The sequence below is a fragment of the Phascolarctos cinereus genome, unplaced genomic scaffold, assembly GCF_003287225.1.
Source record: "Phascolarctos cinereus isolate Bilbo 61053 unplaced genomic scaffold, phaCin_HiC Scaffold_726;HRSCAF=1367, whole genome shotgun sequence".
NCBI lineage: Eukaryota > Metazoa > Chordata > Mammalia > Diprotodontia > Phascolarctidae > Phascolarctos > Phascolarctos cinereus.
Window position 1 is genome coordinate 142,767,681 of NW_027556098.1, and position 72,089 is coordinate 142,839,769.

General features: G+C 40.4%; 1 long non-coding RNA gene across 2 annotated transcripts; it reads left to right on the top strand.

Annotated features, from left to right (window-relative positions):
- Positions 1 to 11,489: 11,489 nt before the first annotated feature.
- Positions 11,490 to 36,393, top strand: LOC110192100 (uncharacterized). 2 transcript variants are annotated; one of them, XR_013482711.1, is made up of 3 exons: positions 11,490 to 11,577; positions 14,260 to 14,399; positions 36,317 to 36,393. It is a non-coding gene; the product is annotated as an uncharacterized LOC110192100 (long non-coding RNA). The 2 variants fall into 2 exon arrangements; XR_002320093.1 differs by lacking the exon at positions 11,490 to 11,577 and adding an exon at positions 13,150 to 13,237.
- The last annotated feature ends 35,696 nt before the right edge of the window (positions 36,394 to 72,089 follow it).

Genomic DNA, 72,089 nt, shown 5'->3' on the forward strand with positions numbered 1-72,089 from the left:
CAATGGAATCAGTGGTACTTCTGAAAGCAGCTGGGATCATGGCTCTGACATGACAATGAAAATCAACCTACATGTCATATTAGCTATGTGACTTTAGGCAAATCACTTCCTCTCTCTTGGCCTCAGTTTCCCCCTCTGTAAAATGAAGGGATTGGATTAAATGATATCTGCATTTCCTTCTAGTTCTAGCATTCCATGAACTGTTGTTGTTGTTGTTCAATAGTTTTCAGTCATGTCCAACTCTCCATGACCCCATTTGGGGTTTTCTTGGCAAAGATACTGGAGTGGTTTGCCATTTTACAGATGGAAAAACTAAGGCAAACAGGGTTAAGTGACTTGCCTGTGGTCACACAGCTAAAAAGGATCTGAGTCCACATTGGAACTCAGGAAGGCGAGTCTTCCTGACTCTAGGCCCAGCACTGTATCCACTGTACCAACTAGTCCATGATCTTTCTTCGTCATTTCACATTTCTAGTGATACATTCATAGAGTGCCAGATTAGCCACTAGGCACAGCAGGCCCACGCCTAAGTAACAAAGCAAAGCTAACTTCAATCTTTCCCCTGTCCTTTGGAAAATTTCCCTTTTTTTTTTTTAACCTGGAGCCCTGGAATAGATATGGGAACTAAGGTTGCGGCTCCTTCTTCCATTTCCTTCCCTGTCCAGAGCCAAAGCCCACTCACCTTGAGGACTGAAGATGGATAACTGACTGCTAAAACACATTCATAGGGTGGGGGAAGTTGGTCCTCCAGGGTTTTGATGCCTAAGGGTCCCGGGAGTCCTAACCTGCCACTGTATTCAAAATAGGCGAGGCGGGTAGCCAGGTTTGCACTTGGTTTTCCTGCCTTGGGAAATCTGAATCGTTTCCTTCCATTAAGGGAAGGGTAAAAAAAAGCCTCAAAGATCTCTCCTGAGCAAACCTGCTCCCAGCTCGGAGCTCCAGAAATCTCAACCACTGAGCAAGCAGACCAGAGATATAACAGATGACCATTTATAATGTGCTTTAACATCCAAAAACACTTTCTAAGTAAGCATTCCAAGTATTGTTTTATTAGGGTGCTATTACTATCATCACCAGCCTCCTCCATCACTCCTTTTAGTTCATCTTGGCAGAGCACAGGGCTTATAAGGTTTCCTTCTCCATTACATTCTCCAGTCTGTAGTCCTAGAAATGGCTTATACAACAGCCCCCTCTTTATTCTTCTACTTATGCTAAAAGCACAACTCCATTCAGCACACATTTCCATGAAGTGTCTTTGGGAATTCTGAAGGTCATTAAGTTTGGTGGCAGCATCCCCCAGAAATGAAAAGTTGGTTGTGGGAGCAACTGAGCATAAAGTTCAGAGGAAATACAAGGTGAGAATGGAGTCAGAGTGCAGAGCCAGGATGAAATGTGAAATGCCTAATTAGCAGCCTTGTAAAACTGCTATATGTACTGATGAAGCTTTAAGTATCATTCTCTTAGCAGAATGGACCAGTAGTTTTAGGTTAAGTCACTGAATCCTGTTCTCTTAACAGGCATTTGTGAAGTTTTTTTGTTTTCATTTTTGTTTTTACATTTAGTTTTTCTTAAATGTATAGAAATAAATTATCCATCCCACACCCTATTCATCTTATACATCGAATACATCTTGTAAAAACTCCTCACTCCCTTCTGGGGAAGCCCTGGATGTAAGCCATAAGTAAAATAATTCCCTGGAGCACTGTGGTGGAAGACTACAGGAGCCAGTAAGAAGTCAGCTCCCCTAGGAGAAGGGAAGCGAACAATATTCCCAGCCCCTGTGGGCCCAGCTGAGTAGTGCCTCGATGCTAGATATACATGTCTCAAGTCTTTTAGTACTAGCTGATAGAGCTCAACCTTTTTCCCTGCCTTTCCTCCCTCTCTACTACCTCCCTGAATCATTGCCCCTACACCAGGAATGGGGAAGGAAAGGTAGTGAAAGCATAGGATTCAGGGTGATCAATGACATTCATCATACTCTAGAGTACAACTCTGCCTTTACCAGATTTTCACCAATTGGTGAATAACCAATAAAGCAGCAAATATTTTTTGATCAGCTAGTATGTACAAAGTGCCATGGGGCATTTAAAGAAGTATAATAAACTATCCCTGCTTTTAAGAACACTGTGAGTTACACACACCCCTATTTTTCTCCCAGCATCTAAAATAGTATATTTCACACAGTAGGTGCTTAATGGATGTTGAATGAACAAATGGGGAGATAATTAATTTTGCAACACAGTATATGCTCTGTGTTCTATGAGTGGCTCAGGCAAGAATTGCTATAGCAGTTAAGAAAGAAAGAAAGAAAGAAAGAAAGAAAGAAAGAAAGAAAGAAAGAAAGAAAGAAAGGAAGGAAGGAAGGAAGGAAGGAAGGAAGGAAGGAAGGAAGGAAGGAAGGAAGAAGAAAGAAAGAAAGAAAGAAAGAAAGAAAGAAAGAAAGAAAGAAAGAAAGAAAGAAAGAAAGAAAGAAAGAAAGAAAGAAAGAAAGAAAGAGCTGTGAGCTAGAGTGATCGAGCTAGGCTTCGTGGAGGAGCTGGGACACAAGTCAAAGGATGGACTGTTCATGCCAGATAAAGGATTGACTCCGTGTAATTTATAAGCCAAAGCATGCAGTTCCCTCTCCTACATTTCAGAGGGTTTCCCTGCTCCCATCACCAGTTTTTGTCAGTGAGCATAGTCAGAGGATCAAAGAATTTAGAGCTGTAAGGGACCTTAACAGTCTAGTCCAACCCCTTCATTTTAGAAATGAGGAAACTGAGGCCTAGAGAAAGTGACTTATCCAAGATCATACAGCTAAGATGGCCAACTTCTGAAAAAAGTAAGCTCTCAAACAAAGGTGATCTTTTTCTAATTTAATTTTTTTACAATTAACAAAATCTCTCCCTCCCACCTCCCCCCAGTTGGGGAAAAAAAGAAAAGGAAAACAAAACTCCTGTAATAAATATTCATAATTATGCAAAATTAATTCCCTCATTAGCCACTTACTATATATTTTTTTTCAGATTGTACCCTGAGTCCATCACCTCTCTGTCAGGAAATGGGTAGTATGTTTTATCATGGGGTCTCTGTAATTGTGATTGGTCATTAAATGTTCTTTGTGTTTTGGGTGTTATTATATACATTGTTCTTGTCTTAATCACTTCATTGTGTCAATTCATATAAGTCTTCCCAAATTGTCCTGGGAAACACAACAACAATAATAGCTAGCATTTATATACCCTTTTAAGGAGGCAGTTAAGTGGTGCAGTGGATAGAGTACTAGCGTGGAAGTCTGGAGGACCTGATTTCAAATCCAGCCTCAGATACTTGACACTTATTTGTTGTGTGACTGTGGGCAAGTCACTTAACCTCATTGCCTAGCCAAAAAAGAAAAGGTTTTAAAAAATATATAGCACTTTAAGTTTTACAAGCATTATCTCATTTTATCCTCAAAACAACCCTGGGAGATAGGTGCTATTTTTATCTTGATTTTACAGTTGAGGAAACTGAGGCAAACAGAGGTTAAGATCACTGAACCAGTGAGTGTCTGAGACAAAATTTGAACTGAGGTTTTCCTGACTCTAGGTCCAGTGCTCCATCTACTGTACTACCTAGCTGTCTCCAATTTTAATGGATTACATTACATTCATCTACTATATTTTGTTCAACAATTCCCCAAATGATGGGCAGCTCATTAGTTTCCAGTTCTTGGTACCACAAAAAGGGCTGACATATAGATATGTATGTCCAAAATCCTTTTCCTCTTTCTTTCATCTCTTTAGGTACTAGTAGTGGTATTGCTGAGTCAAAGGGTATGCACAGTTTAATAGCTTTGGAGGCATAATCTCAAACTGTTTTCTGGAGCACCTGGACCAATTCACAGTTCTACCTGTTTTCCCGAAGTCCCTCCAACATTTGTCATTTTCCTTTTTTGTCAACTTTGCCAATCTGATAAGTATAAGGTAGAACCTCAGAGCTACTTTAATTTTCATTTCTCTAATTATAACATCACAGTCAATCTTCAAGCAGGGACTGGATGACCCTTTGTCGGGAAAATGTAGAAGGGAATTATGTTCAGGAATAGGTAGTGCTGTCGTGGCCTCCAAGGCCCCTTCCATTCTGAGATTCTCTGACTCTCTGTTCTTTAAGTAAAATCACCAAAAAGATTGAACTCATTACTCACATGCTCCATAAAGCTAGCAGTAGCCCAGGGTACTCAAGTCAAGTTTCCCTGCTTCAAAGCCCAGTAAAATCATAGAGATGAGGTTTATCTCCAGCATCTCTCCCCTGCCTCAGCACATTTCCATCCTCTTGGGCCCCTCCCCACCACTCTTGAGCACCCCATAGTTCACTGTCTTTCTGAGGCATCCAGAGCCAGCCTGTGCTGTCACCTCTTGTTGAGAATTTTCAGTGCTGTGCATCATGTCCTTGGAATCAGGTTCTCTGTGTCTTCCAAGATGACAATTAGCTGACCTGATACATTAGTGTGCTAATAGAACAGGACTAAAGGTCCAGGCTTAGGCGACTTTTTCCCCAGGCCTTCTGGAGATAAGGTCTCTACCTTTGCTCTCTAGCCTTTAGTGACTCTAACACGGGAATTTTAGGCCAGGCAGGAGAGAGCCTGGTTCTGCAGCAGGCTGGTGGGGGATACATTTAGTTGGACTCAATTATTCTATGAAGGAAACCACCAACTTCCCCTATGCAAAGGAGCAGCCCGACTGGCAATCCACAGTCTCACCATACATCTATCTGATTCCACACACCCATTAAATTCAAAGAAGATTGTACTCACAGAGAAGCTTCCCAGCAAAGAAGATGAGGGGGACAACATCTATGCATGTTGATATGGCTCCCATTTCTACCCTGATTAGAACACTCCCAAAGCCGCTGGTGTGCAAAGCTCAATGAGGGAAGAAATCTCTCCTGCAGTCTGTGGTTTGCTCTCCTGCATGGGCTGCTGAATTAATTGTGTCTCTAATCATCTTTCTCATTAAAGGAATTCAGAGTCAAGTACCTGACTGGCCTAGTCACCCACAGGCAAATCAGCTTCTGGCCTGGAAATGGCATTCTATGTTCACAGCCCGAAGAGGGGCCTAGAGGGGTGATGCTCCTCTTTTCTCCATAGCCTCACTTTCCCCACGTGATTCTCCAGAGCCCTCTATTCAGCTACCCCGAGATCTTGGATGAGCCACAGCCACTCTGCCCCATCCAACAGTGCCGAAATTAAATCCCCACTCCCACACAGAAGTAAGACCCCAGGAGCCCTCAGCACTCTAAGCTTCCCTGCAGTTTGGGGAGGGAGTATACCGTCTACTTTGCCCCTGGGAGCCACAGAAGAACCATTTTCATATGAAAAAGGAGCTCCCTCTGGCTTCACAGAATCTTAACACAGACAGTATCCAAGCAGGTGGGATGATTCCTTTGAATACCTACAGACAAGTGACTAAAGCCATGTCAAAGGTTGCAGTGAAGTTAGACTACAAAGCTTTATTTAATATGACAAATCTCAAGCTTAGCAGAACAAAAATATGGTACTTCAAACAGATTGGGGTGAAAGACATCTCCCTTACTGGAGTCAAGTTTATAACACCTTCCCCTGCTCATTTTGTTCACCCTTTCCCCCCTTCTCCTCCAATGCCCGGCAACCATCTGTTCTGCTCAAGAATGATTTAATGTTGGTTCTTGAGGCCTTTGATAACAGGCTTGAAACATTGGGTTTAAAGAATAAATCAGTTTCTATCAACCTCAGGTCATCCCAGAAGAGAAGGTTGGCCCTATTCTTCAGCTAAAGCTAGCCAATAAAGGAGGAGGGGGAAGGGAGAGCCTACAAGTTTAGACAGTTAACCATAAAAGGCACGAGAGAGAGAGAGAGAGAGAGAGAGAGAGAGAGAGAGAGAGAGAGAGAGAGAGAGAGAGAGAGAGAGAGAGAGAGAGAGAAGGTTGAAAACAGGAACTGGAAAGAGGGAGGGGGAAGAGAAGAAGGGAGGGTAAAGGGAAGACAGTGATAAAAAAAGAGAGGGAACTAATGATGGAGAAGGAGGAGGAAAGGAAAAGAAGGAGGAGAAGGAGGAAGGGGAAGGGGAGAAAGCAGAAAGGATTAAGAGGGCACTTAGGACAGGAAAGTGGCACAGAAAATCATTTAATCCATCCCCTTGCTTCTAACAAAACCACCATTCTTAAATCATCTCAGACTGCACCTACATTTATAGACTCTTCCAACAGGAATTTAATTACTTCCCTCAAAATTGGAAATTTCTTCTCTAGGTTTAACCTAAATCCTACTGTCATTAAAGCCCAGTTCCTTTTATTATGTAATAAATGAACAAGCAGTAGGGATGAAAAGGTGGGGACTGCCCATGGGCTCTAGTAAAGGCAGCTAGGTGGAGTACTAGATGGAAATGGGTCTTAGTGTTCAGAAGATCTGAGTTTGAATCCTGCCCCAGACACTTACTAGTTGTGTGACCTTGGACAAGTCATTTACTCTCTGGGCCTCAGTTTCCTTATATGTAAATTGACAGTTGGACTTCATGATCTCAAAGGTTCCTTCCAGCTCTAAATCTATGCTCTATGAAATGCCTTTCAAAGACTTGAAAATTTCTACTCAGTCACTCTCCAGCCTTCTCTTTTTTAGGCTTGAAAGATCTTTACAATTGTCTAATTTCTGACACTTCAGTCAAGCTAGTGCTTGCGTGACAAAGATTGAAGTCTCTCAATGTCAGGGTGATAGTTGTTGAAATCTACCCCGCTGCAAATGGACCACGGACAGACACCAGGCTAAGTGTAACAGCAATGTATTTATTGGGCTGGAATCATACCAGGGACATTCCTACATTTTCTGTCCTCTAATTACAGCAAAGAGAACATGAGGGTCTTCTCACCACTACCACCTCTGCTAATCCTATTCCTTACGTGTAAGAGAGCTCAAGGAACCTCCAGGCCCTTGCTTGCCCAAGAGTTCATATTACAATACCATAATACCAGATGCCTCTCCTGTCATAGAGCTCAAGCCTTCCTATTAATTTTCCTGTTTCCCTGCCTACTAAATAACCTGTTCCTTATTGCTTTTAACTCTTTACTTCTGGAGAAATTTGTCTATACTAGAAACAGTGTATACACTAAATTGGGCATATCTTTTGACCCTGAGAAGCCACTTTTGGACATATACTTCTCCCCACCCCCAATGCAGTCAAAAACAGAGGGATTAGTCTAATATATACAAAAATATTTGTGGTAATACTTCTTGTAGCAGCAAAAAACTGGAATGAAAGTGGGTATCCATCAATAAGGGAATCGCTGAAGAAACTGCAGCATACAAATATGATGGAATATAATTGTGCCATAAGAAATTACAAAAGTGCAAAGAAAAATGAAATCACAAAAGTGAAGACTGGAGAAATTTGAAAAGATTTCTATGAATTGATACAAATAAAGTAAGTGAAACAAAGAGAACAATTTACATGATAAACACAACAATTTAAAGTGAAAAGAACACTGAAAGATTTCAGAACTGATCAGTACAGTGACCAAACATAACTTCAAAGGACTAGCGGTAAAGTATGCCTCTCTCACCACTAAGCAGAGAGGTGGGAAACTATAGGTGTGGAATAGGGCATATATTTCAGGTGTAACCCATGTATACCTTTGATTTGCTTACTTCTTTATTACAAAGGAAACTTTTTCCTTTTTTTTTTCCTAGTAGGGGGGCATGAAATGGGGGAGGTGGAAGGCGTCATTGTGACAAGAAAATTTGAAAAACAAAAATAAAGTAACAGGGAACTCACACACAAACAAAAAGAAAGACATGTATGTATCTTATTAGCTGCTCCATTCTGGAATAACTAAAGAATTGTCATCTTCTACTATGTGCTACACAGCTCTGGTATTATGCTGGCTGACTTGGAGTCAGGGGCTCTGGGTTCTAGTTAATTAATTCTAGCCATTAATCTACTGTGAGAATTTGGGCTAGTCATTTAAACTCTCTGTGCTTCAGGGTCTCCATCTGTTCAATGACAGCCTTATTGGATGAGCTCTAAGGATCCTCTCCATCCTCAATACTATGATCCATTCTGAAGAACACTGCCTAAATCTCAGTGAAATGTGGACACTGGTGCCATGGGTTTGTTGTTGTTATGTCATGTCCAACTCTCCACAACCCCATTTGGGGTTTTCTTGCGAAGTTATTGGAGTAGTTTGCCATTTCCTTCTCCAGCTCATTTTACAGATGAGGAAACTGAGGCAGAAAGGGTTAAGTGACTTGCCCAGGATCTCACAACTAGTGTCTGAAGCCAGATTTGAACTCAGGAAGATGAGTCTTCCTGACTTCAGGCTCAGCACTCTACCCACTGAACCGCCCAGATGTCTTGGGTAAGAGTGTCTTAATCCTTTACAGCAATCTGATACATCATATTGATAGATTAGAAGCACCAGAGAATTGTTGGACTTGGAGTCACAAAGTCCTGGGTTTGAATTCTGACTCCAACACTTTCTAACTGTGTAACCCTGAGTAAGTCACTTAACCTCACTGACCGTTAGTTCCCTTGTCTGTAAAATCTTGGGAGTAACACCCATAGCATCTACTTCACAGGATTGTTTTGAGGCTCAAAAAAGACGGTTTAATTATTATTATTATTATTGTTGTTGTTATTATTATTATTATTCCCCTACATAGTGCTATATAAATAGGACCTATTATTATTTGTACACTCCTATTAATCTGGTATAAGACTGTGCTGAGAAGTAGCATATAGTTTATAGAAGGAAGGAAACAAGAGTTTAAGTGCCTGCTAGTACCATGTACTATGCCAAGTGCTTTACAAGTGTTATTTCATCTATTCTTCACAATATCCCTGATGCTATTATCATTATTATTATCTCCATTTTATAGCTAAGGAAAATGAGGCAGGCAGAAGTGAAGTGACTTACCTAGCAAATATCTGAACTAAGGTTTTCCTGACTCCAGGCCCGGCACTCATCTGTTGTGTTCCCTAGCCACCTCTGAGAACCAGTCCTTGAAGGGCCTTTCAAGACCTGCCTTTTTCACATACTGGTCAATGTGACTCTGGGCAAGTCCTTTAACCTCTCAGAGGCCCAGGCAATTTTCTAAGGCTAGAAGTTACAAAATAGGTGCTAACATATAGGCAAAGAATTTTTCTCACTGGAAGTTTTCTCATCAATGAAATAAAAAATCTAGTAAAAGAAAAAAAAAGATTGTGTTAGCTTGCTTTTACAAGAGTATTACCCTGGTGGCTCACATTAATTTGTAGGGGCTGGGGGGATAGGGGGAAGGTAGCTAGGTGATATAGTAGATAGAGCACCAGCCCTGAAGTCAGGAGGACCTGAGTTCAAATCTAGCTTCAGACTAGCTGTGTGATCCTGGGCTAGTCACTTAACCCTGATTGTCTCAAAAAAAAAAAATTGCCAGGTGGGTGCAAGGAAGGTTGACCTGTGATTTCATTAATATAGGGGACCTTCCAGGTGAGGAAACTCCTTCTATCAGCACCCTGGAGCCTTAGAGGGCTGCCTAGATCACTGAGAGGTTGTCACTTACCTAGGATCACACAGCCAATGTGTATCAAAGAAAAGACTTGAACCTGCCTCTGAGGCCAACTCTCTACCCATTTTGTCAGGCTGCCTCTCTGACTCATATTAAACTCCCACAACCACTGGATCATTTTTCACATAAATTATCATCAAGCCTGATCTCTCCTAATTCTATATTTGTATGGGTTGGTTTTTTCAACTCAAATCCAAGATTTCACATTGATTCCTCTTAAATTTTAACAAATATTTGTTGATTGATTCTTAGTGGGACTGAGCTGTCTTTCATTTGATCCTCATAACAACCCAGGGCCATAAAGACTGAGTAAGATTTAGACAAGCAGGATGAGGGAATTTCAAGTGGGAGCTGGACTCTCTTTACTCAGAGACCCATTTCTTTTGTGATTAAGGGAATGGAACTTTTCTGAAATGTTGGCCAAATGCCCTACTTTAAGACAGCTGAAGATTGCATTAGGATTTTTTAAACCCCTCAACTAAATCCCCCAAGTCTTTCCAGGGACCATGCCATAGACATGCATCCCACAGAGTACTGTCTCTTAAAGGAGTCACATCCTCCTCCCTTCCCTCTTCTTTACCAAGGAATGGTCTTACTTCTAAGTGGAGTAGATAGCCAGCCATTTATTGGTTTGATTTCAGGAAACTCAGAAAGCCTCCCCTATGCCCCTGGATAATACAGCTGTTATCTGAGGTAACACATTAAATCGCTGTTGGCTACTAACTCAGAAGTATAACTTTAAGCAGACTAGCCTTAGCAATGAGTCTACTGAAGACATAGGACACAGAACAGGTAAGTTGAGAAGGGAGAAGAGATGACTAAGACAGGTTCTGAACATGGTGTATTGTCTACCTGTGTTTAAAACTAGCCATGGTGGCATGTATTACTATTTGCTGGGACATTGAGGCAGTAAGGTGAATGGTGCTTCACCATAACTAAGATCCAACCCCAAGAGTCTTTGTTCAGCTTTTATCCCTGCTACCTTTGCAGGTTCACAGAATTTCAAGCTTGAAAGGGATCCCAGAAGTAATTTGTGGCATCCTGGAGCTGATCCTCTGTATGAGTTGTCTATACCTGAATAGAAATCAAAAATGGAATTCTAATAGTCTCACAGGCAAATGTGATGTTTGATTTAAGAATTTGTCCCAAGTTTGTTAAGTTATTATGGCAGTGTGGGTATATGGAAAGAAGATTGAATTAGGAGTCAGAAGTTTGTTGTTATTGTTGTTTTAGTCATTTTTTAGTCATATCCAAATCTCTATGACCCTATGTGGGGTTTTCTTGGCAAAGATTCTGGAGTGGTTTGCCATTTCCTTCTCTAGCTCATTTTACAGATGAGGAAATTGAGGCCAACAGGGTTAAACGACTTGCCCAGGGTCACACAGCTAGTAAGTGTCTGAGGCCAGATTTGATCTCAGAAAAAGGGGGCAGCTAGATGGCACAGTGGATAGAGCACCAGCCCTGAAGTCAGGAGGACCTCAGTTCAAATCAGGCCTCAGGCCAAACACTTGACATTTACTAGATATGTGATCCTGGGCAAGTCACTTAATCCCAATTGCCTAAAAAAAAGAAAAGAAAAGGTCTCCAGCCACAGCATTCTATCCATTGTACCACCTAGCAGCCCCTAGGAGCCAGAGGAGCAGAGTTCAAACACCAGCTCTGCTGGCTTTTTGACCTTGGGCAGGTCAATCAGGGCCTGCTCCTTCCCCTTTCTAAAAAGAAAAAGTGAGACTTAGATGATTCATTCAACCAGCAAGAATTTATTAATCATCTACTAAGTGAGAAGCACTGGCCTGTGTCCTTGGGAAATGTAAGTATAAACAATGTAACAATCACTACTCTGGCAATGAGGGGGAGATAACAAGTACATATAAAAATGTATACAGTGAAGTCAAGTCAACAAGCATTTACGTGCCAGGTACTGACTGTACTAAGCACCAGAGGTACAAAGAAAAGCAAAACAGCCCTGCCTTGAAGAAGCTCACAGTCTAAGATGGAGAGACAATATGCAAACAGATATGTTCAAACGGGATATATACAAGGTAAATTGGAGATCATCTCAGAGGGAAAGCACTAATATTAAGGAGGACTGGGAAAGGCTTCTTGAGGAAGGTAGGCCTTTAGTGGAAACTACAAGGAAGCCAAGGAAACCAGAGCTCTAGACATAGGGGGCAACCAGTAAAAACACTAGGAGTCAGGAGACAGATTGCCCTGTGGGAGAAAAAGCACAAAATCCCAGGGAGAAAAGAATGTCAAGGAGAAGAGGGTGATCATCAGTGCCAAAGCTGCAAAAAGGTCAAGGAAGGGTGAGGATTGAGAAAATGGCCCTAGATTTGGCAATTAAGTGATCACTGGTAACTTTGGAGAAAACAGGTCCAACTGAATGATGAGACTGGAAGTCAGAGTTAAAGAGGGTGAGAAGAAAGGAAATGAAGGCACTGATTATAGATGGCTTTCTGAAACAGTTTAGCCATGAAATGGAGGAGAGTTATAAGATGATTGCTATCAGAAACAGACTGATCAAGTGAGGGTTTTTTGAGGATTGGGGAGACACAGGTATGCTTATAGATAGTAGGGAAGTAGCCTGTGGATAGGAAGAGAGTGAAGTTTACTTAGAATGGGGATAATAGAGGAGACAGGATGGGATGGGATCACTTACTGCACATAGGTGGATTAACTTTGGCTAAGAGAAGGGCTAGCTTTTCGTGTGAGACGGGTGAAAGGCATCTGAGTAATATGAGTTGAAGATAAGGAGATAAGAGGGAGCTCTCAACAAATGTCCTAGATTTTTTTCAGTGAAATATGAGGCAAGGTGAGAGGAGAAGGTTGAGAGAAGAAGGAGCCACGGAAAACTTGGTAAAGCCAATCTAATGAATGGGATAGTGAATTGATTAGGGAGGGATAAAAGGATTGCCTTACTGCCACAGGGACCCAGTTAAGATAATGTAGCATAAATAGATTATGTAGCAGAAATGTAGCAAGCACAGTCAGCATAGTTTTGTAATTTTCTCCAGCTTCTTTCAGCAGCACATGAGAAGAAACTAATGCATTGGAAGGTAAGAGGGATATAAGGTTAAGGCTTCCAGGGAAAAATTGGCAATTGAAGGGGGCAAGGGATTCAAGAGAAGATAACATAAAGTTGAACTGGTTCATCAAGGAGTCAAGATGGAGAATAAAGGAAAGTCTAATCGGTACAGGGGTGATGGCTTGGGAAATAACTGAGGGGAAGAGGGATTGAAGGTCACAGTAAGGATAAAGAATATGGCTAGGGGTTACATGGCAGAGGGAGAGATGGAATAACAACAAATTGTGATCAGTTAAGAATTTCAGAGTTCTGAACACCTCTGGGGTGATGGCAAGATTAAGGATATGATCCTCTGTGTGTGGCTGTAGGGTCATGAAAGAGTTGGTCATACGAAATGAGTAAATGGAAGAACCAAGACATTAGCATGTTTGAGGGGGTTATCAATATGTGTGTTGAAATCACCTTACACGAGGACAGAAATTGAGATGGAGAGAAAGATCATGATACAAGCACTGGCTAAATAAAAAGTTAATCAATAACATGTGTGTATACAAAGTAGTTGAATACAGGCAGCATGGGAGGGGTGGCACAAGCAGCTGGGAGTTTCAGGAAAATGTCCACGCAAAAGACGGTGCCTGAGCTGACTCTTATAAGAAGAGAGGGACTGTGAGGCAAAAGTAAGGAGGGAATGAATTTCAGATACTAGGGCATTTCTCTTTGAGGGTTCCTGGAGAGATATGGAGAATCCTCCATACCTGCTAGATCTGCTGAGAGGGGGTCAAATAATTTGAGGACCTAAGGTAAAAAGAAAATGATTTCTTTTTTTTTTTTTAGTGAGGCAATTGGGGTTAAGTGACTTGCCCAGAGTCACACAGCTAGGAAGTATTATGTGTCTGAGGCCAGATTTGAAATCAGGTCCTCCTAAATCCAGGGCTGGTGCTCTATTCACTGTGCCACCTAGCTGCCCCAAGGAAAATGATTTCTTAGCATGCCAAGGAAGACTACTCACTGCTATGAAGCAGCTTCAACTTCCTATGGTATAGATTTGGTTTTTATAACTTTTTAGGTCCACAGCCTATAGCAACATTCTGCAGTAATTTAGAATAGATAAGTAATACTTTTCACAAAAAAAAAAAGAGGTAGAGAAAGGAGGAATCCCCAAGAGAAAAAGGGGGAGTGAGGCAGGGCGTTCCAGGGGGAATATTTGCTATACAAGCTAGCAAAGTTTGTCATCAGAATGAAAAAATATTCCCTGTTCAAGTGCAGGAAACAAAAGGAGGTGACCTAATATTGTTGTGTCATTTCAGTCATATTGGGGTTTTCTTAAGAGATACTGGAGTGGTTTGCCATTTCCTTCTCCAGCTCATTTTACAGAGGAGGAAACTGAGGCCAACAGGGTGAAGTGACTTGCCCAGGGTCTCACAGTGTCTGAGGCCAGATTTGAAATCAGGAAATAAGTCTTCCTCACTTCAGGCCAGGTACTCTATCCATTGTGCCACCTAGCTGCCCAGACCAAATACTTTTGCAATTGTTAAAGAAGTCCAGTTGATCTAAGACAGCAAGATTGAGATAACCCTGTAGATAAAGTTTGCAGGTGTCTCTTATCCAAGGATAACAAATAGCTTTTGCAAAAGTAGATGAGACCATCTGCTTTAACCTGTCCTTACACAATTTGTTCTATTATATTTCTCCTTCACAGACATGGTTATTGATGGCCAATGAAGAGGCACAGAAGACTAGAAGACCAGATGAATGTCCTGGGGGAGGATTACTGAGAGAGTCAGTTTGGCTGGATCAAAGAGCTCTGGAGAGGGTGTCATGTCCAGTGAGGCTAGGAAGGTAGGTTGGGGCCAGGTTGTGAAAAGCTTTAAAAACTAGGCGGAGTAGTTTATATTATTAAGGGCCTGCTATGTCAAAGCACTGTGCTAGGCACTTCCAGGGATACCTTTCAGTTCTAACAATCTATGATCTCAGTGGTTCCTCTGCCCCACCCCCTCTCCCCCTGCTAACTTAGAAAAGCCCAGCTGAGCTTTCAGACCCATAAATATTTCCCGGCAGCCTGGAGCAAGCCCCTGAAGGGAAATGTGAATAGGCTGTTACTTATCCCCAGAGAGACTGAGATAATGAAGTTGTTCTCATTTATGGTGATCTCTCTGAAATCCATGCCCCTCCAAGAAGGCCACCATATAATACTGTTATTGCTATTACTTAGTGAACCTGAGAAGGGGGTTATATTTTTATTGCCCAGTTTCCTTCCTGCTTCTGACCTTCAGCTCTAGCTGCTCACCTTGCCCACCACATCACCCCCTCCAGCTGCTGCCTTTCTGAAATCAGAAGCAGTTGGCAGTTTCCTAAGGAGATTGATGGAGTGGAAAGGGGAGGGAGTAGTGGCCCACACCTCCACCTGTGGTTTGGCCTAGCTCTCTGGCAGCCCAGCTTCCTTTCTCAGCCTCTGTACTGGGCTTGTGATATTTATGATTCAATCAACTTCTATGAACCATTAAGCTAACTCTGAACGTCAGTCACTGAACCTGGCCTGGAAGGGAGCAAATTTGAAAGTTACTGATTTGAAGATATCCGTTGAAGGTAATACTAGCAGTTCTCTATTCCATGTGTGACTCCTCTACCTCTCCCATCTCAAACTCAACGTGTCCCAAATAAAAATTATCTTTCCCCAGACTTGTATGGTCTGATGCTGAGTGAAGTGCAGAACCAAGAGAACATTGTACACCATAACAGCCGCATTGTGAAATGACTAATATTGATAAATTTAACCCTTCTCAGCAATGTAAGGATCTAAGACATCTCCAGAGACGTCATGAGGGAAAATGCTATCCACATTCAAAGAAAGAACTATGGAAGTTGAACTGCTATTTTTTTTCTCTTCTGTTGAGTTTTGTTTCCTCTTTCTGATGATTCCTCCTATTGGTTTTAATTTTTACTTACAACATCACTAATGTGAAAATATGTTTAATAGGAATATAAATGTATAGCCTATATCAGCTTGTGTGCCATCTTGGGAAGGGTGGTGGGGAAGAAGAGGGAGAAAAATTTTAAACTCAAAAGCATATGGAAGTGATTGTTGATAAATCATAATAAATTAATAAAGTAAAATAAAAAAAAGAAATAGCGGGGGAAAAAAGAAAAAAATTATCTTTCCCCCAAACACCACCCTTATTCCAGACCACCCTATTTCTATTGAAGTCATAATAATCCTTCCACTTACTCCATCCTTGACTCCCCACCCTCACTCACTCCTTTACCTCCACCAGTACCTTCTGCCTACTCTCACACAGTCACTACTACCCCAATTCAGGCCTTAACTACCTCTCATTTGGACTGTTGAAATACCAATATTATCCTCCCTGGCTTCCATCTCTTCCCCATCCTAATCCATCCTCCCCAGAGATGCCAAATCAGCATTCTTAAAACACAAATGTGACTAGGTCACTTTCTGACTCAAAAATCTCCAGTGGCTTCCTCTTGCTTCTAGAATAAAATGCAAACTCCTTGGCCCAGTGTTTAAGCCTTTCACCATCTGGACCCAACTTACCTTTATAGACATTTCTTATTACTCCCCTTCATGCTCTCTACATTCCAGCCAAACTAGCCTGGTGTTCAACATGACATCTCCCATCTCTATGACTTTGCACAGGCTATTCCCCCATAGCCTAGAACACAACCCTTGCTCCCCTCTGCCTCTTAGAAGCTCCAGTTTTGTTCAAGGATAAGCTCAGAGACTTTCTTGACCTTCTTATTTGTAAGCTCACAATCTTCCTGGAATAACTTTATATTTATTTACCTGTGTGCCTTTTGTATCCCACCAAACAGAATATAAAGCTCAAGAATGGTGGATAAGAGCACTAGCCTCAGAGTCAGATCTAAGTTCAAATACCTTTTCAGACATTTAATAGCTGTGTGCTTCTGAGCAAGACATTTAATAACTTTTCTGGGCCTCAATTTTGTTATGGGAGAAATATGTCCAGAGTTCATGTGGTAAGCAACTGCTGCCAAAACATATTTATCACAATGCAGAAATTATGGAGGTAAAAACCTAAATTTCATTATGTTCAAGCACGGGTTCAAGCCTCAGAGAAAACCATAAACCTGAACAATCATTAGAATTCTAACAAGGCCTCATATACAAAATTATGTCAGAGTGACAGAAATAATTCTTTTGCATATGGCAATCTTGTACATTCCTCTTAGACCATAGAAGTTAAATAAAAGATAGATCCATAACCCCATGCTTCCTTCAATGTCATAAAAGTTGAATAAACTTAGTTAAACTGAGTCATAATGATGAGGTATGGGCCCAAGAATTTGGGTCCCATTTGTCTATGGGCCCCGGAAAACCCTTAAACTCACTGTGGTCTCAGATGGTTACCTGAGGCTATATTCCACTCAATGGCTTTTCCTTATGGACTCTCCCTATCTCCCTTTGAAAACCTAATGAAGCCCTAGTATATTTCCCACCTTTAATCTTATCCAGACCCCATTCAAACCTCTTCCTTCCAGTTCCCTTCATTATCTATTCCCATTGTCTATTCAACCTACCAGACATTCCAACTGGAATTCTCCCAAAACTCACCCCAGCTTCAGGATCTTTCTCCCAGCCCCTCCTCCAAACACCCAAAATTATTTGAGTGTATATAAGATCCACCCTGACCCCCATCTAAATGCTGAGATTTCCTCATGTCCACTCGCCCTTATGGGGGTCACTAATGTTCAGATTCCCTAAGAGTCTGGCCCATATGGTTTATCTCTAATAAAACTCTGTCTCTAGCTGAAAGAAGATTTGGGTTGAATTCTTTCAGGCAGGACCCACAGCATGTCATGATGTCAGGGTCCCAGCTCCCCGAGAATCCAAACCTCATCAATACTCTCATACACAATCTAACCTAGTTAAAAAGATTTTATGGGTAAACTAAGACAGATTACAAATTGAACTACATTTAGAAGGTTCACAAATAGGCTTATTGAAGAGAAAGATTTACATGTCAACAAAGAGTCCTTGACAACTTCTTATCTAAAGAATGTTTAAGACATCAAGTAAATTTTCACAACCCATGGCACAGGTTTCAATTAGTTTAACAACCTCTCTCAACTGGGAGAAATAACCTTCCCTTAAACTCATTATTCCATGAGTCAAGTTTTGGTCAGATGAGGTTAATATTAACAGAAAACGGGCTTTTAGTTAGCTAAAAGTTGCAGGAGGAAAGGCTCTGAGCCCCAAATAATAAAAATTATTAAAAGGAAATCAAAACCCAAAAATTCCTTTCACACTTTCCTTATCTGTAAAATGAGGGGGGTTGGACTTACTGGCCTCTAAGGTCCCACCCAGCTTTACAGTCTATCACTATTTCATTTTTTTATCATTGTATCTCTTCATTATTAACTTACTAAGTGCCCCACACTTAGTAGGTGATGAGGATGGGATCTAGACCCCAAAAAGGAAAAACCCTGGACTTTCTCACATGGCCAAATCTCTGGCATTCACCTGAGGCTATAATCCCATCAACTGGCCTTTCATTGTGGCTATGCACAATCTCCCAATTCTCTGTTACCCTTAACCTAGCCTAGCCCTCCATTGTCTTACCTCCCTATGGGGGCCCCCCCCAGCCACTTCCCTACCCTTAATCTTAGCTTGGCTCCATTCTCCCTTGGCCATGTGGTCCAAGTCCCTGGCATTCTATACTTGGCCACTCCTAGATCTCTCCCACAGTCTTTCTGTATATATGGTCCATCTTGTCTCCATTAAGGTGCTCAGATTCTTAAAATCTAGCCAATTGCTCAGTAATGTTCAGATTCCTTAAGAGTTTGGCCAATATGGCGGATGTTCTAATAAACCTTGTCTTTGGCTAAAAGAAGTCTTCGGTCAAATTCATTTGGGCAAGGACCCATGTGTCATGATTTGGGGGTCTCAGCACCCCTAAACCCTTACATCTCAATAGTAGGTACTTCATAAATGTTGAATTCAATTTAACTGAGTTGCATTTGTTGAACTGGAATTTGCCTAATGTCTGTTGATAAGGACACTTCTGGCTGAGGTCACTTGGTACTTGCACTTTAGAATTTGGATTTTGTTTTCTCTTTTTTTCCTTTTGCTTTTTTGGGAAGTGGGTAAGAGGCAAAGGTGTTGAAAGATTCATACTACAAGCCTTCTTTTGGCTGTGGATAGAAATGCAACCCTGGAAATATTACCCACAGAGTTTGAAGCCAGAATGGCATCACAGCTACTCCTTGGAAACAAATGCTGTTTCTTGTGTATTTCATGCTAAGTAGAATAAGAGGAAGAAGTCAAAGGAAAAGGCTTCAGAAAAAACGTGTGACTCCTGATCAGCCATTGAGGCAAGAGAATACATGCTAGCTAACCACTAAGAGCAAGCTAAACCCCACAAGATGGTGTTTAACTGTGTGATGGGGGCTCAAAATCCTGTAGGAGGTCAAGAGAGAAGAGCTGAACTCTGCTGGCGTCCTCAGAGAAGACTTCATGAAGGAAGCAAACTCCTATATCTAGCTAAATTCATCCCCAGCTTATTCATCCTACATTTAGGATCACAGTGGGTAGGTTGAGCTATTCTTCCCGTTGCTGGCAACATTCCTTCCTCTAACAAGACCATCTCCTATTTCCTGTTTCTAATCCACTATATGCTAGGAATCTATATAAACTGACTAGTTTAAATTATATGTAAAAGAAGAGTAAATAGACTCCAAGTGAGGACTTTTTTTCAACGTGAATAAAGAAGTACATGAGCTCTAGGACATCTATTTTTGGCTGCTTAGAGGACTTTGGGATTTTTTTTGCTTGCTTCCTGGTTTTTTTCTGTATTCAACATAGCTGAGATTACTATTTAAAAAAACCTCTGAATAAGTAAGGAGTTACTGCATTAACATATCTAAAGTGCTTTGTAAACTTTAAAAGCCCTGATACAGTGGACGGGGTAAAGAGTGTGGAGTCAGGAAGTCCTGAGTTCAAATTCAGCCTCTGGTACTGACTAGCTATGTGACCCTGGGCAAGTCACTTAACATCTGCTTGCCTATGTTTCCCTATCTGTAAAATGGGGATTAAAAGAGCAGCTACCTCCCAGGGTTGTTGTGATGATCAAATGAGATAATATGTGTAAAGTGCTTAGCATGGTGCCTGGCATTTTGTGAGCAACAAATAAATGTTAATAATTGTTATTGTTATGTTTGCTATTATTATTACTTTAGTTTTGTTTGATTAGCCCAATGATACTTTGAGCCTATGTTTCATTTTTTATTATCCTCAGTAATAAAAAAAAAACAATAACTAGATGGTGCAGTAGATAGAGTGTTGGACTTGGAGTCAAGAAGATGAGTTCAAAGTTAGCCTCAGATATTTATTAGCTCTGTGACCCTGTGACTTCTGTCTCTTGGTTTCCTTATCTGTATAATGGGAATAATAATAGCACCTACCTCTCAGAATTGATTTTAAAATGAGATAATGCTTGTAAAGTGCTTTGCAAATCTTAAAGCACTATATAAATGCTATTATTATTAACAATGGTGACAATTAATTAATAGCAAATTTTAATTGCAACTTTTCTTCCAATTAAGAATGGATTCAATTTTTCAAAACCATCAAAAGCCATTTGAAGTCAAACCTAGTAAAGAAAGTAAATAATAACCAAGCTTAGTTCTCAAAGAAATGCAAATTCCTCTGAGAAAGTCTTAGAGGTAAAGCTGAGGGCTCACTATTTTAGAATTGGAAAAGACCTTAAAAGTCATCTGGTTCAATGCCCTGATTTTACCTAGGAGAGGGTGAAGTGACTTGTCCCACATCACACAAGCAAGAAGTAACAGAGCTCAGAGTCAAACCTCAGTGCTGCGCTCCCAAATCCAGAGTGTTCTCCACCAAAGAACAAATGAGTTTTTCTGCTTCTTTTCCTCCAGGCAGCAGAACACTCGGTGCCCAGTTAGGGAGACAATGGAAGACAGAAAGAGGAAGCTGGTATGCTTCTAGAGGAGACAAGAGACAAACCTCACTTCAATTTTACCTAGGCTCGCTGCAGCTTTGGAACAGGGATTCAGCAGCTATAGGGTGTGTAAAATCAAGGTCTGTAGTAAATTGAAGAAGAAGAAATTAAGATGATCAATAAAAGAGTTTAATGAAACATAAATAGGTTCAAGAAAGGTTTAGATAAATTCATGGTTGATCCATAATAGGCTGTTAAAAGAACATTTCTCACTGTATGAGACTGAACTCAGGGGAAGATGACAATGCCCTCCCATAACATATCCTTTCATTGCATTATGAGAGTGAGACTCCTGGCCCAGAGCAACAAAAAGCGTGACCCAAGGGGTACAATCCTCCTATTCCAGTTTAATTGGGTGTCCAGGGCCAGGAATAGGTTGCCCTTTCCCAGCATGCCAAGGGGAAACAAAAACTTAAAGTGACTAGAGGAAGCTGGCCTTGGGAGAGAAATCCTTGGTCCCTGGTGCTTCCTTTGAATTATGACAGATTTTTAGTAGAAAGGGCAGGTATGTAGTGAAGTAGATAGAGCACTGGGCCTGGAATCAGAAAGACTCATCTTCCTGAGTTCAAATCCAGCCTCAGACACTTACTAGCTGTGTGACCCTGGGCAAGTCACTTAACCCTGTTGGCCTCAGTTTCCTCTTCTATAAAATGAGCTGGAGAAAGAAATGGCAAACCACTTCAGTATCTTTGCCAAGAAAACCCCAAATGGAGTCACAAAGAGTTGAACACAACTGAAAAAATGCCTGAACAACAACAAAAGCTTCAGCAGGAAATGCAAGGCAGTAAGGAGGGAGAGACTTGATGGACTTTCAATGAGAGAAAGTGGGTGCATCCTCGAGGTGACCATTCTATAGGTCCCAATGGCAGATGGAGCTCAGGGGTGTGTTTATTGTTTCAATTTTTTTTTCATTCTATTCTGTCACCAGGCCTCTAATAGTGCTAACAACATGTAAATAAGACATAAGTTGTTTGAATAAATTAAACACATTAGAGCTTTTTGAGGTTTGGGGGTGAGGCATTTTGGGTAAAGTGACATGCACAGGGTCACACATATTAGAAGCTTTTGAAGCCCATTCATCCTACACATCAATAAATCAGGTCTCTCCTAGCCCCCAGGTAGACTTGGGACTCTATCAGATGACAGAATTCAGAGAATTTCAAAATCAACAGGAATCCAGGACATGGTAAAATAGAATCAGAGGAGATAGGTTCAAATTCAACCTCTGAAAGCAACTACCTACCTATGTGACCATGGGTAAAATCATTTAGTCTCTCTGGACCTCAATTTTCTTGCATAAAAATGAAGGAGTTTTTTATTTGGTCAGAGGGATAGATTTCAAGGAGATGATAAACTCATATAGGGAAAAGTAGTATTTTTATTTTCACTACCCAATAACTGAAATTTAACATACTCCATGATTTTGAACTCCAAAATTCCCCTTTTCAGATGTCAAGCTCCCTCCCTTCTATCTCTCCCTCTGTTTCATTCCTCCTAAACTTAATCTTTGCTCTCACCTCAGACTGCCGTCCCTTCATTACTCCATTTTTCCAGTGCATCAATCCTGCTCTAGCCCTATTTCTATTCCTTCACAATTTCAGTTCTACATTTAACCAGTTCAACTATTATGTTATCACTCTTGACTCTCTTGCCTTCTTGTGCTTCTAACCATTCATGTCCTTCCAATCTTCAACCCTGAATCACACTCATCATGTGTCTTCTCCATTGCTATTCACATGTCACTGAATGCAGAGGATATCACACAACCACTACAAATCAATATTATCTAATTTTAACTGGGCCCTCACTGCTACACAACAATCTTTCCATTTCTCCTTAACTGACTCTCTATAATACTACATTTTATTATGTCATTGTAGCAAGCCTCTTCTCTTCAATATAGACAACCAACACCATTCCCACCTTGTCATTTTAAGTAGGTATTTTTTCCTATCGCTTACTGAAAAAAATTGGGACCATCCACCACCTATTTCTTCATCTCTACTTCACTCCCCATAATTCCTCTATATCTACAGAGAAGCAATATGGCTAAATGGACAGAGTATTGGACTTAGAGTCAGGAGATCTGGGTTGAAATCAAGCTTCATATACTTCCTATGTGATCATGAGCAAGCCAATTAACTTCTTAGACCTTTAGTTTCCTCATCTGTAAAATGAAGGTATTTCATTTTAAAATTTTTAAATGGAGGCAGCTAGGTGGGACAATGGACCTGAAGTACCAAAGACTTGAGTTCAAATTTGGCCTCAGTTACTTTCTTACTGGCTATTTGACTCTAGGCAAGTAACTTACCTCAGCCTCAGTTTCCTCATCTGTAAAATGGGGGTAATAACAGCACCTACTTCTTTAGGGTTGTAAGGATAAAATGAGATAATATTTGTAAAGTATTTTGTAAACCGTAATGTGCTAAATAAATGCTACCTTTTATTACTCTTATTTTTAAAACAGAGGTAATGATATTTGAACCAAAGGCAACCTGGTATCTTGCATATAGTGCTAAGCTTGAAGTAATGAAGACCTGAGCTCAAGTCCTATCTCTGATTCTTATTAGCAGTGCAACTGTGGGTAAATTATTTGAGTTCTACCTGCCTGAGGCAATCACTCAGGATTTATCCATGAGAGGCAGCATGATATGGTAAATAGGACACTAGACTTGGAGACAGGGAAATGTGGGTTCAAATCCTCCCTCAGATACTTAGAAGCTATGTCACCTTGTGATATAAGTAAGCTAAAAAAAAAAGCTGGGCCTCAGTTTCCCCATCTATAAAATGAGCAAGTGGAACTCAATGGCCCTTCAGGTGGTTAGTCCTGTGCCTGCTTAACAAATGCTTGTTGACTTTCAGCTCTAAATCTACAATCCTATAATCCTAAATTTTGTAAGAGTTGTGAGCTGCATTGGTACCACTTTTCAGACCTTAAAGCACTATATATATGTGTTATTATTTATTATCTTCACTCATTTTCTTCTCTTTTATTCCAGTCTTCTTACCAATGTCAGCCCTTCTACTACTTGTGCCCTTGAACCCAACTCCTCCAAGAGCTTTCCTCTGTCTCATCTTCAATTATTCCTGAGCCTCCTGACTCCTCTCCTAATGCCTATAACCTTGCTTAGATCTACTTTTCCTTAAGAAAAATTTCATAAGACCCTGCCATTCCCTCAAATTACTTCAACCTTCACTGCCAAACTCCTAGAAAAAAATCTATTACCTGCCTTCACTTCCCCTCCTCCCTCTACAACCCCATGAGATCTGGCTGGGACTGAAATTGCTTTCCAGGTTTTCTAATGATATCTCAGATATTCATCCTTTCTCAGTCTTTATCCTCTTGGGATCTCTTTGAAGTTTTTGTACTGTTGACCATGCTCCTTCTTTGGCCTCTGAGATAATGCTCTCTCCTGGCTTCCTTTCCCATCATTTCCTTTCCCTTTAGCAGGAATGTCTCCCATGGCTGTGTCCTAGACCATCTTCTTTTCTCTCTCCATGTACTCTCATTGGTGATTTCATCTGATCCCATCGGATCATTTGTCTCTACATAAATTATTCCCAAGACCTAATATCTCTCTTATGTAGCAGTTGCACACAGTAGTGGTCTAGTAGGTATATCCACTTGGATTTCCCAATCAGTTTCTCAAAATCAGCAAGTCCAAAGTAGAAATGAGTTGTTGTTTTTCAGTCATTTTCAGTTGTGTCCAACTCTTCATGACCCCACTTGGGGTTTTCTTGGCAAAGATACTGGAGTTTTTTGCCATTTTCTTCTCCAGCTCATTTTACAGATGAGGAAACTGAGGCAAACAGTGTTAAATGATTTGCCCAAGGCCACAGAGTAAGTAAGTGTCTGAGGCCACATTTAAACTCAGGAAGATGAGTCTTCCTGACTCCAGACCCGGTGCTCTATCCACTGCACTACCTATCTGCCCTAGATATGATTATCTTCCTCTAAACTCCCTCCTCCAAACTTCCCTATTTCTGTTGAGTACATCACCATCCTCCCAGTCACCCACCCAGGTTTGTAAACTCAGTCATCTTTGATGTTACTCTCCCCCACCTCCATAACCAATCAGTTGACTAGTCTTATCAAGTCTTCTTCTAAAGCATCTCTAGCCTCTGTCCCTTCCTCCCTAATCATATAGCTATTACCCTAGTTCAGGCCTTTATCACTCAGTGACCTCCCTGCTTTCAATGTCTCCTCTCTAATACATCCTCCACACAGCTGCCAAAATTATCTTCCTCAGATACAGGTCTGACCATGTCAATCCATGTTCAAAAACATTCCATGGCTCCTCATTGTCTCTGGGAGAAAACTCCTCAGTCTGGCACTTAAGGCTATCCACAATCTGGCTCTAAGCTACTTTTCCAGTCTTATTTTATACTATTACCCTTCACAAACTCCACATTCAAACCAAACTGGACACCCTAAACTTGGTTCCCCAACCTCCATTCATTTGCACAGTCCATCCTCCACTCCGGAAATGCACTCCTTCATTCCCCCTACTCAGAATCTCTGTCTCCCTTTAAACCTCAGCTTCTCCTTGTGAAGCCTTCTTTGACCCTTAGCAGTTGTTCTCACTCTTCAAATAACTTAGTATTATACATATTTGCTTATTTGTTGTGTCATCCATCCCCTCTCCCATGTAAGTTCTTTCAGGACAAGTACTGTTTTATTTGGAAAGGGGGTGTCTTTTGGCGTCCCCAAATAAAGCACAGTCCCATGCACATAAAAGGTACTTAATATACTCATTAAATTTAATTAACTTATAGTTATCTGTATCTCTCATCTCCTACTAGATAATAATATTCATGAGGGCAGGAACTTATATTTTATCAATACTTTGTATCTCCCCTAGTACCTGGCACAGTATTCTGCACCCTGTGGGCTCTTCATAAATGTCTGTTACGTTGAGCTGCATTTATTCCCTTCTGTCCCACTGTAGTTACTAGCTTTAAACATCCTTAGAAATAAAGAGAGTAAGTGCTATGAACTCACAAGATAAGATAAGGGCTCAAAAATAGCACTGGAATTAAAAGCAGAAGACCTGAGTCCTACCACTTGTTAGTTTTTCAACCTTGGAAAAGTCATAAAGTTTCTCTAAAACTCAGTTTCCTTATCTGCAAAATAGGGATAAGAATGAAAACAATCTCACAGAGTTGTCGCATAGATGAATCTGTAGGTTTTTGTGACATGGTTCTCTCAATGATCCTCCTTTTCCATCACCTTTGCTGTATGTTTATGCCCGTTAATTCTGGGTGTCCTCTAATGTTCTGTCCTGGGCCCTTTTCTCTTCTTCCTCTATATTATCTCACTTGGTGATCTCATCAGCTCCCATGGATTCAATTATCACCACTTTGCAGATAATTGTCAGATTTATTGGTCCAGCCCTAACCTCTCTCCTGACCTTCAGTCTCTTATCTCCAACTGCCTTTTGGGCATCTTGCCACAGACATCTTAAACTCAACACGTCTGAAACGGAATTTGTTATCATTCCCCCCAAACCCTCTCCTCTCCCTGACTTTCCTATTACTGTTAAGGGATCTACCATCTGCCTGGTCACCCAGGCTTACAACCTATGGTCATCCTTGACCCCTTTCTCTCACCCCACCCCCATGCCCAATCAATTTCCAAGTCCTGTTATTTCTACCTTGATAACATCTCTTTTATATACCTCTTCTCTCCTCTAGCATTGCCACCACCCTAGCATAGCCCATCATCACTTCATGCCTACACTACTGAAAAAGCTTAATGATTCTTCCCCTTGCCTCCAGTCTCTTCACACTCGATTCTATCCTCCATTCAGCTGTCAAATTCATCTTCCTAAAGTGCACATCTGACCATGTCACTCTCCTCGTCAGTAAACTCCAGTGACTCCTAATTGCCTCCAGGATCAAATATAAAATCCTCTATTTGGCTTTTAAAGTTTTTCATGACCTGGCCCCTTCCTACCTACCTCTCCAGTCTGTACATCTTATTCTCCTTCCTATAGGAAAAGATCCAGTGGCACTGGCCTCCTTGTAGTTCTTCTCACAGAATACTCATCTCCTGACTTCTGGGATTTTCACTGGTTGTTTCCCTACCCCCCCCATCCCCACTCCATCCCTGCCTGGACCACTCTCCCTCCTTATCTCTGCCTCCTGACTTCCCTGGCTTCCTTAAAGTCTCAGCTAAAGTTCTATGTTCAACAAGAAGTCTTTCCCACTCCTCCTCAATCTTAGTGCCTGAGATTATCTCCAATTCACCCTGTACATAACCTGTGAGCTCCTTGAGAGCAGAGGCTATTTTCTTCCTTTTCTTTGCATTCCCAGAGAACATTTAGTGCAGTCCCTGACACATAGTAGGTGCTTAATAAATTCTAGATGAAAAAATATGTACAAATCACTTGTAACTCAAAAGTACTATACAAAGCTAGGCTCTTATCATTGTGATCCCTGCCATTGACCTAACCCTGTGGCTATGGGTAAGCCACTTAAAACCTCTCACTACTTTGATTTCCCCTTCTATGATAAGGATTTAATACTTGCTCATATGAGGATTAATGACAACATTTCTACATTGCTTGAAATCACTGGACTTACAGGTACCACATAAATAAGAATGCTTATTTTTATAAGCAGGGGAAACGGGGTAGGAAGATGTTGGCTTCCTAGAAAAGAGGGGATCTGAGTTAGACCCAACAACATGGGTAATATTATTATAACAGTGGCTACGACATGGAGTATTCATAGGGACAAATCTTGTCTCTGGTTCCTTCTGGTAATGTGTGTTCTGGCTGATGCACTTCCTATGGAAAACAGACCCAGGCCACTTCTAGGAATACAAGAATCTGGTGCTTTTGGATAATACAACAAACACTGACTGGTTCCTTGATGCCTGTAGGCCCCCTCCCCCACCACCCCAGGCAGCAAAAGGGAGAGCTGTGCCAATGCTATGTCATAGGGGACTGAACACTGAAAGATCTCCACTCAGATCTCAAAAGAAGTGGCTCCCTCCTCCGGGTTCTCTTTCTCTTCCCATATCTGGAAGTAGTTCATGTTTCTCTCGCTCTCTCTCTCTCTGTCTGTCTCTCTGTCTCTGTCTGTCTCTCTGTCTCTCTCCATCTCTCTCTCTCTCTCTCTCTCTCTCTCTCTCTCTCTCTCTCTCTCTCTCTCTCTCTCTCTCTCTCTCTCTCTCTTTTTCCCCCATTGTTCATACATGACAACTACAGCACTACAGCAGAGGCTTAGTTAGATGAGCTCAAGCCTGGGCCTCTGGCTACGCTTCTACTTTGTGTATCTTCTCCCGAACCTAGGTAACCAAACAATAATCTTGAGATGGACATTTCCAGCCTTGGAGGCAACCCTATGACTTTGAAAGATTGAGAGCTCTTGGTCCCTTAGTTGGTGACAACTATACTACAGGAAATGTCCCCTAGAGCTGCTCCAGCACTTCTTGAAGGAGAATATGACCACTGATGGGGAAGACATCCACTCCCAGGCCTTACTTGACAGAAAAATGGGCCTTGAAGAATGTCAGAGGTAGCACTGACCCCACATTTTACTTCAGGCTCACTGTTGGGATGAAATGAGGCACTTACAAGTCATTGAACAGTTAATAAAAGGTTTACTCTGTCCTAACACAGCGAGGATATGTAGTAGTGTTGAGGTCAAGAGGTTGAAAGATCCCTCAAAAACCGGAGTATAGGATGGGGTCGTCTGGAATGAATTCACAAACTCAAGCATTCTTTAAGTCAAGATAGCAAAGATTTATTGTTATGCCATGCAGCAGGCAGGGGTCCTTAAGGAATTCTGCCATGGTGGACAGAGCTCCCTAGGAAACTTGCAACCTAACAGGAATAATGCTAAAGCATAGGAGGGCATCTAGGTGGCACAGTGGCTAGAGCACCAGCCTGAAGTCAGGAGGACCTGAGTTCAAATTCATCCTCAGACCAAACACTTAACACTTACTAGCTGTGTGACCCTGGGCAAGTCACTTAACCCCAATTGCCTAAAATTTTTTTTTAAAAATTAAATAAAATTAAAGTTAAAGCTTATATGGGAAAAGTTGTGGATTATGTGCCAAGCATGCTAATTAGGGGATAACATACAACTACATCATTCACTACTGGAAACCATGGGGGGGGGAGAGAAAGTTCCTAAAGGGTATAGTTTTTGTCTGAAACAAGATAGTTTTGGGAATTGACATCTATAGCTTGACCTCTGGATTGTATACGGTAACTGTGGGCATCAGTACTTCATAGTTCTGCTGGTACAAGATAGTCCTGTCCATATAAGGGAAATTCTACAGAGGTCAGCTTGTTCTTGTAACAGGGAGAGATAGTTTGCCTCATTGGGACCAGCTATGAGTCACTGCCAGAGATAGGGTCTTTGGGCTGGAGGGAAACTGTTAAGGATAATGTTTCTGAGGCTAGGAAGAAATATGATCTTGGAAGTGGGGTCCAAGTACAAACACTCCATCAGTAGCACTTCCCTTCTCTTTATGTACCACCCTACCCCACCCCCATCTCCATATGGAAACATCTAGTCATCAGAGCAAGATATAGTGAGGGGCTCTCATGGTCTTCAGAAATCTACCAAGTCTGAGGGACCCCAACTACTCATGGCTGGAACTGTTTCTGTGACCAAGCAACTGCATCAAGGAAACCAGAATCAATCAGGCCCCAAAGACATCTTTGTCTCCTTTTAGGGAAAACTAATCCCTAAGGATTAGGGGAGGAGGAAACACCTTATTCTACTGACGTTGGTGGGGGGGGCTTGGGGGAGAAGCTTCGTCAGGAAAATGTTATCCTGTCAAAAAGGAGATTGTACAAGGCCTAGTTGAAAGTGAAACATCAATTCAATAGTTTTATAAAACATTTCATGTTTAGATGTTGTTAAGCATCAGACTCCTGAGACAGGATACCAGTAATTTTAGGTTCTGATTAGTGAAGTCTTCTTTATTTCTAGCATGGAAATACATATAAACAGTTCTCTACCTCCCCCTCCATTTTCTATTATTATTATTTCTGACAGCAATAAAATGAGCATTCTCATATTCAAAGTGGAACAGAAAAAAAAGATTGTACATGAAACTGATGGGGGCGGGGCCCAAGCCAAGATCTTCACCCCTTGCCCCAAAGGGAATCTGACTCCCATTTGCTTACAGACCCCAGCTCCTTACCTCCCTTTGGAAACCTTAGCCTTCAACTTTTGGCCTTACTCAGATGCCTTCCAGCTCCCTCCATTACAGGCCCCATAAAACACTTAAACTCCCCTTATCTCCCTTTGACCCATGCCTTCCTGTTCCCTCCATTAGCTATTCCCATTGTCCATTCAATCTCTCAGACCTCCCCAATTAGAATCCTTACCTAAACCCTTTTCCCAGCACCCCTCCTCTGGCCACCCAAAGTGATTTTATTGTGTTTAAGATCCACCCTGGCCCCCTTGCAGAGGCTGAGAATCTCAAGTTCAAAAGGTTGAGACTTTCTCATGCCCACCTGTCCTTATGGGTGTCACTTGGCCTATGCGATTTATCACTAACAAACTTTTCCTCTGGCTGAAGAAGATTTGAGTTGAATTCATTCAGCAGGGCCCGGTATGGTGACCTTGGGGTGTCCCCCAGCAGCACCCCAAAAGTCCTAGACCTCTTCAAAACTGAATTTCTGTTCTGTACAACTGGCTTTTCCTTTTAAATAAACAATAAATTCAGCATGTAACTTTAAAAGTTCATATTTCTTTACGGCCTTTCTTCTGTTCATTTTTTAAAAGATGCTTCAATGACTCTCCCTCCCCCTTCCTTTTCAGTTTAGAGCCCTCTTGATCAGATCCACAAGACTCCAGGCAAAAAGATTTTTACCAGTCTCATTAGTTATATCTCATCCCTGTTTCAAGGTCCGTCATTCCTAGATTTTTAAGGAGTGGTCTACACATCTAAATCCTGTTCTCAGATTTCTTGACTGGCTGTTTACTTCCCAAATCTTTTTCTTCAGGTTCTCTTATTGTTAACACTATCCTTAAGGTCTTCAGTTCTTCCCTTCTCCAAAGCAGAAGGTGGTAATGGGGTACCCTCCTCTGCTTGGAACATCTTCCACCCTGCTCTCTATGCACAGTACTCAACTCAGTGGGCCTGGGTTAAATGTTTTCTCCCTTCATAGCAAGAATGTTTAACCTAGAATCTGTGACCTTTTTGTTTTTTTAATATAACTGCAATTCAAACATAATTTCCTTCCTTTGTAACCCTATATATTTTATTTTATTCATTTAAAAACATTATTCTAAGAAGGGGGGAACAGGCTTCATCAGCCTGCCAAAGGAGTCTGACACAAAAAAGGTTAAAGAGCCCCTGTTCTGAAGTGACCCCAGAAGCATCTGTGCTCAGTTTGGACTCCATAGAATACAATGCCCCTGTCTAGGGTCACCTGAAATCTCCTCCTCACACTGATTAACTCAGCTTTGGATACTCAGCACCTTCTCAATTCCCTTCTGATTGGAGGGCTGGAAGATGGAACTCTAAAGTCCTCCCAAAGCTTTTCTTTATAGATGACTGGAATATGAACTTTCCAGTTCACTCTCCACTTTCCATCTGCAGCTCTACTTGGTTTGAACTCCACATACATGCAAGGTACCCCAACATGCTCCCTTGCTTCAAAGTTTCTTTTTGTATGGTATCTTCCCCCATTAAATCATAAGCTCCTTGAGGGCAAGGACTGTCTTTCTTTTTCTTATTTGTATCCCCAGCACTTGCCCCAGTGCCTGGCACATAATAAGTGCTTAATAAACACTTATTGAATTGCATTAAATCTAGACCCAAATTCATACACTTGATTAAGCCCTAAGATATCCTGGCCTCTAAAGAGAATGGTCAGGCTCTTTTTTTTTTCTCAAATTAGCTTTACAGCCCCATATCACAGCCCTAGGGAGAATTAATTCAATTTGAGGTTTGGCTCATGTCTAAGGTCTCCCAAGAAGGAAGAAAGGTACTCAATGTACAATTTAGGCATGATATAGTATGGAGGGCTTCAATTACCCATACATCTGCTGGAGCTCCCTTCCTGCCAAAAGTAGAGTAGCTAATCCTTTATTGACTTGCCTTAGCCATAATCCTTCAAAATGTGGAGGTACTGACAAGGGGAACTGCTATTCTAGACCTCTTTCTGACCAAAAAGAAGGAACTGATTGCTGAAATAAAAACGATGGGAGCATGGGGGGAAATGACTGTTCCAACTCAGAATTCAGGGTAGAGTAGAAAAAGAAAGCCAGAAACAATGTTATGCACATCCTACATTTCAAGAAAGCAAATTTCAAAGAGCTGAGAGAAAGGATAGAAAAGATGCCATAGTTTAAAATTCCACAGTGAACTAATCAGCCTAGGAGGGATAGAAAGCTCTGAAAGATCAAATTCTGAAGACAAAAACAGAAATAATTCTTATATGAAGGAAAAAAGGAGAGAGCTGTCTAAAGAGACCAGTATGGCTCCACTGAGAACTCATTGACCAATTTCAATTGTAAAAAGATTTGTATAGAAGATAGGAGCCAGGACAGGTAGCTGGGGATGCATAAGAAACAATAACATAACCTGTAAGAAGAATGTCAGGAGCACTAAGGAGCTTGGCAATGGATGCTAACTAAGGGCAACAAAATGGGCTTTTTGAGTTTTGCTGGAGACAAGAGGAAGATCAAAGAAGAGCTTCTAAGGGAAAATAGTTAGAAAGCAGGGTGAGTCAACTCTTATTTTTCTTTTCTCTTCCAAGGAGAACAAAATTTGAACTAGAAAGGATGGAAGAACAATAGTTAAAGGAGAATTGAAATCAATCAATGAGGAAAAGGTGTGACAACACCTAGATGTCCCCAGTGAGTTCAAGTCAACAAGCTTGGATGAATTTCATCCCAGGGTTCTAAAAGAACTGACATGTAATTGCTGAACTGCTGTCAATGATCTTTAGCATTTAGAACATGAAAGGTGAGCCAGAAAGGGGAAAAAAGGAAATGTTCTGATTTTCAAAAATTGAAAGTAGGTAGAATATGAAACCATGGGTCTTAACTTTGATTCCTGGCAAAATTCTAGAACACACAACAAAAGGCGTAACTAGTGAACATCTTGAGAAGCAAGAGGTGATCACAAAGAAGTATCACAACTTCATCAAGGAGAAGTCATGCCAAAAAGGCAGCATGACATAGTAGTTAGCTTTGGAGTCAAAAAGACCTGGATTCAGTCTGCCTCTACAATATACTGCTGTGTGACAGTAGGCAAGGATTTAACCTCTCAGCATCCCCAAGCAACTCTCTTAGAATATAAATTGAAGAAAAGTTGCTGATCGGCATTGGTAGACAGACCTTCATACTCAGGAATTCCCTATCTCAATGAAGTTCGTTAGAGATCCAGACCAAAAAAGTAATTAATTCAGGAATTGTTAGTTATTCCAGATTAACCCCATTTCCTTTTCTGACAAGGTAATTAAACTAGTAGGATAATATAGGAAGAGGAACAATGTAGATATTAACAAACCGAGATTTTTCTTTTTTTAATTTTTAATTAATTTATTTTGAATTATTGACAATTACTTCCATAAGCTTTTGAGTTTTAAATTTTTCTCCCCCTCTTTCTCCACCTCCCTCCCCAAGATGGTGCACAATCTGATATAGGCTATAAATATTTATTCCTATTAAACATATTTTCACATTAGTGATGTTGTAGATAAGAATTAGACCCATAGGAGGAACCACTAGAAAGAGGAAACAAAACACAACAGAAGAAAAAAATAGCAAATAATATGCTTCTATCTGCATTCAAACTCCATAGTTATTTCTTTAGATTTTTAACAGAGTATTTGACTCATGCTATTGCTATGGGAAAGGTAAGAGATGTTTAATCTCCTTGAAGGTAGGATATTTTCACTTCTGTCTTTCTGTCCCTAGCACCTAGCATGGTATCTTGAAAATAGTAGGTGCTTCATAAAGGTTGCTTGAATTGGATTTATTGAATTGCATGATCAGTAGATTCAGAACTGGTGTGTTTATTTATTTTGTGTTTATTGAGTTTCATCTTATTAGATTTGGTCCATTGTTTAGACTGTGGAGTTCTTTTGGGATTCCAGCTCTATCATTCTACACACTAACTCTTCTTCCCACTTTATGTTACCTGCAATTTTAACAAGTGTGCTTTCTATGCACAAAATTTTACTTTTGGATCTAAATAATAAGCTTCAAAAGCAGAGAATGGGGAAGGCATGGCTAATGACAGATTAGAGGGAAATTATCTTAGAGTTTTAATGGATTGCAAGCTCAATATGAGTCAACAATATGACATGACAGGCCAAAAAAAGCTAATGCTGTACTACATAGCATTGAGTAATGTATTGCCCAGAACAAAGAAGGGAACAGGATGGTAAGAGTATAGATCCAGAGCTGGAAGGGACCTCAGAGAACATCTAGTTCAACCTCCCATTTTATATATGAAGAAACTGAGGCCCAGGTTCAGTGACTTGGCCAAAGTCATACAAGTAACATGCATCAGAAGCAAGATTCAAATGAAAGTCCTTTGACTTTAGAGCCAGTTCTCATTCTACTATGCCATGCTGCCTCCAAAGGAGGGCAACCAGGGTAGCAAAGGGATTCAAGATCATGCTATACAAGGATGTGTTGAAGGAACTCCCACCCATCATACTGGCAATGTTGACAAAATAGGAAGATAGCAATTGTCAGTTGGATAGGAGGAGTATAGATACTAATGTAATTTGGGTGGAACTATGAATTGGTCCAACCATTCTGGAAAAAAATAATAATAATTATAGATATTTTTGTAATGCTTGAAGGTTTGCAAAGCTCTTTTCAGATGTTAGGTCATTTGAGCCTCACAACAACCCTGGGAGGTAGATGCCATTATTATCTTCATTTTATAAATAAGGAGACAGAGGCTGAAAGATGCTAAGTGATTTGCCCAGGGTCATACAGCTAGTAAGTGTAGGATTTGAACTCAGATCATCCTGCCTCCAAGTCCACAACTATATCCACTGATCACAGCTGCATGTATAAGGGAGAAAGGATCAAGAAAAGCTTCATGGAAGAAATTACATACTGCCCTGCATTAGAAAAAAATATTTTTGTGTTTGCAGAAGTCTTATCTCCACAACCAAGATTTAGTTTGTGAATTCTTTCAGGGCAGGACTCTGCCTTCCTTGTACCTACCAACAGCCTAATATAGTGCCTGGTAGGTAGTAGACACTCAAAATGCACTCACTTGTTTCTTCAAATGGAGCAATCCTGTTAAGTAGGCAGCACAGGTATTATTATTGCCATTTTCTACACATGTATAATGAAGTTCAGAGCATTTAAATGACTTACTAAAGAATCCACATCCAGGCGGTGACGGTATCAAGATGAGAAACTGACTCCTAACACTCTTTCCCTTATATTATACTGCCTCATCTTCTTAACTCCTGTCTCCTTGGCATGTCTACATATACTCCTTGGCATTACTTCTAACTATGGGCAGCTCATGGCTCAAAATTGGAAATATGTTGGCCCAGTCCAGCCAATCCCTTCAGGCAGAGCTGTTTATTTATCTTTTATTTTCTAAAAACTTCCATCCATCCTCCTCAGGGGCAAAGCCATTTAAAACCAAGCCTCCCAATTAATTGATGCTAACCCAATAGGGAAGGCACTGTATCATCTACTGATTTCAACTTTCCAGTGCTTGATGGGTTCTAAAAATCTCTTAAACCAGGAAAAATGCTTCTAAAATGTCAAAATCCCCCTGCCACTTTTGCCCACATCTCTCCCACCTTATAGACACAGCATGATGAATCTTGTAATGGCAAGGAGTAGCAGGAGCTTAAACAATTTAATTCAATTCAACAAACATTTATGAAACTCTTCCTCCACATAGGGCATGATACTACACTCTGGGCCTACAAAGGTAGGTATGACAGACTGTTTTTGAGGAGTTTACTATTGCATGGGAACATGTAGGCAAATAACTTATACGAGGAAGTGTAAAATAAGTGCATAGAAGAGATCAGTCAAAGTGTTCAGGGAAATTTGTGGAGGGAAATTAGACTTGATTGAACCAATTAAAGAAGGCTTTGTGGAGAAGGTGTCATCTGAAATGAGCCTTGAATAAACAAAAGCCCTTAAAAAGACCCAAAATGTGGATATCCACTCCACATATGGAACACTGTGTGAACAAAGACACAATGACAGGAGGGAGAGCTGTGAATTGATCCAATCATTCTGGGAAAAGTAATTTGGAATTATGTTTTTAAAAAGTGACTAAAATGTCCATGTCTTTTGACCCAGAGATATCACCACTGGGCATATATCCCAAGGAGGTAAAAAACAGAAATAACCTATGAAAGCCCAAATATTCATAACAGTATGTTTTATGCTAACAAAGATATAGAAACAAAGTAGATGTCCATCTATCTGGAAATGGCTAAACAAATTCCAATACATGGATGTAATGGAATATAACCATGTCACTAGAAATGACAAATATCAAGAATTCAGGGAAGCATGAGAAAACTTTAGGAACAGATGAAGAGTAAGTAAAACCAGGAGGGCAATATAAATGGTAAGAACGAAAAACAAAAATGAGCCTTGTGTGATACTGATGATCAGGCTTGACCCTAGAGAAGAAATGAGAAAATTTGCCTCCCTTCCTTCCTTCTTTGTAGACATGGAAGAGTATGACTGTTTCCTGTTGCTTATATTTTCAGACTCTGTTGATGTGTAAGTTTTCCTGAATTGCTTCTCTTTTCTCATTTTTATTCTTAGATACAAAGAATGGATTGCTGGGATGGAAAAGGTGAAAGGATGTCTTCAGAAATGAAGAGGACATAAAAGCAAAGGATATCAATAAAAATTATCTTTAAAAACAATAGAATATAAGGTCCAGAAGATATACAGGAAAAGTAGGGTGGAGTGAGGGTTAGAGCTAACATAAATGAGTACAAAGATGTAGGGACCAGTATCCCGAGAAGGGAGCTTTAGCCTATGCAGCTTACAGTTCAAAATCACAAGGATTCTGAGTGAAACCACAGAACAGCAGACTGTTACAACCTTCACTACAGGAAAGGTTGATTTGATTAGCAGTCTCTGATCAGGGGTGGAAATTTGCTTGGGAACACATCTGGTGCCATGTGAAATGGCAAGTGCCCAATCATGCCTAGTCAAGACAGGGTCAATAATTAGTGTAGCCTGGGATTAACTAGTTATGGAAAAGTGAAGATGTTTTAGGCCCTCCCTTACCTTCCAACTCTCAGCCAGGTTAGTTCTGCCCCAAGATTCACTCCAATGTTGAACAGATTCAATGTTGAATCAACTTAGACTAAAGACTCATTCACTTAGATCATGATGGTAGTAAGTGGCTGAGCTAGAACTCTGGCTTCACAGATACACCTTATTATGCAGGTACTCCTTTTTTACAGGTTTTTACAGGTACTCCTTACTATATTCCAAAGGATTTATTTGTCAGATAGACTTGCCATCAGTAAAGATGCTAAGATCTCAGCCTTGAGGGAATGGGGCATGGAACACAGAGGGGTAAACTGGTGGGGGAGTCAAGTCAAATCAAGTTAACAAACAAGTGCTTTCTATGTGCCAAGCACAGAGGACACAAAGAAAGACAGGAGCAGTTCCTATCCTCAAGGAGCTCACATTTTAATAGTGGAGACCACATGTAAGTATCCAGGTACATAGAAGATCTACGTAGTTGTTGTCGCTCATTCTTTTCAATTATATCTGACTCTTTGTGACCCCATTTGGGGTTTTCTTGGCAAAGATACTGGAGTCATTTGCCATTTCCTTCTCCAGCTTGAGAGAGGAGATGAAAGGTAATCTGAGGAGAGATTAGTTGAGAGGAAGGGCAATGTGAGAAAGATACTAGCAACTGGGGGGAACTGGGACAGGCCTCCACAGAAGGTGGGATTTGAGGTCAGTCTTGAAGGAAGCCAGAGAAGCTAAGAGGCAGAGGGAAAGAGGGAAAAGATTCCAAGCATGGAGAATAGCCAGTGAAAAATGCCCAGAGGTGGAGATGAAGAATCATGGTGTGTGAAAGACAGTAAACAGGTCCATGTTGCAGGATTGTAGAGGACAACATGAGAAGGAGCTAGGTTAGGAAGTGCTTGATATGCCAAAAAGAGACCTTTACAGTTAAACCCTGAAGGGAGTTGCCAGGGGAAAGGGAGGAACAGGGTCAAAAGAAGCCAGAGGTCCCAAGCATGAGATATTGGCAGGGAGGGCAGACCTAGATGGGACCCTGAAACAGGGTAGAGCAAGGAAATAAACACAGTATGAGTCCTAGACTCCTGATTGAGAGGAAGACACAAGAAACCCAAAAACAAACTTTAGCAACTTCACAATTTTGCTGTCAGTGGTTTCTGAAGTGGCAGCTACCAACAGCCAGAGGACCTCTGTGTGAGCAGACTAAGTCCATTTCTGGTAGATGAGGTAATAAGTGGATTTTTATATAAAGCAGATTTGCTCTTTTTTGGCCCTTCCTTTGCCCCAAGAAAATTTCTCTTATGTGATTTTCCAATCTATTTCCTTACTGCATCATCCATTACTGGAAAGCAGTCTTTCCAAATATTTAAAGATTTCAACTTTCTTTATTGCTTTGCCTCTTGACTTCATATTTCATATTCCCATCCTATTTTCATGTCGGGCTAAAGCAAAGACTTCAGTCTTATTAACGTTGTTGGCCCCTTCACCTTCACCACAGAGCGCCTGGGTGTCTGAATATCATAACCTAAATGTCAGTCAAACTTTCTCCCTGCACCAAACTTCTCTTACACAGCTTCTAAGGGCTGCTGACATCAGCTCCAAGCTTGGTGCTGGAGAAACATAGAACTAAGACTAGGCTGGCAGAAAAGAAACCCGCCTAAGCAATATAAATTAAATCAGGGCCAGTCTCATATATCCACAGAAGGCAAATGCTATTAACAGGGAGTAGGGGCACACAGTGCTATTTACCCTGTACTTCCCTCTCACCTTGGGATAGAACTGGGAGGTGGGGAAGAGGGGGAGAAAGAGAGAAGCTGGTCCAGGGCACAGGTCACTGCTGAAATTTAGAAGGGTAAAAATTGTATTTGAATCATGGGATGATTCTCTGGGAGGGGGATACTGGGGGAAATTATGGTTATGTAAGAAGATGACATCAATAAAAACATTTTTTTAATGAAGAGAAAAGGTAAAGAGGTACAGCCTGTACAACCATGTGCTAGAATCACAGAACCTTAAATTTGGAAAGGACCTTAGAGGATAGATGACCAGCACTGACTTTAAAGTCAAATATCCTGGATTCAAATCTTGTCTACAATGCTTACTCCCTAAGTGACATTGGGCAAGCCATTTAAGCTTCTGGTGTTTCGGCTTCCTCATCTCTAAAATGAGAAGGTTGGACTACATGCTTCTTACTCTAAAGTTCCTTCCAGAGCTAGATCTGTGTTGCTAATAATACCACATTAAACTAATCATAAATCCACCCCAGGACATCCCTTACATCCAGCCTCCACTTGAAAACCTCTCCTGACAATCCCAACCAAAGGTAGTCTAATGAATTTTTAGACAGCTCTAACTCAACAGTCAGGCAAACTATCACCTGTAGACCCAAATACTGCAGGTACTATCTGCCTTTGTATACTCAAGAGATAAGAATGGTTTTACATTTTTAAATACAAAAGCAGACCACAGGTGGGATTTGGCCCTCTGGCCCCAGTTTGCTGTCCCCTGCTCTAATTATTGGGAAGTTTTTCTTTACATCAAGCCTAAACCAGTCTCTCTGCAGCCTCTAGCTTTGCCTTCAAAGACCAAGCACAAAAAGTCTTTTCCCTCTTCTGAAAATCCTTCAAGTGTGTAAAGACTGCAATGCTCTCTCCTCTCAGTTTCTCCAGCCTAACCATCCCTAGTTCCTCTCTTTCATCCTTGCATGGCACAGTTCCCAGTTTCTTCATCATTATGGTCACCTTCCTTTAGATACCTTCCTGCCCGCCGAGGTCCCTTCTAAAATGTGATCCCCAGAACTGGACCCAGCCCTCCAGATGTGTCAGAGTACAGCAGGGATATCACTTCCCTTATGCAAGATAATGCTCTTCTTAATGTACCCTAAGATCACACTTCAAATCCACATTGGAACTTGTAGCGTACTCAAAGCCTAGCTCTTTTCCCACATAAACTACTTTGTAGCTATGTCTCTCAATCCTGTGCAGCAAATTTTTAAAAACTCAAACTTTGTTCCTATCATTTAAAGTTATGTTGACTTAGTTACCCATTGTTCCTAGCGCTGCTTATCAAACAGTGTTGGGGAAGGCTCTGGTGGGGAAGGAGACCTCAGGTCTGCAGCTTTTTGTCACATACCACTACCTGCAAACTGTCATGTTCTTGCTGCCTTGTGGAGGAACTGAGATGCAAGGGTCCCACCTCTTTTGCTGAAGTGGCCCTTTCTGGATTATCTTAAAGTTACTGTCCCCACCTTGAAGTCTGATCTTCAGTGGTCAGCCTATCAATGTGTTGCTACCTTTGATGAGGATGGGAGGTAGACCCCAAAAAGGAAAAACCCTGGACTTTCCCACGTGGCCAAACCTCTGGCATTCACCTGAGGCTATAATCCCATCAACTGGCCTTTCCTTGTGGCTATGCCTAATCTCCCAGTTCTGTTACCCTTAACCTAACCTAGCCCTCCATTGTCTTACCTCCCTATGGCCCCCAGCCATTTCCCACCCTTAATCCTAGCTGGGCTCCATTCTCCCTTTGCCACAAGGTCCAAGTCTGTTCTGTTCATCTCAGCTTACTGGCCACTCCCATTCAGATCTTCCTCCCAAACTACTTGGCCACTCCTAGATCCCTCCCACAGTCTTTCCCTATATAAGGTCCATCTTGTCTCCATTAAAGTGCTCAGATTCTTAGAATCTAGCCACTGGTCATATTTTCACAATCTAGCCAATACCTCACAGGTGCTCAGATTTCTTAGGAGTCTGGCCAATATGGCAGATCTTTAATAAACTTTGTCTTTGGCTGAAAGAAGACTTGGGTTGAATTCTTTTGGATAGCACCCGCCTGTTGTGATCTCAGGGTCCCAGCACCCCTGGACCTCATCACCTTGACATACTTATAATAAAATCCTTCTAATTTTCTTTGTTCTGAGTTTTGCCTCTTTAATCAGAGTGAAAGCCCAAAAGAAGAATTTTCCTTTCAAAATTATTAAATGGCATCTTGATAAATTCAACCCAATCTTCCAATTTGTCATGACCCCTGAATCCCAGTTCTTCCATCATATATGTTAGCAATACCTCCCATATTCATGTCATCTGCAAATTTGGTAAACCTTTATCCATGTCATTGAGAAAAATTTCAAACAGAGCCTTAAGGCACTCTCCTAGAGACCTCTCTCCAGGTTGATTCAATTCATTAATTAGTATTCCATTAGCCCAGGCAGTTAACCTTTTTCTAAATACACCTTCTACACAAGCACACCTGAGAGTCTCTATCAATGTATTCCTGAAATGTAGATATACTGTGCTCATGGCATTCCCTTTATTGAAGGAAATAAGATTGATATGGCATGTCTTGTTCTGAATAAACCTATGCAGGCTCTTAGCGATTACCTCTTCCCTTTTGAAAGGATCATAAGTAAGTCCACTTAATAATAATCTATTCTGAAAATTTTTAGGAATCAATGTTAAGCTCACCAGTCTATATTTTGAAGTGTCTACTTCTTTCCCCTTTTGAAAATCAGGACGTTTGCCAGCTCCCATACTACAGCACCTCTTCTATTTGCCATGATTCCTCAGATATCACTATGAGAAATTCAGCAATTACGTTCATTAGTCTCAGATGAAACTTGTCTCCTGTCTAGTAACTTAAATTCATTGAGGTCAGAAAGGTGCTTTCTTATCAACTCCTTCCTTCATTCCTCTCCAGACTGCATTCCTGATTCTTCAGGCTTTCTCTTCCATGCATGCTACAGAAACCTCTTCAACCTGGAAGTTCATTGCACCCCTGGATTTCTCACATTGGAAGTACCTTCTGCCCCTGCAGCCCCTCCCTCTGATTGGCTGCTTCCTCCCAAGACTCTCCATTTTAAGAAGTACACCCAGGCCAACCAAGTCGTTATTCCTCTCCAGGCTGCATTTCTGAATCTCTGGACTGTAGAATGCCTTCTCACTAGGTACCTTCACTTCCCCCTCCAATTTCTTTAATTGTTGGCTTCCACTAGAATGTAAGCTCCTTGAGAGCAAGTACTGTCTTTTGTTCTGCTTGTATTTGTATATTCCTAACACCTAGCACAGGGCCTAGGCTTAATAAGTGCTTAACAAATGCTTGATGACTTGACTACTTACCCTGAGTCTCAATTCCCCATTAACCTTCTCAATTTGAAGGGAAAAAACACAGAAGCAAAACAGGATTTAAATTGTCTGGTCACCCTTACACCCCTCCATTGTCTGTTGTTTTCCTGTCAAAGGCTGACTTCCATTCCCACCTCCCCCAACATAGCTAAAGAAGCTTATTTTTGTCTTTTATGGCAAGTTTGAGGTCTTATTAGGCTCATCCCCTGACATAAATCATTCTTACAAAACTACACCATTCTTTTGTATTCATCCTTAGTAAACTGCCCTCACTTCTACTACTTGAATGTATCCTTTTAAAATCTGAGTTAGTCCTAAACTCTCTACTGACAGTGAAATGAGACTTTGTCACCAGAATTCCATTGATTCCCTCTTTCCCTCTTGAGATATACCTTTTGGAGTCTTGGGCTATGTCATCCTAACTATACTATTTTTCATCACTTAAAAACCCTCTCTTCTAACTAAATGCTAGAATATTGACTATATATTAGCATACACATGAAACCAGAATACTTCCAGCTTTTTACCTTCTGGGGGTGGGGAGGAGGAAGCATCAATTTCATTGATGTAGGGGACTCCCTGAGAGGAAACACACTCTACAACACCCTCTATACCTGCTTTACAACTTATAAAGAATGACTCAGGGCACTGAGAAGTCAAGTGACTTACCCAGGGTCACACAGACAGTAAGGGGTAGAAATTCAGCAATTACGTTCATTAGTCTCAGATGAAACTTGTCCCCTGTCTAGTAACTTAAATTCATTGAGGTCAGAAAGGTGCTTTCTTATCAACTCCTTCCTTCATTCCTCTCCAGACTGCATTCCTGATTCTTCAGGCCTTCTCTTCCATGCATGCTACAGAAACCTCTTCAACCTGGAAGTTCATTGCACCCCTGGATTTCTCACGTTGGGAGTACCTTCTGCCCCTGCTAAATAAGCTGGGTCTTCCTAAAGTAAAGTCCAACCCTCTTTATACTAGGCCATGTCTGCCATGTCATTTCTCCTTATTTTCCCTCCTGATTTATCATCAACTCTAAGATTGCATGATCACTGATTCTTGAGATCTCCATAATTTCTACTATATCAACCAATTCTTCCTTTTTGAGCAGAGGTCCAAAAATAGCAATTCCCCCAGTGATTTTTCTGTGCTTCAGATAGATGCCATTATCAGGAAGTCAAGTCAGGAATTTATCTGCTTCTCTGCTTATCACATAGAGGGGCAATATTCAGATCACTTAAGTCCCCTGTCACAACTATATCCCATCTAGGTCCCCTCTCTAAACTTCTCTGCCTTGCCAACCTGGAGAAACCTCTAGCCTGAGGCTCCTCTCTCCTTATTGGTGAGCCCCTTTCCTTGAATGCCCCTTCAGGAAGGTGCCGCAGCCATGCTCATCCCCCTTCCCATCTCAACTCATCCTCCAGACTTTTTCTTCACCTCCTCTCCAGCTGCCTTACCCTTCCTCCTTCTCCCTTCTCCTCACTCTCCATTTCTACCTTGTAGGCCCCTTGAGAGTAGAGACTATCTGTTTGCTTGTGTTTGCATCTCCAGCACTTAGGATGGTGCCTGGCACATAAGTACTTAAATGTTCTTTCTATCTATCTCTGTGTCAGCCTTGCGGTCTGCATCAGTAAAATGCAATCCAACTCTTCCAGCTGGCCTGATAGTATATAGACCCGTATATGGACTTTTTTTCTCCTTGTTTTAATTCTCTGCCAAATGCTCTTCAACATGTTTATCATTTGGATTCATGTGCTTATATATAAGTAACTCATCTTTTGATATCCAATACTACTTCTAAATGATCCTTCTCTTTGAACAAGGAATGGAGCTGTAACCAGTAAGCATTTGTAAGAGTGTGATGAGGAGGTAAAGATATCTGATCTCAGGACTCAAGGTGAAGAGATCTAGAGGTTTGGGGGTGTGCTGGGAACCCCCAAGATTGTGACACCAGGCCCTGCCTGAATAAATTCAACTTAAGTCTTCTTCCAGCCAGAGGAAAAGTTTTATTAGTGACAAAACACACAGGCCAGATGACCCAGTAAGGACAAGCGGCATGAGAAAAGCTCAGCCTTTGGGGCATGAGATTCTCAGCCTCTGAATGGGGGCCAGAGTGGAATTTTTATACAATAAAATCACTTTGGGTGGCCAGAGGAGGGGGCTGGGAAAAGGGTCTAGGTAAGAATTGTAATTGAGGTCTGAGAGATTGAATAGACACTGGGAATAGCTAATGGAGGAAACTGGAAGGCATCTGAGTAAGGTCAAAAGGTGAGGCTAGGGCTTTTAAAGGGAGATAAGGAGCTGGGGTTTGTAGACAAATGGGAGTCAGGTTCCCTTTGGATCAAGGGGTGAAGATCTTGGCTTGGACCCCCATCAAAGGTAGCCCTGTAGAGGGAGAGACCCTAAGTGATGGAGGAAAACTGAACCCCTGAGAAAACAGCACCATAGGCAGAACACTTTAGTTAGCTACTGGCAAGCTCCCACAAGGTAAGTGGGAGCAAGGTAGAGGCAGGCCAGGAATTTGTAAGGAAATGGAAAACAGTCTCTTCCTATGTTAACTAGTAATTCTTACTAACTGGGTGCTCGGCTCAGCTACTGAAAAAATATAAGTGCCATCAGTGCCCTCAATTCTGTCATCTTGGGGACAGCACCCCTGACAACCCATCCTAATTACAGTTCTGTATTAACCATTGCTATATTCTAGTCATGAGCAGCATCTCATTGAATCTTAGCGACACCCACAAAGTTATATTTTCCTCCCTTCATTAAGATCATGTTGACATGTTGACAATAAGCAACTGAGGTGAGGGAGAGAGAATCCGGGTAGCAAAAATATATTTCACCAGTTTTACAAAGCACTGTAACTTAGGTGTAAGCACATGTATGTAATGGGATGACCACAAAGGGTGATGGCTCTACAGAAAGACATTGATTGATGATATTTCTTGCAGCCAACAGACTGAATGATTCCATTAAATCCAATAACCAGAAACTTACCTTGTACCTACTATGTGTCAGGTACCACTCTATAAGGCATGGGAAATTCAAGGATGGGTAAGATATCCCTACCTTGGGGAACTTACAGTGTAGCAAGGGAAGTGTGAAAAGTACAGAAGTAACTTTCTTACAAGGTAGCTTATGTTGAGCCATAAGAGAGGCACAAAGCATTCTGGGGAGTTACAGGACAAAGAGCTCAGATGCAGTTGAGGAAATAAAAGTGGCATGTCAGCCAAGCCTTAAGGATGAGTAGGTTTTCTACAGTAGAGTTTCAGGGAAAGGGCTTTTCAGAAAAAGGATGCAGCATAAGCCAAGGTGGGAAAGTAGAGGAAGTCCTGAGCATATTTCTGGGAACAATGAGCAGCCCAGTTCAGCTAGATGGAGGGTACCCACAAGGAACTAATGGAATAGAACTAAAATGATAAAGAAGCTGAAAATGAAACCCTGCGTCCCTCCCTTTCCTCCACAAAGTAACATCTTCATAAATTCAATTATGGACAAAGTAAACTTTATCCTGATGCTCAATCATTCAAGGTTTGCACCATATCCTGTAACCAAGGGTTTCTACTTTCCTCTTTCTAGTCCTTGCTTTTGTGATTGTTGTGATTGTTGGTTTGTTGTTTTGTTTTTCATTTTTTCTTTCCAATCTAATAGTCTTCCCACTTTTAGCTTCTTCATTAACATGATGTTCTTCTAAGGATTATGCTCTTCATGAACTTATAAAAAGGCCAGGTTACAAGTCTCTGAGATGCCCTGAGGTTTTCTGGATTATGTAGAATTGTTTGTGTATAGTGCCATCTTGTGACCTGCCTGCAGAACTTCTACCTCAAAGAGGGGGAAAAGTCCTTTTTCCTTCACCCTGAGAAAAATCTTCCCCATTTATTTGCCTAGAGGGCAAGGCCAGTCTGACTTAGTGACAAATCCGAGCCATGGATTTTAGATTTTTTTTTAAATGGGGTTTTGATAGTTGCAAATACCTACAACATAATTTCTGGAAGATAGAGCAGTCAGGAGCTGATCCATCTAACTTAGAAATTCTTTAAATGATCTCTACTCAAGCATTCTATCAGTCTGTGGGTCTAAAGTGCTTTAATAAATACTTTACTAAGATACTTAAATAGATGTGTGATCTCACCAGTGCAAATATAAACCCACCCCCACTCTTCAGTCCCTGGAAATGATAGTCTTTCTTGTCCTGGATCTATATCCCCTGAAAATTCTCCATTCGTCCACTTAACACGCTGAAGACTGGGTTGTTGTTTGAGTGGGGTTTGGTCTTGTTTTCATTTTTTGTTGTAGGGAGGAAGTGCTGTTTTTGGAGTATACCAACATAGCATTTAGACTGTTTATTGTCTCTTGTGTTGGTCCAAGGGACTAAATAGAACCCACCCCATAAACAACTGTGATGATTTCTCTTGCATCAATTTCTTCATTTAAGCTAATGCTGGTAGAGTGCTACAGCCTAATTCCCATACCCATCATGTGCCTTTCCATTGCATTTCTGTATTTGTGAAGCTTGGCGTGGCATTTAATGCCCTCTGCAGTCTGGATCCCAAAACCCCCACATCTAATCCATTGCCATGAGTCCTATGGATTCTATTTATTTCAAGGCCATTTCTTGAATCTCTCCCCTCCTTTTCAGCCATTCAGTCATTGCCAAACTACTTCAGGTTTTTATCAGATCTCATCTGGACTATTATAATGGCCACCTAATTGACCTTCTTGCTTCCAGCCTCTCCCCTCTCTAATGTATTCTTAATAAAGAGTCAAAATTGTCTTCCTGAGGTACAAATCTCTAACAATGCCACTCCACTGCTCAAAAATCTGCTGTGACTCTCCATTGCATATAGGACAAAATGAAAACTTACTTATGGAAACATTTAAGGCCCTCTATAATCTGAGTCCAAACTACCTTCCTGGCCTTATTCCTCATTACTCTACTTCATGTACTTTATAGTGCAGCCAAACTAGAATACTAGCCATTCTCTTTTTTTGTTTTGTTTCGTTTTTTGGGCAATTGGGGTTAAGTGACTTGCCTAGGGTCACACAGCTAGTTAAGTGTCAAGTGTTTGGTCTGAGGCCGGATTTGAACTCAGGTCCTCCTGCTTCAGGGCCGGTGCTCTATCCACTGCACCACCTAGCTGCCCTGATACTAGCCATTCTCCACACTCAACACGGTATCTCCCACTTTCATGCATTTGAGTAGGCTATGTATGTATCCTATAACTAGATAGCACCAACTCCCTATATCTACCTTTTAGAATCCTTATCTTCCTTTAAGAATCAATTCAAGTATTCCTTTAGGTTGCCATTTCTATCCTCTTCATCTCTACCCTACTTCACCCCTCTCCCACCATTGAAATTGTTTTCTCCTTCCTAAAATATTCCTAGATCACTTTGTCTGGAATTCTCCTTTGCCCATCACTCCCTACTTTATGTTATACTTATTTTGTACATGTCATATCCCTAGAAGGAAAATGTAAGCATCTTAAGGCTACAGATTGCCATTTTTATCTTTGTATTCTCATTACTCTGTACATAAAAAGCACTAAATAAATGTGTGTTGGATGAAGGAACAAATAAGAACACTTCTTTAATCATACAAAAGATTCATGATTTTGTCAGTATACTATTTCCTCCCACGCAAATCAACCCACTTTTGCCTTTTCATCCTATTCATTTCTTATTCAGGCCTTCTACAAGTCTTCTATAAATGATCATCCACCCAACAAGCCACCATTTGGGTCTTTTCCTGTTTGTGTATGCCAGCATAATATTTGTGCTATCCATTTCTTTATCCCACATTTGCTACATGACAGGCTCACCCCCTTAAGATACCTTTTATGCCATTACTGATACAGGTGAGAATATCCTGACCTTGGATAAAACGTCAGTAGAAGTTAGTAATGGAGTGGGGGGAAATGACTTTGCACCAAATATTTCTGATATCCAAGATATCAGAACAAAGGCCATCACTCCATGTATAAAGAGTCAAAAGGTATGAGCAAACAATCTTTAAAAGAAGAAGTAAAAACCTTAAACAGTAGTACGGGAATTGGGCACAGACAAGAAGGGTTAATGGTGGGACCAGAACTCAGCCATTTTAAGGATCTACCTTTTAACAGTTGAGAGGCATACCTCTGAAACCATTAAGAAATGGTCTGCTCTAGTCGAACCACATCTGCAGGCTTGTGTTCAATTCTGGACACCACATTATGGAAAGGACATCGATAAGCTGGAGAGAGCCCAGAGGAAGGCAACAAGTATCTTGAAGGCCCTCAAGATCCTGACATAGAAGGATCAGCTAATGCAACTGTGCATATTTAATAGTCTGGAAACAAGAAGAGGAGGCAGTGACAGCCATCTTTAAGGCCTGTCAGTGGAAGAAAGATCAGAATCATTCTGTTTGGCCACAAAGGCAAGGCATGGAAGTTGCAAAAAGTGTAATGCAGGCTTCATGTAAGGGGGAAAAAACCTTCTAACAATTAGAAATATCTAAAAATTGAGAAGTGGCCCTGAAGATAGTGATTTCCTCTCACTAAAAGGCTGACCATTCATTTGTTGAGTGTTCATGTTATAGAGTTCTTTTTTCAGGTAGGAGCTGGCCTACAGGGTAACTGAAGTCCCTTCCAAAACTGTAATGCTGTGAAAATCAAAAGTTGCTTCAAATCACTAAATAAAAGAAATGCACATTAAAACAACAAACCTCAAACCAACAAATTAAAATACAAAAAGATAAATGTTGGAAGGACTGCAGGCAGACAGCCACACTGTTTGTGAAGCTGTGAACTGGTCTCCAGGGGTGGAGAACCTATAGCCTCAAGGCCACAGGTTCTCCACCCCTGGTAGCCATTCTGGAAAGCAATTTGGAATTACATGCCTAAATTTCCTAAAATATTCCTAAACTAGTTATTATAATTATAAAATATTCCTAAACTAAAAGTCCCATTCTTATAGAATCCCAGAGGTCCTAGAATGTCAGCTCCTCCTAAGGAGAGATTGCTTCGTTCTTTGTATCTTCAGCCCCTACTTTAGCAGCTGGCACATACTAAGCACTTAATAAATGTTGGTTCATTGATTGATTGATCTCACTGCTGGGCATATCCTTCCAAAGAGGTCAAAGATAAAAATATGCCAAAATATTTATAGAAGCACTTTCTGGGGTGGCAAAGAACTGGGAACAAAGTGAGTACCCACTGTCTGGGGAATAGCTAAACTATACTGTATGAATATGATGGAATATTACTACATTGTAAGAAACAACAAATATAAAGAATTCAGAAAATATGGGAATATTTGCATGAACTGATACAAAGTGAAGTAAGGACAGGAACACAGTATATACAATGACTCTAACAATATATATAGAAATCATTAGACTGTGCACTCCTTGAGAATAGGGACAGTTTTGTTGTTGACTGAATGTTTGTTGACTGACTGAATAGTAAAACAAAACTCAACATTTTATCATTATAATTCCCAAATTTGACCCCAAAGAAGAGTTGGCAAAATTTACTTCCCTCCTCTCTTAGAAGAAGATGGAATGTTGTGTATGCAACTGTCAGGCACAGTTGTGTTCGTTGGTTTTGCTGAAGTTTTTTTTCTTTTTCTTTATCTAAGTTGCAAAAGAAGTCTCTCAGGAGAGGGGAGAACAATCAGAAATGGATGTAAAATTTAAAAAATAATATCAATAAAACTAAAAAGAGTTATTGATGATATTGTAAAAGTAAACAACATTGAATAGCTTCAACACTCTGATTGATGCAGTGACCAATCATGACTTTAGAAAACTGATGGTGAAGCAGGTCTCCCCATCTCTCATATCACAGTGAACTCTAAGTACAAAATGGGGCATATCTTTTCAGTTATAGCCAACGGTTTTGTTTGTTTTGCTTGACAAAGTGAATTTGTTGCAGGAGAGTTGGTCTATAAGAAGTGGGGAAAGAGCAAGTCATTGTGAAATGACAGTGATGTGAAGGGGGAAGGAGCATCAATAAAACTTTTTTTAAAGTTAATGATGCTCAGGAAGAGTTGTAATACCCTCTCAACTTAATGAATAGATAAGAATAATTTCTAATTAGCACCATCCCAGTTTTATGCAAATGATCCTGATAAAATCTTTCATCCATGAAAATAGCTTATTGGTTTTCACCCTTAATGTGACTAAATATTCACATCCTTCAATCCCAAAAATTAAGTCTTAGCCCTTCCATGTAGATTTCTCTGATTTCTCCAAGCTCATCAGGCCTCCTATAATACTGACAATAATATTTCAGGGATCCATGGTTTCATTAGTGTGGGCATTCCCTCTACTGATAGAGATTTGAAAGTTGCTGTGGTCGCACAAATTCATCACTCTCCTCAGACAACAAATTATTACTTAGCCCGCCCTTAAAGCTTTTCCAACTTCATAGGATCTGCTACAGCTTGTATTCCATGGGCTAGCCTTTAAGGACTCGAACTCACTTCCATGCTCTACTAAAGCACTGGAATTAATCTTCAGTAAAGAATAGTACATACTATATGTACCACATAATTTATGATTTGACTATATACTGTTTGTAGCATTCACTGTTGCCTCACCTATGTTAGCCCTGCCTCCACAGCTAACTCCTAAGCTCTGAGAGGGTAGGGACAAAGTCTTCTACTGCTTTCTCAATAGCATCTAACAGATTGATTGAGTGTTTCCCATTAGAGGAAGAGGAGGAGGAGGAGGGAGATAAAAGGGAAGCATGGGGGCATTTATTATGTTGAACATTGAGGACATAAATAAAAACAAGCTAGATAGTCCCTGACTTGAAAGAGTCTACATTCTAACAGGAGAAGACAATATGTAAAAAGGAGCTAGAAAGGGCATAAGGTGCATGTAGTATGGCTAGAGATATATAGGAATGATAATATAGCTAATACATATAGCATTTACTATATGCAAAGCACTGCAATCAATGCTTTACAATTATCATCTCATTTGAAACTCACAACAATCGGGAGGTAGGTGCTATTATCATACCCATTTTACAGATAAGGAAACTAAGTCAAACAGAGGTTAAGTGACTTGTCAATGGTCACACAGCTATTTAAGTGTTTGAGGCTGAATTTGAACTTAGGTCTTCCTGACTCCAGGCCTCACGCTCTATCCACTTTGACCATCTAACTGCCTAACTGCTTTGGAGTCCTGGAACTAAACAAGATAAGACCAAAGCTGGCTGATCAAAGCCCAGGGTGTTCCAAGAGAAGAGTCCAAGATGGGGTCCAATTTTCAAGGTGGGGGGGGTGGAGGGAAGTGGGGGGAGGGGAAGGAGAGAAGGAATGAAGATGACGGCCTGAATAGAATAGAGACAACAGGACACACTATAAAAGGGGTTGGCTTAGCAAGTCCTGTTTTTTCTCATTGATCAAAGCTAAAATTTAGCCCTGTGTATACTTTCCTATAGCGAGTTCCAGAGAAACAGGATAGAATGCCCTGAGTGAAGAAAAAAAATGGGTTTGGGTCCTAGATCTACTACTTCCTAATTTTGTGACCTTGGGCAAGTCACTTAATCTCCATCTCTGAAGTAACTAAATCTGTTTCATCTGTAAAATGTGGATAATTAGGGTTATTGTGAAAAACCAATATGATAATATGAGTGAAAGTGTTTTTTAAATTATAGAACACTGCACAAATTAAGATATTAGTGAATTTGGAGAATTATTGTTTTTAAAGAAGAGTGGAAGTTTTCTGAGTTTTATCATCCTAGCTTAACCTTCCTCCCTCTGCTCCTTACCCTTTATGGACAGAAAGATACTTTCAAACCAAGACAGTTGGACAAATACAGATCAGAAGAATTTAAAATATTCTTTTGTATATATTGCATCAGGGAGGCTTCCTATTAAAGAAAACTCCCAGAGTTAGCCCTAACCAAGCAAATTAGCAAACAGATACAGAAGCACAAAGTTTCTGAGAAATTAGGCCAGCACTAAAGAAGTCAATTGGTACAAACCAAGATAAATTCAATAAGCAGCAGCTCTTTTTTTGTTGTTGTTGCTTTTCAAATCAGGTTTTCATGGACACCTTTGTTTAGAAGGAAAATAATGAGGATATTTGCTGCAAGCTGATGCCTGTTTTCTCTTAGGTGACACTCCATATAAAACAAAACATTCTGTCAAAAACAACTGACGGGTTGTTTTTAGTCTTTTTTAATGGCCAGACCACACTACACCAAAAAAATGGGTTGTTAAGATCAATCACCAAATATTTCTTTTGCCTGGATTATATATATGACCAGCACTGCCTCCTGGCCCTGTGCTGAGCAGAGCCTCACTCCCAGAGGATTCAGCCTCTGGGTGAAGCAGACAAAAGGTAAAACTTCAGGTGCTAATGCAAAGCTCCCTCCCAGTGGACATAAGGACAGGGAAGGTCAGTCACTCACAGCTGTCTACATAGGCAAGAGATGGATTTCTTTCCCCTTGGCTCAGAGAACTGTAGAGATTGCTCACCTTCCCAATGATTCTCCTCAAGACTGGTCATCAGCTTAACCGGGCAGAACCTTTGCTCCTCTTTTGTGCATACTCAACACCAGCTCATCTCTGTGCTACATTCACACTTGCTACCTTCTACTGCAAGTAGGATAAGGACTGCAGAGCAAGACAGAGAGACTCTCTCCATTCCCTCTGCATCTCTCTACCTCTCTCCGGCCTTCACCTTCAAAGTCCACATGCCCAGTGATGTCCTTCAGAGGTCTTCGGGAAAACACCTTCTGAATGTATTCTATTACATGCCCCCAAAGATTTCTAGCAGATATAGCCTACTGCCTGTAGGCACAAGTCCTTAGACATTGGTACATTATATATGGAATAGACAAGCTCACTGTTATAAAAATTCTAGAGAAACGCACCCATATCCTTAGCAAAGTCAGTTTTGCACACATGTGGAATAGGCAGCTATTTATGCAATGCCATTTGAGGCATATGCTGCCCAAAAAGATGCTTTCCCTACCAGATAAATTTCCAGATGCCTGAAATTCCTAACCAAAAACAAAAAAATTCTTTTCCAAAGTTAGAGATTTGTATTTAAGGCATATTGGACCTAAGACTTAGAATGCAGAGGCTACTGGGAAGCAAGAAGGCTGCTAACTTCCCCGGTCATTATCCTTTAAAGGGGAAGCTTACACCCTTCAGGTTTGACTCCTTTCCACCAAAAGTTACACAAAAGATTATCACAAATGGTGAATAGTGGGTTAATCCATTTATCCAAGCAAACAGCAAAAAGAAATTGCAGCAATATTTAGGGAGGCAGATAAACATTATTCTAATCTAGTACCGCTTTCTTTCAGAGGAGAATAGAGCAGCCAGCCTCATGGACCTTCTCCTACTGCCCTCCAAGCAGGAGACAAAATCTCCCTTGGAGAAAGGTGGACAAGAATACAGAGATATTTATCAGCACCTACATGAGCCACATTCAGACAACCCATCTAGGCATGCATGAAAACCATGCATAATCTTACGTAAACAAGTACATATATACGTACATATATGTATGCATGGGTATACACAGACACATATATGGTAGCTACGGTGGCACCATGGATAGAGCACCAGGCCTGGAGTAAGGAAGACTCCTCTTTCTGAGTTTAAATCTGGTCTCAAACACTTACTAGCTGTGTGACCCTGGGCAAGTCACTTAACCCTATTTGCCTCAGTTTCCTCATCTGTTAAAAAAAATGAGTTGGAGAAGAAAATGGCAAACTACTCCAGCATCTTTGCCAAGTAAACCCCAAATTGGGTCATGAGGAGTCAGACGTGACTGAAAAACAACCAAAGAACAACTATTTATGCATATTCAACATTCTGCTTGCCAAGGAAGGATTCACAAAGGGGTAGAGCCTTCAAGCTCAGGAAGAACAATAAGGTAAGATCGCAGTATCAACCAAGCAGATCCGCCCAGCTGTAAAATAATGAGTATGTTATTTTTCTTTCTACCCCACCCTGAGCCTTCTGGTGGAAGCATTGAACCAGGAGGCCAACAGGAGTGAGAAAGGAAGAAAAACAACAGCCTGAATTTCTCTTCCTGGATATCCATTCCCTGCTTCACAAGAGTGTCTTGCCTACTCAACTAGATTAGAAACTCTAGGAGGGCAGGGATCAATTGTAATAACTCTCTCCTATCCCCCATGAAATTTTACCGCAGAGAAGCCGCTTCAGTGTTTACTGGCCAAATTGAATTGCATTGAACCGAAGAAAAAAAGGCTATATTCTACATATGTATGTGTAAATGTGTGTGTGTCTGTGTGTGCATGCACACACACATACACATATACATACAGATATATGTGTGTGTATATGTATGTGTACGATTTTTGAAATAGAAGAAAATTTACTATTTTAACACTTTTATCCCTGTTAACCTATTTCCTTGAAGCAGGATGACTAACTTCAAGGATTAACAATCCAGGATGGATTTGTACTGAATTACCATGGAGGAGAGGGCAGGTTCATTTTCATTCATTTCATTTCTCTGTGTTTCTGATGCTTTTACATTCTGAAAACAATGGAATTATTAGCCTAGGAAAGGTTTTACTTTTATTCATCTCACACGATTTGAAAACTTCTTCCTCCTCCTTTTATTCTTTTTTATTCCTTCTTTTATGACTTAGACCATCTCACATTCCTCTTCTCCTCTTGTTTTCCTCCCTCCTTAGAAGACCACCCATCTTGAAATCACTCGCTATTTCTAATTTATGCAATACATTAGCCTGTCTTTGATTAATCTCATAGGTCCTACCCAGGGCTAATTTTGCTGCAGAAATTAAAGAGCATACTTTTAGGTTAGGAAATCTTCCAAAGTCTCCTCTTCTCACCAATAGAAAAAAAATAATAAAAGCATGTCCAAATAGCTGGTATTAAAATGGATTTACCCATAACAGAAAGAAAACATCATAAAAGGCTGTAAAATTTTTTTGCTCTTAAGAAATTACACCTATTTGAAAAGGAGCTTTGAACTTTTACCACCTAAGGAGAAAAATAAACAGTTTTCTAGAGAGTCAGGGGAGTATTTCACATGAAAGTTTAGTTTGTTTAAATGTCAGGGAAAAGGATTAGAATATTTGAATATATTTATAAGTATGTCAGCATTTGGCCTAGATGTGAAGGCTAATCCTTCCCCTGGCCGAAAAGGACAACAATTGAAATTCGATGAAACGTCTGAGATCTCTCTCGAGATTTCTTGATGTCTTATGGCTGTGATTCACGTCAATGTCATAAGCTACCAGGCACGGGGTCTCGAGTCTCAAGGTTCAGCTTGACTACTTGCTGCTTGTGTAAACTTGGGCAAATCACTTTCTTCAGCTATAAATTGGCATGGTACTACTTATACCACTTACCTCACAGGACTGTTGGATCAGTGTACCATATAAATGTAAACGATGATCACAAACTCATTCCTATTGGTGTTAGGGATTTGTAATATCCTTCCTAGGAGGATGTGTATCTTAACAGATAATTCCAGGCAGACTGTTAAGTTTAACCCAAAGTGAGTATCTCAAAAGATCTATGATTTAGGGAATATGGGCCTTCCCTGCCCCAGTGCGTATTGTAACCCCTCTATACCTTAGTAAGTAGTTGCTGTGGCCCAAAATATTTTCTTTTGAATCACCTATTATCCACCTTTCTTTTCAAAACTTACCTTGGCTGGTCCTTCAACAGATATATACCTTATCCATAGGTCTATACTCAAAATCTTTCCAACTTTCTAGCACAGCTTTCATTCTATTGGAATAATCTTGGAGAATTCAGGACTTCATCAGGTAACAGCTCAAAATCAGAGTAGCAGAATAGTCTCATGGAAGGAGAACTGGATTTGGAACTAGGAAAACCTATGCTCAAAGCCTGGTTCCAACCACAGAGGAGTCTAAATCTCTCTGATCATCAGTTTCCCCATCCATAAAATGAGGATAATCATGCCTCCACTGACTACTGCACAGGACTGTTCTTAGTCAAGGGTTTTGTGACGTTTAAAGCATAATAAAATGTGAGTTACTATTACTTCAGCAAAAACATATGTGATCTCATCAAACTCGCTACTCTTTATTTTACCATTGGTTCAGAGGGCAAAAGATCCATGCCTAACCGACCTGGAGAACTTGTAGATGTCTTGAGTAATTCCCCCAGAGAAGGTCCATCCACTCTACTGAGCATCTTCCCTCTAGGTGCCTTGACTTTGCGTGGATACTAATGGAGCACACAGGCTATCAATTATGCCTCACTCTCACTATGTGACTGGTCCACCTTCTTTTCAGAACATATCTCTCTGATGATATACACTGTTTCTATGCACTGATTCTCCCACTAGCTGAGGCAACTAGGTGACATGGTAGATTGAGCTCTGGGCCCTGGTGTCAAGAAGACTCAAGTTCAATTCTAGCCCCAGACATTTACTAGCTCTGTAACTCTGGGCTTAACTTAACCTTAACCTGTTTGCCTCAGTTTCCTCAACTGTAAAATGGAGATAATAACAGCACCTAACTTCTAGAATTGTAGTGAGGATCAAATGAGATATTCATAGCACTTAGCACAGTGCCTGGCACATAGTCAGAGCTTAATAAATTCTTGTTTCCTTCCTCTTAATGTGTTCATTGGTAATGTGCTACAGTCTACTCACACATATTATATACCTCTCTATTTTAACATTAATTCTTCAAAGTCTGTTGTATTCCATGACTCAAAGCCTTATAGTACGAAAGAAAGAATATTGGTGTTAAAAAGATAGGCCTTTGTGTCAAGGAGAAACCTGGGGCAATTAAAAGTAATAAGGATTATAATTATAACAGCTAGCATTTATATACAACAACCCTGCCAAGTAGGTGCTATAATTATTGTCCCCATTTTACAGATGAGGAAAATTAAGGCTGAGAGAAATTAAGTCATCTGTCCAAGATCATAGGGCTGTTCAGGTGCCTGAAACAGGATTCTAATTTAGGTCTTTTCTGACTCCAAGTATAGCACTCTATCCACTATGCTCCCTGGTTGTCTGTATAACACTGATAGTGGGGATTGCAGACATTATCTAGGGAGATTTCCCACTGTCTTTCAAATTATAACATAAAGGTGACTTCAGCAGATACCTGCTGCACCTCCATGAAAGGCAAGACCTTTGTTTGTGGTCTTTGGCTAGTAAGATAGAATACCAATCATTTACAGGTGACTGGGAAGAATTTAGCTTCATCTGGAAAAGAATGAATACTAGAAGAAAAATGGCAGTAAGTCCCTCTTCTCTGTCATAATCAGATATCTCCTATCCATCTATCTACGGGAATGAACCTCTGGTCCTCCCCAGTCTCTAACAGTTTATCAGTAACCTGGGTAGAAAACCACCTTTTAAAAATCAAAGGGATGGGGGCAGGTAAGTGGCACAGTGGATAGAGTACCAGCCTTGGAGTCAAGAGGACCTGAGTTCAAATCCAGCCTCAGATACTTGACACTTACTAACTGTGTGACCCTGGGCAAGTCATTTAAACCTATTGCCTACCCAAAAAACAAACAAAAAAAAAAGCAAAGGGATCAGGGTACCACTATGATAGGATACCATCAAGAGGCTCTTGACTACACCTGAAGAAAGATAAGCCAACCTCTCTGCCCAGAGGAAAGACAGTCCTAAATTTGCCTCTGATCTCCATTTGCTATGTGCAAAGTGTTGGAAACAATAGCTAACATTTAAAGCACTTTAAGATTTCCACCTAATATCTCATTTGATTCTTAAAACAATCCTGGAAGATGGGTGTTATTAGTAAGTAGGACCCCATTTTACAGATAAGGAAATCAAGGCTGAGAGAGAGGTTAAATGCTTTGTCCAGGGTCAGAGAGTTACCAAGCGCCTGAGACAGGATTCTAACTTGGGTCTTCCTGACTCCAGGTCTAGAATTCATAGCTACCTTACTTGCCTATAAGAAGACAAAACCATTCCTGCCTTCAAAGAATATATGTCCTACTTATGGGAGAAATAAAAACAATAACATTAACAACATGGTGACAAGCAGCATAGTTTTATAGAGAGTTTTGTAAATTTACAGTCAGAAGACCTGAGGTCTAATCCTATCTCTGATACTTTCTAGTTATATGACTACTTCTCTGAGCCTCAGTCTCCTCAGCTGTAAAATAGGGATAAAAATAGCGTTAGCAGGCTTATATCACTTCAGACCCGAGTCCATAGACTGCATTCTCTCTTTGGCTTTTTTTAACTGATTCTTCATTCCCCACTCTGGATGGACACCTCTCCCCACCCCATTCCTACTTCTCTGGGCTTAACTTTCTCCAATTGACTCCCATATTCCTATGGAAAGCAGTCAGTTTAAGGGACCAAAGTCCCAAGTAAGGCTTTTTGCTGCCCTCTCCTGGTCCTCATCAAAATGACATGCTCCTAATCCTGGTCTGTCTTTCCCAGAACCCTGTTAATTCTGTTAGTCTCAGTTTCCCCCCAGGATATGACAAAATCATACTCAGTGTGGCTGATTTTTTAAATATTCCATGGTTCTATCTCTCTAAGTTATGCCTTCACTTATAGCTTCCCAGACACGTGTGTTTACACCAAGACCTACATCCAAGAAGTGTGTCCTCTAGAATAAAGCTGGGGACCCCCAAAAATGCTTGTGTTCTAGGAGAACTCTCAAGGGTGGAGAGTAGGGGAGGGGAGGGGAGGTAGAAGGAATTAGTCATTCCTTGCCTATGAACCTCTGGCAAGGGAAAACATTTATGCATGGAATGGAGATAGACTAAGTCCCAGGAAGAAATGGGTGCAAGCATATGCATATGTCACTCCTGAGAACATCCTGTCTCAAGAGACAAATGGTGACTTTGAAGGATTAATGGTAAAGCATTAATGCCTCCTGCCTCTTGGCAGAAAAGTAATAATTACTGGTGAGGAATAAGACATGCAATTTCAGACATTTGTTTTGCATGACTACACCTACTTATTACAAAAGAGAGGTTTTTAGGGGTGCAGGGGAGAATCATTGGGAAGTAAAATTGACATTTTAAAAATAAAGTCTATGAATAAAACACTTAAAGGGGTAAGGGGAGTGGAAGACTTTGTGGACTCTCTTCTTCCATGGCCTGAAGACCATCTTACCTAAAGCTCCCTGGTAAAAATCCTTGGTTGTATGCCTTTTCCCTGTCATATCTATTTCAACTTTGGAGGTGTTAACCCCATCCCTGGTTTAGGAAACTGCCTTACCTTTAAAGTGTTAGCTGCTGCCCTATGACCCTTCTCTTCAGGGACACAACTAAGAATTCTGATAGATGGTGAAAATTATTTGGGGGGGGGGCATTGTTTGACCCTCATTCCCCCAAGCCTCTGGAAGAAGCAGAGAAGATAGGTAGTGGCAGGAAGAGGGTGTGCAGAAGAAAGGAGGAACTCAGTTGCAATAATAGAAAGGATGGCAACCTAGGGTAGGCTGACAGAGCCATGAGCCATGAAAAAATATGGGACAGAAGACCACCAGTGCACTCCCAGACGTCAGCTCTCTGAGAAAGGTCCTGATAGCTTTGACTTAGTCATGGCTCTATTTCCCTCATTGTGCCTGCCTCGGAGTCAGGAAGAACTAGGTTCAAGTGTCACCTCTGACACCTACTGACTGACAGTGAGTAAGTCACTTAACCCCTCAGGGTCCTCAGATAATTCATTTATATCTATATCTATATCTATATCTATATCTATATCCATATATGCATGCATATATATATATGTATACATATATATTCCCCCAATTACATGTTAAAACAATTTTTTTAATATTTGGCTTTTTTTTAGTTTTGAGTTCTAAATTCTATCCCTCCTTTCCTTTCCCCCCCTCCTCTCTCTCTGAGAAGATAAACAATCAGATATAGGTTATACATGCGCAATCATGTAAAATATTTCCATATTAGTAATTTTGTACAAGAAGATTCAAAAGAAAAAGAATGAAAGAAAGTGAAAAATAGCATGCTTCAATCTGTATTCAAACAATATCAGTTCTTTCTCTGGAGGTCATCACTAGTTCTTTGAGATTTTCTTGGATCATTGTATTGCTAAGAATAGTTAAGTCATTCACAATTCTTTATCAAAATATATTGCTATTATATTAGCTCGGCCTACCCATGAGCAACTGATGTTTTTCCAATTATTTAGATCTGACTTTATTTGTGTGACAAGTGTTTTGTAATTGTGTTCATGTAGTTCCTGGGTTTGTTTTGGCAGGTAGACTCTCAGATATTTTATAATGTCTACAGTAACTTTAAATGGAATTTCTTTTTCTGTCTCTTGCTGTTGGGCTTTGTTGGCAATATATAGAAATGCTGATAATTTATGTGGGTTTGTTTTATAACCTGCAACTTTGCTAAAGTTGTTTATTATTTCAAACAGTTTTTTACTTGATTCGCTAAGCATATCACCATATCATCTGCAAAAGTAATAGCTTTGTTTCTTCTTTGCCTATTCTAATACCTTCAATTTCTTTTTCTTCTCTTATTGCTAAAGCTAACGTTTCTAGTACCATATCGAACAACAGTGGTGATAATGGACATCCTTGTCTCACCCCCGATCTTACTGGAAATGCTTCCATCTTATCCCCATTACATATAATGCTTGCTAAAGGTTTTGGATAGATACTATTTATCATTTTAAGGCAGACTCCATTTATTCCTATGCTCTCTAGTGTTTTTAATAGGAATGTATTGTGTCAAAAGCTTTTTCTTCATCTATTGAGTTAATCACGAAGTTTCTGTTAGTTTTGTTGTTGATATGATCAATTATGCTGATAGTTTTCCTAATATTGAACCACCCCTGCATTCCTGGTATTCCTGGTAACAGCCATATTGTGGGATGACTAACTTTGATAGACTTAGCTCTTCTCAGCAATACAAGGACCTAAGACATCTCCAAAAGTCTCATGATGGAAAATGCTACCCACATCCAGAGAAAGAGCTATGGAGTTTGAATGCAGATCAAAGCATACCATTTGCTCTTTTTTTTTTCAGTTTTGTTTTGTTTCTTCTTTCTTGTGGTTCCTCCTATTGGTTCTAATTCTTCTTTACAACATGACTAATGTGAAAATATATTTAATAGGAATGTACTATACATAATGCACACCATCTTGGGGAGGGAGGCAGGAAGGGAGGGGGAGAAAATTTAAAACTCAAAAGCTTACGAAGTGATTGTTTAAAACTAAAAATAAATTAATTTTAAAAATTAAATTTAAAAAATATTGCTGCTATTGTGTATAACATTCTCTTGATCCTGTTCACTTCACTTTGCATCTATTCATGTAAATCTTTCCAGGTTTTCCTGAAATCCACTTGCTCATCACTTCTTATAGCACAATACTATTACATTACAATCATATAGCACAGTTTGATTAGCTATTCCCCAATTGATGGGCATCCCTTTGATTTCCAATTCTTAGCCATCACAAAAAGAGTTGCTATAAATATTTTTGTACAAATAGGTCCTTTCCCCTTTTTGATGTCTTTGGGATATAGACCTAACAGTAATATTGCTGATCAAAGGGTATGCGCAGTTTTATAGTCCTTTGGGCATAGTTCCAAATTACTCTCCAGAATGTTTGGATTAGTTCATAACTCCACCAACAGTGTATTAGTGTCCCAACTTTCCCACATCCCCTCAAACATCCATCATTTTCCTTTTTTGTCATATCAGCCAATCTGACATATGTGAGGTGGTGTCTCAGAGTTGCTTTAATTTGCATTTCTCTAATCAATAGTAATTGACAGCCTTTTTTCACATAACTTTAGATAGCTTTGATTTTTTTGTCTGAAAACTGCCTGTTCATTTCTTTGGCCATTTATCAATTGGGGAATGACCTGTATTTTTATAAATTAGACTCAGTTCTCTATATATTTGAGAAATGAGGCTTTATCAGAGATACTTATTACAAAAAAAATTTTCCCTAATTTTCTGCTTTTCTTATAATTTAGGTTGCATTGGTTTTGCTTCTGGAAAACCTTTTTAATTTTATATAATCAAAATTATCTGTTTTACATTCTGTAAGGCTCTCTATCTCTTGTTCGGTCACAAATTCTTCCCTTATCCATAGATCTGACAGATAAACTATTCCATGCTCTCCTAATTTGTTTATGGTATCACCCTTTATGTGTAAATCATGTACCCATTTTTACCTTATCTTGGTATGTAGTATGAAATGTTGGTCTATAACTAGTTTCTGCCATACTGTTTTCCAGTTTTCCCAGCAGTTTTTGTGAAATAATGAGTTTTTGTTCCAAAAGCTTAAATCTTTGGGTTTATCATATACCAGATTACTATGGTCATTTACTATAATGTAATTTGTACCTAATTTATTCCCCTGATCCACCCTTCTATTTCTTAGCCAGTACCAGGATGTTTTGATAATTACCGCTTTATGATACCGTTTGAAATCTGGTACGAGTAGACTGCCTTCCTTCACATTTTTTCATTGATTTCCTTGATATGCTTAGCCTTCAAGATGAATTTTGTTGTTATTTTTTCTAACTCTATAAAATAATTTTTGATAGTTTGATTGGTATGTCACTGAATAGATTAATTTATGTAGAATTGCACAGACAACTCAAGTTGCAGAATAGCTACTGATCTGCTCTGGTACAGGGAACTTCCTTACTGGGAGTTCTCTATGTCAATGAAATCATTTCCAGACCAAACAAAAACTTTCAGCATTGATTGGCTCACTTATTTCTTCTGCAAAACCCATCAATAATAACAATGGTTGTCATTATCATTATAATAACATTTATATAGTGCTGTAAAGTTTGCAAAGCGATTTACATATGTCATGCAATTTAGGGCAGTGAGGTGGTACAAGATAGATTGCTGGCCTGGAGTAAGGAATATCTGAGTTCAAATCCAGCCTCAAACACTTATTAGCTATGGCAAGTCACTTAACCTCTGTCTGTCTCAGATTCCTCATCTGTAAAATGGAAATGATAGAGGCAGCTAGGTGGTACAGTAGATAGAGCACCAACACTGGAGTCAGGAGGACTTGAGTTCAAATACGGCCTCAGACATGTAACACTCACTAACTGTGTGACTCTGGGCGAGTCACTTAACCCCAATTGCCTCAACAAAAAAAAAAAGTGGAAATAATGATAATAATAGCACCAATCTCCCTGGGTTATTGTGAGGATCCAATGAGATAATATTTGTAAAGTTCCTAGAACATAGTAAGCACTATATAAACATTTATTATTATTAGATCTTCAGTGATCCTCAATAGCTATCCAGGAGTTGGGTCACTCTCAAGGAGAAGTTTTCCTTTGAATGTATAACAGACAACTAGGAGTGGTTTTTTGTAGCCATAAAATGTAACCTGGGACACAGTATGGTATCCCATGGTACTGGTATTCTGATCCCTTTGATTTTTAAAAGGTCATTTCCTACCCTGGTTATTGATAAACTGCTAGAGACTGGGGAGGACCAGAGGTTCATTCCTGCATAGATAGATGGGTAGGAGATATCTGATTAAGACAGAGAAGAGGGACTTACTGCTATTTTTCTTCCTGTACTCATTCTCTTCCAGATGAAGTTAAATTCTTCCCAGTCACCTGTAAATGATTGGTGTTCTATCTGACTAGCCAAAGACCACAGACAAAGGTGTTGCCTTTCATGGAGGTGCAGTAGGTATCTGCTCAAGTCAACTCTGTGTTATAATTTGAAAGACAGTGGGAAATCTCCCTGGATGATGTCTGCAATTCCCATTATCAGTGTTACACAGAAAGCCAGGGAAACTGAAGCAATTCGATAATTGGTCTCTAACACTCTCTCATTAGCATATTTTACCTAAGTAATTTATCAGATTAATTTGTCCCACTAAATACCCCTTAGGTGCTGAGGGGACAAAACCCAGAACAATGAGATTTCATTAGAGCTGGGGTATCTCAGCAACAAGTGCTGTGGGTTGGAGGAGCTTCCACCTAACTATACAGTGATAAAGCCCACACCCCTCCATCTTGTCATAAAGAAAGCTTGAAAGAAAAATGTTGTTATTTTGACCTAAGAGGAGGAATACCCTAGGTACTCTCACACACCAGATTTCAAATTTTGTCACGATTGCATTTGGGGAAATATGTGTGAAGGCACTCCCAATTTGTCTTGTTTCATTCAACTGTCTGAGAAAAACAAAAATACCTCAGCCCTCCATAAGGGCTGAGTGAGCACTCAGACACCAAACTTCTCCTTGCCAAGATCCTGCACAAAACCAGTGCCTCAGAGTCCAGGCCTAACTAGACATCAATGGTAGGTATGATCCATATATAAAATATCTTCTAGATAGGGACTCTTTATCCATAATATCTCTTACATCTGTGCCCGTCTCTCCAACTCACACTACCAACTCTTGAATTTAAGCCTTTATTGCCTCTCAAATGAGCCATTGCAATAATAGGCTTCCAATTGGTTACCTTACCTCCTGTCTCTCCTCTCTCTAATTTATCCTCTCTACAACTACCAAAATGACATTCCTAAAAGCAGAGGCCTGACAACATCACTCCCTGGCTCAAAAGCTATATTAGCTTTTTTTATAATCAAAAGCTATCCACCCCTAAAGCAGTTGTTTCCAAAATGGGGTGTCATGGCATAACTCCAAGGGGACCATTGCTTCATCCCAAAGGATGAGTAATCAACCAATCAGACAGTTGAAAGATGGGTTCCATCCCATCCTCCTAGTGGTAGCGATCATGAGCTTATCTCCAGCACAACTACACTGCCCCCTTCAACACTCCCCAATTGAAGCATCTTCCCAGGGCTGCCCTTAGGTGGCTGCATGCCCCTTAGGGAAGAACCTAACCAATCCAGACATGGGGAGCTATTACAGGCAAACTTCAGCCACCAGCACCTCACACAGTCTCCTACCCTCACCCCAGTGTCTCCACAACTACAATTTCTGCCTTCCAGGACAATGGCCAGTAAGTAAATGCCACTCCCCCCTTACATACTTAGACACACACACACACATATACATACATACACACACACACACACACACACACACACACAGCTTCTTATGTTTTAGTGGGAAAGAGTGAATAGAACAAGATAAAGAATAGATGGGTTGGAATTATGTCATCTTTTCCCCCAAAACTTATCCCTCTGATGAACTTTATTTCCATCCTTCTAGTCTCCCAGGTTCTCAGCCTCCTTCTTTTTCTGGACTCCTCGCTCAACTGAAAATGCTCTCTTCAAAATTAACGATGACCTCATAATTGCCAAATCTGACGGTCTTCTCACACTCTGCACCCTTCCTGATCTCTCTGTGGCATCTGACACTGTTGACCACCCTCTTTCCTAGATGCAGTCTCCTGTTTGGTAGCCCTTATGCTGTTCTCTCTTTGATCTGCTCATACTTGTCTGGCCACTCTTCACTTGTCATCCACATCATCCCCCTAACTGTGGGTGTCTCCAACATTCTTCATCCTGTGCCTTCTTCTCTCCACAAGTTTCCCTCAGTGATTCCATCAGCTCCCATCAGCTCAATTATTATCTCTTTGGTATGATTCCCAGTTCTTTCTATCCAGATCTATTCTCTCTCCTAAACTTGGATCCCACATCATGAATAGCCTATTGGGCATGTTTAAGTGGGATGTCTCGTAGGAATCTCAAACTCAAAATGCCCATAACAATATATATTTCCCCAAATGCAATCTCTCTTCTGAACACCCCTGTTTCTATTCTGTACACCACCATCAGGCAGTTTTCATCCTTGACGGCTGAGTCCTTACTCCCTTACCCCATGTATCCAACCAGTTTCCAAATCTTGTCATTTATGCCTCCAGCACATCTCTCAGATCAGTCACCTCTCTATTCACACAGCCACCACTCTAGGACAGGGCCTCATCACCTCTCATATGAACTCCTTGAACTCCCTGCTTTAAGCCTCTCCCCACTCCAACCCATTCTTCACAATGTAATTTTCCTACAATGCATGTAGAACAATGTTACTTCCTCCTCAATAAAGTCCAGCGGTTCCTTATTGACTCATGGATTAAATATCATTTCATCTTAACTTTACCATATTTCTCTTCTTGTCTGTTTTTTAGTGAGGAGATAGGTGGTAAAGTGGATAAAGCACTGGGCCTAGAGTCAGAAAACCTTGAGTTCAAATCTGGCCTCAGACACTTACTAGCTGGATAAGTCACTTAACCTCTATCTGCCTCAATTTCCTCAACTGTAAAATGAGGATAATGATAACACCTTTGTGAGAATTAAATGAGATAATATTTATAAAGCACTTAGCACAGTGCCTGGAATATAGTAGGTCCTTAAAATGCTGTTTCCTTCTTTAATGTATATAAATAATTACTAGTAGAGCATGTATGTAATTTATAAATAAATACATATATTGAGGGTGCTAATGCAAAAAATATTTCACTGATAGGGATGTGTGAGCAAAAAAAGTTTGGAGAACACTGCTCTAGAATAAACTATGAACTCTATTTGACATTTTAGGCCTTTTGACACTTGGTTTCAGCCTACCTTTCAAGAGTTACCATACATTACCCTCCTTCTCCTGCTCTTTTGCTCTCTTCCTCCCAAGATATTCCTATCTCCCATCTCCACACTTTTGCACAGACTGTATCCCACACTTGGAATGTGCTCCCTCCCCACCTCTGTGTCTCAGGACATGGAGCTTGCTTCAAGGCTCAACTCAAGTGCCACCTCCTGCACAATACCAGCCCTGATCCCCTAGTCTCTGATGCACACCTCTCCTTGCCCCCAAAATTATTTTGTATAGATTTTTGTATTCACTTATCTGTGTGCAATAGATCATGAGCTCTTCAAGGACAAGGTTTATGTCATTTCTGGTTTTGTGCCCCTATTGCCCAGTAGGCACTTAATAATATATGCTTATTGAATGAATAAAGGAATGAATGAATGAAGCTTAGGCAAAAGAATTAGCATCAAGTGTGAGTTATCAGAGCTCTGGAAAACTGACTACCAGCTGTTTGCTAACCCAGCATCCCTGCTGGCTCAACCCCTTATTCCCTGGTGTTTGAAGAAAGAACAGAATAATGCTGATCTGTATTAACATAGGAACTTTAAAGGTAGGAGACCCAGTAACCAGATACTTCCCCTATCTTATGGTTAGAAAACACCTACCTCAGTTGGAGGGGGAAAAATTATATGTATGGAGAGAGAGAGAGAGAGAGAGATAGGTAGAGGGCACAGGGTGAGTTGAAGATTAAGGGGTCATATCTAGAGAATAAAATTAAGGAATGAGAGAAGATTATACTAGGAGAAGAAGAAAGGGAGAGGTAGAACAGGGTAAATTATCTCACAAAAAAAAACAGAAAAGAAAAGGCTCTTACAGTGGAAGGGAAACAGGGGAATATGAGAGGGAATGAACTAATCTCATTCTCATAGGATTTGGCTTAAGGAGGGAATAACATACACATTCAATTGGGTATGGAAATCTGTCTTACCCTACAGGAAAATTGGGGGAGAAGGGAACAAGAGAGCAGGGGGATGATAGAGAGGAGGGCAGATTGGGAAAGGGGGTAATCAGAAGCAAATACTTCTGAGGAGGGACAGGGTCAAAAGAAAGAATAGAATAAATGGAGGGGCAGGATAGGATTATGGGAAATAGAGTTAGTTTTTCACAACATGTCTACTATGGAAGTGTTTTGCATAACTGCACATGTATAACCTATATTGAGTTGCTTGCCTTTTCAATGAGAGTGGGTGGGGAGGGAGGGAGGGAGAAAATTTGGAACCCAAAGTTTTAAAAACACATGTTTAAAAAAAAAAGTTTTCACATGCAACTGGGAAATAAGAAATACAGGAAACGGGGTACAGAAGTCTATCCTGCCCTACAGGAAAATAGAAGGGGAAGGGAATAAGAGAAGGGGGGGAGATAGAAGAGAGGGGAGACTAGGGGAAGGGGTATTCAGAATGCATGCCATCTTGGGGTGGGGGGAGGGGCGAGATGGGGTGAAAATTTGGAACTCAAAATCTTGTGGAAGTAAATGTTGAAAACTAAAAATAAATAAATTTATATATATAAAAAAAAGAAAACACCTACCTCCTCCTCCCCTAGCCACCATATCCTTCTTCAGCACTCCAAGCCCTAAAATCACCCCCTATTACCTACACTATGATGCCCTTAGCACACAATGCTAATGCAACTGAGGGGGGCGGGGCTACTGCCACCAATATAATCTGGAACTATAATTGCATTTTTTCATTCTGTTTTTAATAACACTATATCCTAGGAGGGTTTACCCTCTAGACCTGCATAATAAAAAAACAAATCCACATACCCACATGATTGGGCCTGAATCTGGGCCATTGATGGCTGGGGCCAAAAACAGAAGATTGTGTTTCCATTTCCCATTTGCCTGCTCCTGGACCATTGTTCCTCACATCCATTTTATGTACTCCAAGCCTATCACGACCTGAGCTCATCTATAAGTCAAGAAACCGGCAGGCACTTTTAAGTAGGAGCGAGCAGATGGAGACGGAAGGAGAAGGAAGCAAGGGCCGCAGATGCATGTAGAAAAAGGATTCAGCGCCTGCTTCAGAGGAAGGGACAAGGCTCAGGGTGCAGTTTCTCTTTAGTACCCCCCTCTCTATTCTCCTCCCACTACTACTCATCACCTCCCACTATTGCCCCCTATCCAGCATCCCATTCCTGTAAAGACTTTCTCTCCTCAGCTAGTTCTCCTAGAAAAGATCTAATAAATTGTTTGGCTGTAATGCTAGTAATAGCCAACAGCTTAAAGTACACTCTTATAGTCTGAATGCAGATCAAAGCACACTATTTTCACTTCTTTTTTTGTTTGGGTTTTTTTTTCGTGGTTTTTACCTTTTGTTCTATTTCTTCTTTCACAACATTACTAATGTGGAAATATGTTTAACATGATTGCACATGTGTAACCTATATCAGATTGCTTGCCTTCTTGGGGAGTGGGGAGAGGAAAGAGGGAGGGAGAAAAATTTGGGACTCAAAATCTTATAAAAAATAAATGCTGAAAACCATCTTTACATTCAATTAGAAAAAACAAAATACCATTTACAATAAATAAATAAACAAAATACCCTCCCATCAAAGGAAATTTGCATTTTTATAGGATACTCCTAGAAAATGAAAAGTCTTTAAGACTCAAAGGAATGGATCTTCACTGGTAAAATTACAGACACATACATTCATACATTTTGGGGGAGGGAAGGACACAGGGAAAGGATTCTTCATATCACATAACATAGATGAACATTGACTCCATGCTTTTTTAGGGAGTGGGAGATTAGGGAGCTTGGGGGTAATAACAGAATGGAGGATAAAAGACACGGATAGTGCGATAAGTAGGAGTGTCCTTCTGCTAGCCCATCCAAATCTCTTAACCCTAAACCCCAAATCAGTGGACCTTGTCTGCATTTTGAGTGGGCCAAAATGTCATTCCTAGAGTTTTATGGTGTTATTAACATGGAAATCTGAAATGGAGCCATGGCGAGCAGCTTTTCCCTCTATTAATAACAGTGTTATTCACAGTCCAGGGGAAGCCAAGGCATTTCTGCTTGGTTGCGCATTAAAGCCAGCCCCATAAAGTATGGGGGGAAAGAGGTAAATCAACATGTTAGCCATTCATCTTCTATCCCAAGGGGTAGGTGCCTGCATCCTTAAAGTCAGCACTAAGTCAAATACCTCTGAACCACTCCTTCAGCCATGAAAGAGGAAGGAGCCAGGTGATGTAATGCCAGAGTCCATCCTCATATCCCCAGCATGCGAATCACCTGTTCTCTTTTTTGTTGTTTGTTTGCTTGCTTAAAACGAGGTTTCCCAATCTTGCTTAGGCTGGGAGGCAACCACAAAGCCCTTTAGGTACAATTTCTCATGTAATCATCAAAAAAGCTTGAATAGGCATTTATTTGACCAGCGAAACTCTCTGTGTAGTATTCCCTCTTCCCTCTTCCCCCTCCCCGGCCTTTGAGCGTTGGGAGCAATACCTCAGTTGTTTGGACAAACACAATCAATATCCTAGCTATTTAGACAAAGATAAAAGAAGGTGCATTCAATCTAGTATTCAATGATTCTGTGCTTGGATTGACCACAGATCCAGATAGGAATGTGACCTTCATAGCACTGATAGGTTATTAATATCATTATCTTGATTTTATGTATAAAGAAGCTGAGTCAGAGTTTTAGTGACCTGTTCACACAGTACCCACACCAAGGAGGCAACACTTGAACCCAGGCCTTCTTCCTCCAAGTCCTCTTTCTATTTCCTACTGCAGAAGTTCTTTCCACTATCCGCCCTTGCCTCTTTCCTAAGAAATCAAACTCTTCCTTGACTTCCCTGAAGTCATAGTAAGATTTCTCTCTTGGTGAAGTCTAGTCACAGAATAGGAATCTCTTGCCTCTTTGAGGAGGATATCAAGGAAAATTCACTGATCAATTCACTCAGTGAACATTTATTTATTGAGCACTTAGAACCATATCAAAATTTGCCTTGGTGGAAAAAAAGTTGTCTTGGTGAATTTGTGATATGGCTGAAATCTGCTTTAGCTCTCTGTGTTCTCAGGGCAAACACTCCTGGTGGGAGAGGAATATTTTGGGACACTAGGACCTTCCCAGGGCCCTTGAAATCTTACCTCTTGAATAGTAATCTATTTCATCGATACATAAGGAACAGCCTTATCATCACGCTATCATTTCCAGAGACTCAAACAGGGCTGCCATTCGGATTTTTTAAATGAGGTGTTTTTTTTTTCTCAATTGCATGTAAAAACTATTTTTAACATTTGGTTTTTTTTCAATTCTGAGTTCCAAATTCTCTCCCTCTCTCCCCTCCTCCCTACTTTAAAAGGCAAGCAATTTGCTATAGATTATATATGCACAGTTATGCAAAATATATTTCCATATTAACCATGTTACAAAAGAAAACAACTAAAAAACATGAAAAAGAAAATTTTTAAAAGTACACTTTGATCTGCTTTTAGATTCTATCAGTTCTTTCTCTGGAGATGCATAGCATTTTTCATCATAAGTTCTTTGGAATTGTCTTGGATCACTGTATCATGAGAAAAGCTAAGTCATTCACAGCTGATCATTGTACAATACTGCTGTTACTGTATACAGTGTCCTCCTAGTTCTGCTCACTTCACTTTGAGGTGCACATGTGTCTTCCCATGTTTTTCTGAAAACATCCTGCTCATTATTTTTCTTACAGAGTAATTGCATTGGATCGCAATCATATACCACAACTTGTTCAGCCATTCCCCAATTGATGGGCATCCCCCCAATTTCCAATTCTTCACCATCATAAAAAGAGTTGCTATAAATATTTTTGTATATATAGGTCCTTTCCCTTTTTCTCCGATTTCTTTGGGATACAGACCTAGTAGTGGTATTGCTGAGTCTAAGGGTATAACAGTTTTACAATTTTTACAGCAAGTATCTCTAAAAAAGTCCTCATTACTGAAATATATAGAGAACTGAGTCAAATTAATAAAAATACAAGTCATTCCCCAAAAGATAGTCAAAGGATATGAACAGGCAATTTTCAGATGAAGAAATCAAAGCTATCTATAGTCATATGAAAAAATGCTCTAAATCACTTTGATCAGAGAAATGCAAATTAAAACAACTCTGAGGTACCACCTCACACCTATCAGTTTAGCTAATATAACAGAAAAAGAAAATGATAAATGTTGGAGAGGATGTGGGAAAATTGGGACATTAATGCATTATTGGTAGAGTTGTGAACTGATCCAACCATTCTAGAGAGCAATTTGGAACTATGCCCAAAGGGCAATCACACTGTGCATACCCTTTGATCCAGAAATACCACAACTAGATCTGTATCTCAAAGAGATAATAAAACCGGGAAAAGGACCTACATGTATGAAAATATCTATAGCAGCTTTTTGGAGTAGCAAAAAATTGGAAATTGAGGTGATGTCCATTAATCTGGGAATGGCTAAACAGCTGTGGCATATGAATGTGATGGAATACTACTGCACCATCGAAATGACAGGAAGGTGGATTTCATAAAAATCTGGAAAGACTTACATGAACTGATGCAAAGTGAAGTGAGCAAAACCAGGAGAATATTGTACACAGTAACAGCAACATTGTATGGTGATGAACTATGATTGACTTGGCTCTTCTCAGCAATATGATGGATCATTGTATTAATCCAAGACAACTCCAAAGTATTCATCATGGAAAATGCTATCCACATCCAGAGAAAGAACTGATAAA